Here is a 71,633-nt window from a genome sequence, read left to right as displayed (position 1 = left end):
GACATATTTCACTTCTCTCTGGGCGAAAAAAAAAGTTTAGCAAAACAGTTGATTGTGCTCAGTTATGAACAGACAATTTGGTGTAGAAAACATGAAATACATAACACAATTACAATTGAGAAGAGATGATGAAGAAAAATGTCTGTGTCACTCAAATGCCATGAAAAAGTGTTTCAAAAACTGTATTAAATGCCCTATATCCCATAATAGCAGCTTAAATCTAAACTACATAAGAGAAGTCAGTAATTTTCAGACACTTCTTCAGTTTACTGTCTCAAGTGTAGCCTTTTTAAACTGATTTCTCTTTAATTCTTGCAGTACAAATAATCAGCTCATGACTAGCCTCAAAACCAGTGGGATTAAACTCAAATTGTGTCACATGAGATCACTGAAGTTTTTTCATACATTGATACAAAAATGAAGAAACTAAAAGTATCATAGTATGCTAGTAAGCATGTAGTTATTAAATTAAAGACATACTGTATTACTGCATAATAGAGTTTCAGTCTGGCCACATATATTTGATTTGTTACTGTGTTGATACTTTTCCCCCCAAGATCAGTGCTGCAGAATATCATTGCAGACTTCAGAAAATGAATAAGGGGACCATATGCAACACAAGGGCTATAATTTTAAGACTCTAATCTGTCTATGGGAGAATCTGGCTGCAAAGTGCACATATTCTGGTTAGCAACATTGGCAAAAAAATAATCTCTGGTCAAGCACTATTACGAACATTTCTTTATATTGAATTGGAAAATGGCTAGCATGATAAATGGGCGGGATAAAAGGCACACAGCCTCATGCTTACTCAAGTCTTTTTTATAAGCCTCATTTATACTTGAGAACTTACACAACAAAGTCCTGAAAGTCAGGAACAACAATTACAAAGACTCATCGTTCTTTGCTGTCAGTTAGCTTGCCACAATTTTCTTTCCCTGTAAGGTTATTTTTTTTTTACCTGCTTCTCAGGACTTGCTACAAGAGTACTGGTTGCATTGAATTCAAAGCCTCCATTCAGTGGGAAACAGACAAAGTCAATGAAGATTCTTCTGCATCACCAATCACAGACTTATATGCGAGTACCTAGCTTGTTAGGCCAAGAGAGTGACCTGTATCACTTCTACTTCTTTGTATTACATCTTCATTTAAGACAGCTATGTGGTCTAACTTACAAATGAAGCTACGATCAAATTTTGGCCACATCATAACTATAACTCTTTCTCCCTTACCTTTTGTTGCTAGCAACTCAATTTTCTGAATGTAAGTCTGAAGCTCTTTTTGTAACCTTCTGATTTCTATGGCACATTTGTCTTCCTCTTTTTTGGGTCCAGGTCCTGGATCACGGGTTGGTGGCGAATCAGACAAAGCGGGTTCTGACTTGACATGACTTGGATCACAAAGCAGGACTTTTGCTCCAGTACTGTTCCTCTCCATCTTAGAAGGGTTACTAAGCGGGTGTTCATATTTCAGGTGGGACTTAGGTGCTTTCAACACTGCAACGTTCCCTGATTCCTTTCCCCAATGGCATCCCACAGGACACTTATTCATCTTGGCAAGATGCTGCTTCACTTGCTCTTGCAGATGCTTTCTTTTCACATCCCTTCTGGCCAGCTGAACAGCCAGGTTGAGCTTCTCTTCAGATACAACTGAGAATTCAACAGAGTCCCTTAGATCAGCTCCATCACCAGCGCCTTGATTTTGTTGAGTTGCTGGCTGTTTCAGCTTTTCAATGATAATTGGACAGGGATTGGTGTAGTGGACAGACAGGTTTTCAGACGATGCAGGAGCATTCCGGCTGAACTGCAGCTGTTCCAAACATTTAAAACAGGCAGTGTGGTACAAGCTGAGTATTGGATTAAAATCACCCAAATGCAAATCTCTGTTTAACCAAAAAAACTCCATTGGGCAACTGAACAGAGTTGTGGTGAGGATTAAAAGTGGTAGTGGAGACCACTATATATGCTAGTATACTTACTCATATTTCTATGCACAAGCATAGAATAAGCAGCTTACAAGGATCTTAAATTATTTCCCAAGCTAGTTGACTAAAAAAGTAAACTAGTTAATTAAAATTTAATCTACTTTATACTAATGTAATTATCTGTTAGCTTCTCCTGAGAAAGAACAGTTATATAGCCCAAATATACCTTATACCAGGGGTGTCAAACTTGCAATGTCACGTGACGTGTCATGATGTATCATGACTTTTTTGCCATTGCCGGCAATGGGGTGGGCATGGTTTCGCTATGATGCATTCGGCCTGCAGGCCGGCAGTTTGACACCCCTGCCTTATACTAACTTTAGAACAGTAAGAATAATTGTTCTGCAAAACGAAGGAAAGAAGACAAGTGTGTGCCATAAGTTTCCACGATTCCTCTCATATTCCTCTGAGGAAGCTCCAGCAATCTAAATAGGCATTATACCTCAATTCATATACGGAAAAATGCAAGAGGTTGTATGAAACATATTAAAAGCAGAAAATATAAAACACATCCAAACAGGACTTTACTTACTGGATTTATGATCATTAGTATTAAAAACAAAACTTCCATGAAATATGTTTCTAAGAATCAGCACCCCTCACATTATTGGTTTGTTTAAAAAAATGATAGGTTGGCAATGCTAGAATGCATATTGGCAAGCTTATTTACATGTTAGCATTTCATCATGTCCACAGAAGATGCTGATGTTGCACAATACCTGTATCTGTGGGGACTTTGTATCACTTTTGGCCAGTTGTGGGTGGGATACCAAAGGAATAGTGGTTGTAATTGCTTTTCGTAGCTCCATCATAATTTCCAGAATCTCAAGCTCCTGTTGTTTATAAAGTTACTGAAAGTCATCAAATATTAAACCACCATTAGCATAAAGACATTCTGTTTTCTTAGCTGAAAGACTCTCTTACTGTTCACTTAATTAGGCATAAGAATTTTAATTTTCTGAGCATGCTTAGAATTGCAATTCACCCATCAACGCTTACAATGCTTAGAAAACAAGTGTTAAGGTTATCTTTTAAAAAAAGTTATGGAATCATTTTGCTTGGGTTTGTTTTATCTATGTTTTTTCAATGGGTTTTGTAGAATGTTTTAATTACTGGCTTTACTGTATGCCATCCAGCATCACTTTGTGTGAGAGCAGCCATACAAATCTGATAAACAAACTCTTAGCTAAGTCTTATATAGCCAGGTGTCTCTCAAAACGCAGCACAAAAATGCTGCTTGCCTCCAATATTAGATATCTGAAAGAAACACATAGAGATGAATATCAGAAATAAAGCTTCCTTATAATAAGGGTAATTTGCCATCATTCTATCATTGGTGTAACTAAGCAAAGACACTAACAAGTTAGTTTGCTTTTCCTTTACAAAGACTTTGAGAACATGGTAGACACACAGCCAGGAACCTTTTGCAAGAAAGCTGTAACCAGAAACAGAATAGATTTGACTTCGGGAATAGGGCAGTATACAAATTGAATTAATAAATAAAATTAATAATATAAGTACCTGACCATCTGCTACAATTACTTATAAAATGCTAATTACATGTTTAAAATTCTTAATAATCTATAAAATCATTCATCACCCAGATGTAGAAAATTCCTTTCCAGGAAAAAAAAATCAGAAAATATCACACGATTGATATGGAACATTTTTAGTTATGCCAAGCTTTGACGATCACTGGGGGGGTCTGAAAGTCAACGAAGACTTGATCCAGCTTGGGTCCACTTTTGTTCTGCTTATAACCGCCCAAATGTCATAAGCAGGATTGGGGAGGGTAATCAGATCCTCCTTGTGAAGTGCAATCTATCGATAGTGTAGGCTCAGAGTTGAAATGAGCTAATAATAATAATAATAATAATAATAATAATAATAATAATAATAATAAGTTGGAAGGGACCTTGGAGGGCATCTAGTCCAACCCCCTGCTCAGGCAGGAAACCCTATACCATTTCAGACAAATGGCTGGCCAGTCTCTTCTTAAAAACCTCCAGTGTTGGAGCATTCACCACCTCTGGAGGCAGGTTGTTCCACTGGTTAATTGTTCTAACTGTCAGGAAGTTTCTCCTTAGTTCTAGGTTGCTTCTCTCCTTGAATAGTTTCCATCCGTTGCTTCTTGTCCTGCTTTCAGGTGCTTTGGAGAATAGCTTGACTCCCTCTTCTTTGTGGCAGCCCCTGAGATACTGGAACACTGCTATCATGTCACCCCTCACCCTTCTCTTCATTAAACTACACATACCCAATTCCAGCAACCGTTCCCTATATGTTTTAGCCTCCAGCCCCCTAATCATCTTGGTTGCTCTTCTCTGTACCCTTTCTAGAGTCTCGACATCTTTTTTACATCGTGGTGACCAAAACTGGATGCAGCTTGGTTGTTTCTTGCAGACGTTTAGTTTGGGTAACGAAACATCTGGAAGAAAGTAACCAAGCTCAGTAACGACTCCTCAGTGCAATCTAACGCTGAGCAGCACGTACACCAGGGGTCTTCAAACTTGGCCCTTTTATGACTTGTGGACTTCAACTCCCAGAATTCCTCAGCCAGCTTTGCTGGCTGAGGAATTCTGGGAGTTGAAGTCCACAAGTCATAAAAGGGCCAAGTTTGAAGACCCCTGACGTACACCAATACATGTTTATTTAGTTAGCCGCTGCAACGAGCTGGATCTTTGCTGCTGCTATATTTAGCCTAGCTAGGTGCAAAACTCACGATGAGATTCCCTTTCTTCTTCCCCTTCTCTCTCCAAGAAAAAAAAAACACGGGACAAACCTGACGAATTACCGGAAGAAGGCTACAGAGCCATAGCAGAGATCTGCTACTACAGGCTGAACCGATCCCGCCTCTACTTACTTCCTTAGCAACCGGCGCGTTGAAGGACGCCTCGAAACAGTTCGCGGAAAACGGGTGGCGATAATGGCCAATTTAGCTGCCGGGAAAAATTCGCAACGCCCTCGAACCCAGCCTGAAAACTCTTTTGAAAGTATTTGGCCCAGGCGGCCACCATCCTTTGGGGCGGGGGCGTGGTCCTTGCATTTCCCCCTTTCGCCTTTCCACACTTCCGCCCTTCCACGGAGACACGAGATTCCACCATGGGTTGTGAAGAGATTTCCGTGCACGGGTACGATGAGTTCGTTCGGGTCGCCCGCGAACGGCAACAGCGCGGCCAAGTATTTGTGTATTTTAGCGGTGACAAAGATCCAGCCAGCGGTACTAGTTGGTGCCCGGATTGTGTTAAGGGTAAGTCAACTCTTCTCCATATTTATTTATTTTATTTATTTTAATTCCATTTATATCCCGCCCTTCTCCGAAGACTCAGGGCGGCTTACAAGCTTAGCAGTAGCCTTCATTCTATGTATATGCCTGCCTATATAATTTTATACGCATGGCTTTCTCCACCGCCTTTCCCCTGCGAATCAAGATACTGTAAATGTATCTGCCAAGGGGGTTCTGATCAACAAGTTCTTCCTAAAGTTTAACTATTTCTAATTTCTTCTGTGAAATGGTTGCTTGTGAATTGCCAAAAGGTTACTTGAGAAGTTGTCTGGTAGCTTTTGAGGCATTTGAAATGCGAAGTCTATTAGTCCATGCACATACACAAGCACCTCTCTGTGTGCTATGAACTAGCAAGTGGGAACCAGTTCCAGGGAGGTTTTAGTGAAACTGAGACAGGGTACTACTATGAGTTGGAGAGGGGGGGCATGGAGATGAAAGTTGCAGTATAAAATCTATTACTAGTGCTTCTGCTGTAAGATCTCATTGGAAAGCTAATCCTTTTTTTTTTAAATTCTAGCTGAACCCATTGTACGAGCTGAACTCCCAAACCTGCCAGATGGATCTATATTCATTTACTGCCAAGTAGGACCCAGAGACTAGTAAGTAAGGTATTTCAGAAAGTTGGTAGAACTACTTTGGTTCTGCCAACCAAACAAGTATTGTGCATATGGTTCATAAAAATGTAACATTTAGTCTGTTGTCAAGTTGTATGAGGGTCTTAATGTGGTAAAAATATTTTAAACTTTCCATGTGCAGAATGTCCTCAAACATCAGCAAAAAAAAAAAACACCTTAAAAAGGAATTCCTAAGTAAGTTGCAGAAATATTGGCTTTAGTTTAAGTGCAATTTTGAGACAAATGACTACTAGGATCTGATTCTGCTCTGCAATAATTTCCTGCTTATACTTTGCTTTCCTCTCTGCCAGATCTGCTCTTATCAGCTGAACTTTACCATTTTGAACTCTGAAATTTGATTATTTATATAGCTGCCCGTCTCACTGTTCCATGATTCTAAGTAGTTTACAGTAAAAGAAATAGGATGTATCTGCCAAGTATTTATTTAATTTATATAAATTTCTAGGTCACTTGGACAATACACAAAAATTAGAAATGGAATGAGTATTTAAAAACCCATTGTAAATAGCAGATACCCCAACCAAGCAGGTACCTACTGGATCCTATAAGATAGCACTGCTTAAAAGATGGGATCTGAGCATACCTCTTCTGTTGCATTTGGATTTTACAGAAGTTTGGAGAAAGGCACTCCCTAAAACAGGCATGTCAAACTCGTGGCGTCGTGCAACGTATCTGGACTTTTTCCCCATTGCCGGCAATGGGGTGAGCACAGTTTCAGTGTGATGCATCCAGCCCGCGGGCCAGCAGTTTGACATAACCAGGCCCTGTACTACGTAGGGCTTTGTAGCTGATGACCAGCATCTTGAATTGCAGCTGGAAGTATGGTGCTGATACGTAACCATAGTTTTTTATATCGATGCATTCTGGACCGTTATGCTTTAATTGATTGAATCTAAAAGACTGCAAATTTGTAACAGAGCTGCAATTGACTGTAGTTTATTTTCATATGATTTCCACCCATAGCAACTTTCTTGTGAATTTGCAAAAACTTGCTTTTCCCCACCTGAAAGTTGTTTTTTCTGAAGTGCAGCAATGTTTGAAAAGATGTTGAGTGCATTGTACTCGTGGTCTGTTAGGGAAAAAAATCTGTCTGGATCACATCACATCAAGGGCAATGTACTTTTATTAAAATTTGCCTTTCTCAGCAGTCGGCCAAATATGGGAACCTCCATTTATTGTGAATTTATCCACACAGAATATTAACAAAAATGGTTTTCTTCCAACATTCAAGTATATTTTAAGCTATAAAACCATTATTTTAATTTCTCCATAGCTGGAAAAATCCCAATAACGAATTCAAGAAGAATCTTAATTTAACTGGTGTGCCTACACTTCTCAAATATGGAACTGTAAGTATATACATTTTCTAATTAGTTTGGAAAGAGTCAAATGCGGTCAAAAGCCTGTAGTGCTTAGCAGAATTGCCAAATATTTCTTCTCCATTAAGCCTGGCTTTATATACTGCTCTCAACTGAAATTATAAATTATAATTATAAACTATAAAGAATTTATGTTTGCAAAAGTTTGGTCTAACCTGTATATGTCTATACAAAATTAAATCTCTCAAGTGTCCAACGAGTTATTTTTTGAACAAAGCCAGGCCACTGGTGTTTTAATGGATAAAGTATTTCTCATTTGTGGTAACTGAGTAATTTAGCAGATATAATTTTGTGTCTTCTAAAAGTCCAGGGCAAAAAGGGATTGTGGGAGTACTAGAAAAAATGGAAAGAGTGCAGTTGGAAAAAATGTATTCCAAAAATAAGCCATGTAGTTATTAAGTTACTTAGCAATATAACACTACATAGGAAGGAATGTTTCTACAAAGGACCTGGATCTTCTATCATACTTAGAAAAGTAATAATGTATCCTGACTTTTGTTTCAGCCTCAGAAGCTGGTGGAAGAAGAGTGTTTTAAAGCTAACCTTGTGCGAATGCTGTTTACAGAGGACTAAGCAACTGAAGCTATTACCAGCAGGGGAAATGCTTTTAGATCAGACATGTCAAACTCGCGACGTCACGTGATGTCATGCAGTGTATCAGAGCTTTTTCCCCATTGCCTGCAATGGGGTGGGCGCGGTTTCCTCGTGACGCGTCCGACCCATGGGCCAGCTGTTTGACACCCCTGTTTTAGATGAAACCATTATCATGTCAAACTGCCAGTGAATAAATCTGTAATCTAAGCTGAGAAATTTAAATAAAATCACTATGGACTGTGTATCAGTTAAAACTGTGGCTAGTTTATATGAACCCATTTGCTGGAGATTATTCATAAAATTAGATTGGATTCCCTTAGTTTCAGTGTCTAAGGCAAATATATTTTAGAAAGAATTCAGGCTTCTGCAGACATTTGCCATTTTATACATTTTAAATGAACACTCACAGCAATAAATACTGTTGAATTTCTTTCAAAGGGTAAATGGTATAGCTTCATTAATTAGAATAATTAATTATATGGATATATATCATTCTTGCAATAGTTAATGAACTCCCAAACATAAGAAATATGAGGACAAGAATGAGAAAGTATACATTTATAATGACCAAAAAATGACTTAGAAAAATACTTTTCTGAAGGCTAGGAAGCTGATGACTGCTATTTGCTTAATAGACATGAGGCAGACTTTAAACACCAAAGGAAAATCATTGAGATTAACAAATGGAATTACTAAAGTGAATACCAACACTGGATGTAAAGTATCTATCATTAAATTATCTCTATCAGGTTTAAAGAAAGCTGGGTTCCTCTAACATTTGGCAACAATTACTGGCACATTACACCAGTCTCCCTGAAGTCAGGTATAGAAAATCTAACATATATAATTTTCCTATCAATTTGCAATTCGAGAAAATTTGCCTTAAAAGCAAGAAATTCTTCACTATATGCTACATCTTAACTGTAGAGTTGGAAAAGATTACAAGGATCATCTAGTCCAGCCTTTTAGTGTGTAGGACAACTATTCAAACTATCCATGACAGTAAACCTACCCAGTTTACTGACTACCCAGTAAAACTCAAGTCAAGTTGCATGGCTAAGAGTGATGCTCTGAACTACTATAGTGAACATGTTTTTCCACCTATTGCAGTTATTGCTAATGCTTTACATCCAAATCACCAGATCAAAAATTACAAAGCTAATTCCTATGGATTTAGAGATAACCAGAACACCATTTACTAACACACACAAACTAGCATACAACAAAAATGTTTAGCCACTTTTACTTCTGCTATACAGTATCAGGAAACACATCTACACCTTTAAATCAGAGTATAAGTAGAATCTCTTACATCCTGAAGAAATCATTTGTTTGCTCTGTGGCAAATCTGAAATTTCTAACCAAAACTGCTAAACATCCACAAGCAACATTTTACTAATACCATCACCGTACTAAGGAAATTCAGATAACAATTCCCCAGATTAAATCCACAGGTGTCTTCTGCCCTTGCAAAGAGTTTTTGTAGTGCCTAATGGCTCACTTGACAGAGGTGCTGTTCTGCTGCTGCTGCTGCTGTTCTGCAAGGGCCTGCTGGAGGCGCATCCGCTTGCGGGAATAGTGTTGCCAGTGGAGTATCTGTTGCTCATCAATAAATTTTGCACACTGCGCATTCACTAGTTCTTTACGAAAATGTTCATACTGGAGCAGTTCTAGCATATGCAGGCATTGGGGATACCTTCATAACAAAAAAAAAATATAAGATATTTTTTAATGCTTTTCCTAAGCTACCCGTAATCTTGACAACAAATTAGGAATTCTAGAAGTAGGAAGGAATCAATAAATATTCTAGTCACTTAATTTGAAACAAATTGCCAGTTTTCTATTACATGTAGTGAACAAGCATGCATGTTAATTATAACACTTTTGCAATTAAATAAAATTTTCACATTAATTCAGAAAATTTGGTTAGCAAGATATAATTTTTAATTATAACACTTAATTTTTCTGGTGAAATATTCATTTTGGTTCTTTACAAATGAAGAGACATCAGATTTCTTATTCAAAAACTTAATTATTAACAATTTTGGCCCAAGATAGCCCATAATGATTGAGAGTGGACTTCAATCTGTGTCTCTCCAGTCTTAGGCCAGAAATCCTAAAGGGGCGCATGTATTAATCTCCGTTTTAAAACCTTCGTGACAGCATGAATCTAAAAAATTCAGTTCCAATTCCACTTGTCAGGCTACTGTGGTGAATATGGAGAGATCATATGCATGTATTCATCAATACTGCAAGTTAGAAAAGAGCCAGTGGTCAGGCTTCCAGGTTCTGAAATAATTTGGCGATATCACAAGCCCATAACTCTGCTCTTGGCCAAATCCCTAGAATTGCACATAAGCATTTGAAGAATCTGTCCTTTTACAGACCCAGCTACAGGAGGGAATAATAATTTTTACTCCATTTTTCCAAGGGGTTTTTAGTGATTCCTGAAGAGGAGACTGGCAATTGTTTCATAAAAATACAGTTTTATGCTATGTGTTTTATTAACTTAGTACAAAGAGATATACATTACGATAATTCTTACTTTAGGTATCTGGCATACTCTGGTTCCTTCCAATAGAGCAAGTATTTTAAATAATTTACAAATGCTTTGTCCTTGAAGTATCCTCTCTGGGCAAGAACTAAAAAAGATACAAAAATAAATTTACTTAAAATTTGATCCTCTGTGCTGTATCAAATAATTATTTTCAAATGAAGACACACAATAAAAAAAACTACAATACAGCTAGTCCTGACCAAATGCCCAGCTTTCTGATTTCAACAGTTCTAACATTAAATGTTTAATTTTGTTGATTTATTTTTTTCCATTTGTAACCTGCCATACAGATTTTAGCCAAATCAAACAAACAAAGTTTAAGCTAGCCATCATCTTTGACATTGACTTTAAAATATTTTGCCTATGAATTTGGGCCTACTTAGGAATACATATATATGTATTTCTGGTTAGTTTCTATATATTTTACTGTTTTCAATTTTGTACATTTTGTACTGTAATTTCCTGTCTAGATTTCATGATCTGAAGAAACCAGTCGTGATTTATATTTTAGATACTTACAATTGAGGTAGTTGGGGTTTGCTAGACACTGCACAAATTCCAGCTCTAGTTGGAAACGAAGTCGATTTCCGGTATCATCTGGAACAAAGATAAAGGAGTGTGGAATTATACTATATATATATTGCATGCATTAACTACCTGGTAATGGGTAGTTTTTATACCACTTAGAGCAGAAAATGGGGGGAAATGGGATTCTTAAGATTTAGCCTGTATCAGTGTCAGAAAATATGCAATATCTCTGATGCCAACATTTTTAGATCCTAATTAACATATAAGCCAATCCGAATGACTCATATCAGATGTTGGTTATTTATTTATTAAATTTATATGCCGCCCTGAATTAAAAAACATAGAATACAAAGATTAAAAAAGAATCAAACAATAAATAAAGAAATAAAGGACAATTTAAGCCGATAAAAACCAAATTTAAAAAAACATGATCAGTCCAGGCCCGCTTGTTGGAACAACCACGTCTTCAGGTCACGGCAGAAGGACTGAAGGTCAGGGGTCATCCGCAGCTCCGGGGGCAATTCATTCCAGAGGGTCGGCGCGCACACAGAGAAGGCTCTCCCCCTGGGGGTCACCAGCCAGCATTGCCTGGCCAACGGCACCCTGAGGAGGCCAACTCTGTGGAAGCGAACTGGGCGATGGGAGGTTGACATTGGCAGCAGGTGGTCTCGCAAGTACGGCCTAAGCCATGTAGAGCTTTAAAGGTAATTACCAGCACCTTGAATCGCACCTGGAGGGCAACTGGAAGCCAATGCAGCTCATGCAGGAGAGGTGTAGCATGGAAGTATCGAGATACTCCCATAAGCACCCGCGCGGCTGCATTTTTCACCAGCTGAAGCCTCTGGGTGCACTTCAAGGGTAGCCCCATGTAGACAGCATTGCAGTAATCCAGGCGAGAAGTGACAAGGGCATGGGTGATGGTGCATAGGGCATCTCGGTCCAAAAAGGGGCGCAACTGGCGCACCAGGCGAACCTGTGCAAAGGCCCCCCTGGTCACAGCAGTTAGATGATACTCCAAATTAAGCCGTGAATCCAGGAGGACACCCAAGTTGCGGGCCCTTTCTGAGGAGGGCAATAGCTCCCCACCCATCAAAAGAGATGGAACATGTTGGACAATACGAGATGCCGGTATCCACAGCCACTCAGTCTTGGAGGGTTTCAGCCTGAGCCTGTTCCTTCCCATCCAGACCCGCACCGCCTCCAGGCACCGGGACATCACGTCAAGGGCATCACTGGGTTGGCTCGGGGTGGAGATAAACAACTGGGTATCATCAGCATATTGGTGATACCTCACTCAAGCCATGGATGATCTCACCCAGCGGCTTCATATAGATATTATACTGTTTAATAAAACTCAAAACAAATGAAAGGTATATACCACAAGGCCAATGTGGAAAATTATTTTAATGGAAGTTCCTCAGTAACCTGTTGAGAACAATACTGTTTTCCTTTGGCTATTTAATGTATAAGGTCACTTTTTCAACTTCAAACTACATATCTTAGAATGGACTTCGGTCAAGAAAATCTACAAGCTATAATTCCAAAACACTGGTGGGATTAATTCTAGATGAACTACTACCAATCACTTTAGGAGCCTTGGCATGCTTTTAAAGTCTGAACAGCCAAGAAGCTGCTTTACAGATGATGTGCAAACTTTTTTATATATCTGTTTTGATTTTTCAAAATCTGGAACTACAGCTCACATCACTGACCATGCCACGTGAGAAGCAACAGATATGGTGGCCACCTGACGGAGGATGGCTGCTCTCGTGTAATCAGCAAGACACAAAGACACGAGTTCCCTCCCAGCTCCTGCAACTGCTTGGGAGGGCTTTAATGGTCATTCCTCCTCCTTCAAGGACATGCCTCCTTCACCTTTACGGTCGCCCAAGGAAGAGGCTATTCCGTATCAAGAGCAAGGAAGCTGCCCTGCTTTTTACGCTAGTTTCGTTTACGCATCTGTACAAATGAACTTATACGACGGGAATGACTTTTGAGTTAATATCAATTATAAAAGAGGTGCGGCAATTATTTGTTTAGAGGGCTCTTAAAAAGGGAAATACAGCCCCCCTCCCCCTCCCGTTATTTCCTCGGAGCCGCGTCCACTCACCGCCCTCCATAGTGGCGGACAGAGTAGTCCGATCTCGCTCACCAAGATGGCGGCCGCGGCGACGGTTCTGCGCCCTCCGAACACATCTCGATGCATTCTGGGAAATTCCCGGAGGTCAGGACGCGTTGCCGAGGCAACGGTGATGCCAGAAGTTGATATCTAGCTCCACGAGGGCATTAAAAACCAGCCTTTTGTCTATTTAAGCAATGGCCACATTTGCTAAATAAAGACGCGTTTTATAGAAGTATTCCCACTGGTTCTTCACAGATATTTCTGTTGTACCATAGGGATTCCAAGACAATCTCATGATAGAATAAAATGCCTCTAACCACTGCCATATCATGTCTTGGATATATTAAGTCCATTCGTTGTGCTGAAGTTAAACCATAATAAGGATTATTTAGTTTTAGTTTAGCATGTTGGACACTTCCACTCAGTGGTGATTTAACAATCTGTAGTTATACAAATGAATTTATAATCCTATATAATATATGAACGTGATCAGTAATTCAATCTCTGGCATCTGCATTTTTTAAAAAATGCATAAATTGGGAACTTGTGATCCTTACAGGTTTTTTATTCTTTATTGCAGAGTGTTTACACATTTTTAACATTTATGTACATGTAACAAAAAGATTTTCATGATATGTTTGAAAAAATATTTTTAAAATGTCATTTTTGTGTAATTGAAGAACAGCTGATGTGCACACTTAAATCATAATCTAGAGATTCTAGACAGGAATAAAATGCTTTCCATTTTGCTATGTGAAATTTTCTCTTGCTCTTTTTCCTCAGAAACACCTCTATATTTCTTTGTTTGTTCATTCACTCATACCGTTTGTTTAGCCAGCCATCTCAAATCAGTAAATAGTCATAAAACAATTAAAACAGTTAAAACACAATACAAAAACCAAATTAAATACAAATAGCAATCGGCAGATATTATTATCCATTGGTGTTAACATAAGCAGTAAACAAGCCCTTTCACATACTCAGGACCGTAACACAGGTCTTCAAAGCCTTCTAGCAGGGCCATCTTAATCTTTGGAGGAAGAGTAGGAGCCTTGGTGGAGTAGTGGGCTAATGCCTCCTTAAGTAACACCAGCTGCCTGCAATTAGTGCAGGTTCGCATCCCACCAGGCTCAAGGTTGATTCAGCCTTCCATCCTTCCGAGGTAGGTAAAATGAGGACCCAGATTGTTGGGGGCAATAAGCTGACTTTGTAATAATGCCGCTTGGGGGGGGGTGAAAGCCCTAATAAGCAGGCATATACATAGAATGAAGGCTATTGCTAAGCACATTGGTTTGTGCTTAAATTGTAGGCCACCCTGAGTCTTCGGAGAAGGGCGGGATATAAATGGGATTTTTAAAAAAAAGAGTGTTAGAAATAGAACTATGTACAAATGATGAACATGTTATTTCTAAAATATATAAACATCTACTGAAATTTGAAACAGAAGAACAAGTATGATCAAATTATTATTTTTTTGGTTACAACATATAAATGGAAGAATGAGAGAATGTGGCTGAAAGGGATGAAATTTACATTATCACCTTTAAAAGAATTTTTATAAAATGATCTGTTATCGGGGAAAAATTCTAGAATGTATAAAGGTACTTTAAATTTATACAGAAAATGTGGGGACATTTTACCATGCTTGGTAGACATATAAAAAGGTGAAAAATGGATTCAATTACATACATTACATTACATTACATAGTATCAGTTGAAGCCAGAGTTTTTTTGAGACTGACAAAAAGTTGGAAAAAAGTTACAAAACTTTGTTTTTCTATAAGGTAACTGCAATTAGACTATTATATGCATATCAGTGGAATGACCTGACAGTACTCATTATGGCAGAATTTAGTATGCCTTTTGTTTTTGATCTCACCGTTTTCCTCTTTGGCTTTTCTTGTTTTCAAGTGTTCAAAGGGCAGGGTGATTTCATGTTTTTGTTAACAGGAGGCAATGTTAACTTTTTGCTATGACTGTGTCTCCTCCCTTTGCAATCATGTTTTCTTCATTGTTCAAGTTTCATGTACTATTCGTCCAGAGGTCAAATTCTGAATGCTTGTAGGGAAAGAGAAGCAAAAGGCAGAAGTGAAACAGGCAGAGACACACGTACCACTTTAAACATATTTTATAGATATATTGACTAAAGAGATACACTTTGCTATCAAAATTGTTTGCAAACTATATTTGTCAAGAATTTTTGCAATCAGCTTTTACTTTTACAGCTGAAAGTTCTCACTTAGTGAAACTTATAAGCCAATGGCTGACCAATTTTTAAAAGACCTTGAAGATTCAGGTTTGAGGGAACCCTCTGAAATGAGACCTTTGGTGATCAAATGGATTGAAGAACAGTTTCCAGGAGTTAAGTCAATAACATCGCAAACCCTCCAGCAGTGGATGGAAGATAAACCAGGAGAGCTTCTCGTTCTTGTAAGTTGCTTTCTCCTTTGCTGAATCATTGCCTTTTGGTTGGATATGCAGAAAGTTTTCCAATATGTTAATAAGATTAAGGACATTAGGTTGTATCAATTGATAGATCTATAAAGCCACCATGTCGCATGAAATACTATGCTGGCAAATCTTCAGGGTTTTCTTATCCTTTCTCTACTCAGATTGATTCATGTCATTTCTGTAAATACCAGCAATATAAAAATTGTCAGGAAGAGAGTGGACCTTTGAGTAACTGGCAGTAGAGATAGCGATAGCACTTAGAGAGTTATATACTGCTCATAGTGCTGTATAGCACTTTCTGGCTGGTGTACAATGTCAGCATATTGCCCCCAACAATCTGGGTACTCATTTTTGAAAGGATGGAAGGCTGAGTCAACCTTGATCCTGTCAGATTTGAACTCCAATCTGTGGGCAGAGTCAGCCTGCAATACTGCATTCTAACCACTGCGCCCAGATACATGAGAGGCTGGAATCTTATTCTTTCAGGGAAGGAAGGAATTCCTTTCAAGTGGCAATTTAACCAAAGAATCCAGCTGACAACTTTAGGCCTCCCAAACTAAATATATTATTTTTTAATGCCAGGTCAGTTGCTGATTAAACAATTGAAACAAGGCTTAAATAAACATTTAATATGGAAGAACATAAGATTCCAAAAGAAAATGTAATGCTCCAGACAGATCACAAGGGGGCAGTGGTCTGCTACTATTCCCCAAATCACTATAAAGAGTTTGGAGAAGGTTCAGATCAGATTTCTAAATTATTGTATCTTTATCAACATAACCTGAAAAACAATTGAACAGCGAAAATAACTTGTACAGGAAATAAAGGAAATAACAGCACAACACAGAAAATAGAAATAAAAAACTTAATCCAATTGCCTGTGTTGGGTAGTGGGTTCTGGAGAGCAGGAAGGACGCTGAGATGATGAGTACAACATAACAGCTCTTTATTTGGTGGAAGTCACTATACTGGGGAATAGAGGCTAACTGCCCTCTTATATATACCTGGCCAGCACCTGGCCAGGAACTCAACCAACCAATCAGATTGAACCTCTGTTTCCCACCGAAAATGCTTCCCGCCACCTCCTGGTGGTGACTCTTATGCAAGCTTTAGGTGTTCCAATAAAGCCTAATACATAACACCCCTTCCTCCTTAAGGATGAAACTATATAGAGCCTTGGTGGAGCAGTGGACTAATGCCTCCTTAAGTAACACCAGCTGCCTGCAATTAGTGCAGGTTCGCATCCCACCAGGCTCAAGGTTGACTCAGCCTTCCATCCTTCTGAGGTAGGTAAAATGAGGACCCAGATTGTTGGGGGCAATTAAGCTGACTTTGTAATAATGCCGCTTGGGGGGTGTATGAAAGCCCTAATAAGCAGGCATATACATAGAATGAAGGCTACTGCTAAGCTTGTAAGCCGCCCTGAGTCTTCGGAGAAGGGTGGGATATAAATGGAATTAAAAAAAAATATATACACGTACAATGAACTTATATACATAACAACCCACTTCCCGATGGACTTAGCCCCAGGCTTCCCTTATTTGTGCACATAGTCCGTGAGGTACGCAACAGACCTATGGGGCCAAGATGAACGTCTTAGGGTCTCTTCCCCCTTGTGAGCTGGCACCTTACTCAGCGTATCCTGGATGTCCAAGTTCTCCTGAACTGGGGAGTCCGCAGGTAAGCTCTGGCTGACCGTTTCTGGTGGGCCCACCCCATAGTCAGGCCCTGTGGCAGTTTTAGCTCTGCGGTCCTGGGAGGGTTGCTGTCCAGGTTGATCAGGGCACTCCTGGTCCTCCTCAGGCTCGGACGCAGTTGTTTGTTGGTGGTGCTGGTAGGGGGAATGTGAGCTAGCTTGTGTGCCAGCTTGGAAATTCAATGAGGGGTAATTTTCCCCGTCGTTGCTTGTTGACCGTTCTGGAACTCTTTTCCTTACTTGGTCTATGTGCCGTCTGACCTGACGACCCCCCTCCACCCCTATTACATAAGATAAGGGCCCAGTTTTGTCAACCACCACCCCTGAAATCCACAAGTGTCCCGGACCATAGTTTCTGGTCCAAACCAAGTCACCCGGGTGTAGTTCTCTTGGGGTTTGGGGTTGTATGGCCTCCGAAGCCACTCTGTCGGGGTGAAGCCTGTCCAGTTTGGTGATGAGGCGTCTGCCCCAACAGAGTTCCGCAGGACTCTTTCCCGTGGCTGTGCAAGGTGTGGTTTGTTGTGATAATAGGAATTCCGCCAACCTGTGGTGCCAATCACCGACAATAATGTGCCTGAGTAGGTCTTTGGTTGTTCTCACCATCCTTTCTGCTTGTCCATTGGTCGACGGATGGAGGGGCGCAGATGTGGCGTGTCTAATCAAGTTTGCTCTCATGAAGGCCTGAAATTCAGCAGCAGTAAATTGAGCCCCATTATCTGATACCACAACATCAGGCAGACCATATGTGGCAAAAAGTCTCCTGAGCACTTGGATTGTTCTGGCCGTGGTCATATTTGGGACTGGCACTACCTCCAGCCATTTTGAGTGGCTGTCTACCACTATTAGGAAAAGCTGTCCTTGAAATGGACCAGCGTAATCTATATGGATCCTGGACCAGGGTGTATGTGTTGCCTCCCATTTGTGGACAGGTGCTTGGGGCATCTCAGGTCTGGACCTTTGCGAAGTGTAGCATCCCTGTACCTGCTCTTCCACTGCCTCATCTAACCCTGGCCACCAAAGGTAGCTCCTTGCTAAAGCCTTCATGAGAACTATACCAGGGTGCCCTTCATGTAGAGACTGCAGCACCCTATCTCTTAGTGTTGATGGTATAATAAGTTACTACCCCACAACAGGCATCCTTTATGTGCAGACAATTCATGCCTCCTTACAAAATACGCTTGGAATTCTGGGCCTGGACTTTTATCCTGCCACTCTGTGAATACCCAAGACTGAACTCTGCTCAGGATTTTGTCTGAGGCCGTCTCTGCTGTAACATCTTTAATCAAATGCACAGGTACCTTGCTCAATAGTAGTAACTGTGAAAGAGATCTCGGAGCCCTAGTGGACAATCACTTAAATATGAGCCAGCAGTGTGCTGCAGCTGCCAAAAAAGCCAACATAGTGCTAGGCTGCATTAACAGAGGGATAGAATCAAGATCACGTGGAGTACTAATACCACTTTACAATACCTTGGTAAGGCCACACTTGGAGTACTGCATCCAGTTTTGGTCACCACGATGTAAAAAAGATGTCGAGACTCTAGAAAGAGTACAGAGAAGAGCAACAAAGATGATTGGGGGACTGGAGGCTAAAACATATAGGGAACGGTTGCTGGAATTGAGTATGTGTAGTTTAATGAAGAGAAGGGTGAGGGGTGACATGATTGCAGTGTTCCAATATCTCAGGGGCTGCCACAAAGAAGAGGGAGTCAAGCTATTCCCCAAAGCACCTGAAAGCAGGACAAGAAGCAACGGATGGAAACTAGTCAAGGAGAGAAGCAACCTAGAACTAAGGAGAAACTTTCTGACAGTTAGAACAACTAACCAGTGGAACAACCTGCCTCCAGAAGTGGTGAATGCTCCAACACTGGAGGTTTTTAAGAAGAGACTGGACAGCCATTTGTCTGAAATGGTATAGGGCTTTCTGCCTGAGCAGGGGGTTTTCTAAGGTCCCTTCCAACTTCTTCTTCTTCTTCTTCTTCTTCTTCTTCTTCTTCTTCTTCTTCTTCTTCTTATTATTATTATTATTATTATTATTATTATTATTATTATTATTATTATTATTATTATTTGCAGGGGTTGAGCTATGGCTGCTTTGTGGGGTAGGAAGGAGTGGTAAAAGTTTAATAATGCCAGAAAGGCTTGCAGTTCCGCCTTGTTCTTGGGAGTGGGGGCCATCTTAATGGCCTTCACTTTGGATTCTGAGGGATGAATCCCACTGGCATCGATCCTGAACCCTAAAAATTCTGTGGATGTAACCCCCATGCTGCATTTGTCTCTTTTTAGTTTGAGACCTGCAGAGTGAAGCCTCTATAATACTGCCCTAAGTCTGTCTGCTAACACTTCCTCTGTTTCTCCAGCAATGAGGACATCGTCAAAATAAGGGCATACACCCTGGATGCCCTTAAGTGTTTGCTCCATTACTTCCTGAAAAATCCCAGGCGCTACACTTACTCCAAACTGTAGGCAGTTAACTCTGAAGGCTCCCTTATGAGTTACAATTGTTTGTGATGCTGCTGTCTCCATGGTGACTGGCAGCTGCTGGTACGCCTGCGCAAGGTCTAGTTTAGCAAAGATGGTGCCGCCTTGGAGGGAAGCGAGAACGTGGCTGACCGTGGGGACCGGGTAAGCATATTGCTTTAGGGCCTTATTTAGGGTGCATTTATAATCGGTGCAGATACGGATCTCCCCGTTAGCTTTGAGGGGGATGACTATTGGGGTCTCCCACTGTCCCCTGTCTGTCGGCTGCAGGATCCCCTGTTCTACTAATCTGTCTAGCTCCTTTTCTATTTTGTGCTTGAGTGCAAAGGGAACTCTCCGGGGTTTGATTCAAATGGGTAATACACTGGGGTTTAATTTAAATGAAATGGGGGGCCCTGTGTACCTTCCCAGCTTACTATCGAATATGTCTGCAAACTCTTTGCAGACAGATTCGATGTTGTTTCCCTGCAATCTGTGGATGCCTGATATTACGATGACCAATGGCTCAAACCAGTCGAACCTGACAAAACTGGTCCTACGGCCTTCAACTACGATAACATCCAAGTGCCCCTGAAACCTCTTAAACCGCATGGAAAAGGTGGCCTCCCCCTTAACTTTTACTGGGGCATTTTGGAAATTGGTTAACATGATTTATTTTATTTATTACATTTATATACCGCCCTTTCCCGAAGGACTCAGAGCGGTTTACAGGGTGATTAAAAAACCAAGATACAAAAGTTAAAAACAAATTTAAAAAATTATATTTGTCCCTGCATAAATAAAACCCCAGTTAAAATTAAGATTAATCCTCAGCCTGGGCCAGAGAGCTTGAAGAGCCAGGTCTTCAGGTCCCGGCGGAATGAACGGAGGTCGGGGGCAGTCCTCAGCTCCACTGGCAGCTGGTTCCAAAGGGCAGGCGCCCCCACTGAGAAGGCCCTATCCCTGGATGTCGTCTGCTGACAATCTCTTACTGGTGGCACCATGAGAAGACCCTCCCTGTGGGAGCGCACTGGACGAAGGGAACTTGATGCCGGCAGCAGGTGTTCCCTCAGATATTCCGGACCCAAGCCATTTAGGGCTTTATAGGTCATCACCAGCACCTTGAATCTCACCCGGAGGGCAACCGGAAGCCAATGCAGCTTGCGGAGTAGAGGTGTTACATGGGAGTATCGGGAAACCCCCATCACAACTCGCGCGGCCGCATTCTGCACCAGCTGAAGCCTCCGAGTGGTCCTCAAGGGCAGCCCCATGTAGAGAGCATTGCAGTAGTCTAAACGGGAGGTCACGAGCTCATGAGTGACTGTGCGTAGGGCATCTCGGTCCAGATAGGGTTGCAACTGGCGCACCAGGCGAACCTGGGCAAAAGCCCCCCTGGTCACGGCTCCTATGTGATCTTCAAAATTGAGCCGTGAATCGAGGACACCCAAGTTGCGAGCCCTATCAACGGGGGGTAACACCTCACCCCCCCATCGTTAAAGATGGAATAGTCTGGGTAACCCAAGATGCCGGTATGCACAGCCACTCAGTCTTGGCAGGATTGAGACGAAGCCTGTTTCTCCCCATCCAGACCCGGACCGCCTCCAGGCAACAGGACATCACGGCGAGGGCATCATTGGGTTGGTTCGGGGTGGAGAAGAAAAGCTGGGTATCATCAGCATACTGATGATACCCCACCCTGAAACCACGAATGATCTCGCCCAGCGGCTTCATATAGATGTTGAACAGGAGGGGAGAGAGAACCAACCCCTGAGGAACTCCACAAACGAGAGGCCTTGGGGTGGACCTCTGCCCTCCCATCAACACCGACTGCGAGCGGCCCAGGAGATAGGAGGAGAACCACTGCAAAACAGTGCCTCCCACTCCCAACCCCCTGAGACGCCGCAGTAGGATACCATGGTCGATGGTATCGAAAGCCGCTGAGAGATCTAATAGGACTAGGACAGAGGAACAACCCCTGTCCCGAGCCCGCCAGAGATCATTCACCAGCGTGACCAATGCCGTCTCCGTGCTGTGCCCGGGCCTGAAACCCGATTGGTACTGGTCCAGATAATCAGTTTCATCCAGGAACAGAGGAAGCTGATGCGCCACCACATTCTCAACAACCTTCGCCAAAAAGCGAAGGTTGGAGACCGGACAATAGTTATTTAAAACAGCCGGATCCAGGGCAGGCTTCTTGAGGAGGGGTCTCACCACCGCCTCCTTCAGGGCGGCGGGAAAGATACCCTCCTTCAAGGAAGCAGTTATTACTGCCTGGAACCAGCCTCGTGTCTCCTCCCGAGCCGCATAAACAAGCCAGGAGGGGGGAGGGTCCAACAAACAGGTGGTGGAGCTCAGCCTCCTCATCATCCTGTCCACATCATCAGGGGAAACAGGATCGAACTCAGTCCAGATAACACGCTCAAGACCATCCGATTCCTCCACGTCAGACTCTGCCCAGTCAGAGTCCAAACCGGTCTGAATCTGAGCGATTTTATCCGTCAGATGATGACTAAACTCCTCAGCCTGCCCCTGTAAGGGATCCTCCCTCACCTCCCAGTTGAGAAGGGAGCGAGTCACCCTAAACAGGGCGGCTGGGCGATTATCTGCATTAGCCTTTGCCGTCCTCATCGCTGCAAGATAAGACCTTATAAAGATTCTTAACTGCAATCGGTCAGATTCGGATTGGCTGGATCTCCAACAGCTCTCTAGACCCCGTCTCCTATGCTTCATCTCCCGGAGCTCCACAGAAAACCATGGAGCCCATCGGGATCTGCGACGGGTCAGGGGTCGCAAGGGTACAACACGGTCGAGCGCCTCAGTGGCAGCCCTTTCCCAGGCATCCACCAAGGGGTCGACCGGGCTGTGAGTGAGGGGGATAGGTATAGACCCAAGTGCCATCTGGAACCATTCCGGGTCCATTAGGCACCTGGGGCGGAACCACCTGGTCGGTTCCGCAGCCCAGCAGCGGGGGGTGGCATAGCGGAAGACCAACCGCAGGAAGTGATGATCAGACCATGACAGGGGGACAATAGTTAGCGAGCCCCCTCCCAGATCATCAAGCCACTGCCCAGATAAGAAAACTAGGTTGAGAGTGTGTCTCCCCCCCATGGGTCGGACCCTGAATTACTTGGGTCAGGTCCATGGCTGTCATGGAGGCCAAGAACTCCCGGGCTAACTCAGACGACCCTCCCAGAGAAGGAAGGTTAAAGTCGCCCAGAACTATAAGTCTGGGAAACTCAACCGACAACCCTGAGAGGGCATCGAGAAGCATGGGCAGGGCCATTGCCACACAGCTGGGCGCCAGGTATGTGAGCAACAAGCCCAACTGAGCCCTAGGGCCACACCTCAGAAGGAGGGACTCACTCCCGCCTATCTGTAAAACAGTGGACTCCCGCGGACATAAGGTCTCCCGTATAACAACCCCAACCCACCGCCCCTGCCCTGAGCCCTCGGCTGATGCAACACACAGAAACCTGGAGGGCAAAGCTCAGTCAGAGGGACACCTCCCTCTGAGCCCAACCAGGTTTCTGTAATGCATGCCAGATCCGCGCGTTCCTCCTCGATCAAATCATGGACGAGGGGAGCCTTATTCACCACGGATCTGGCATTGAAGTACACCAGCCTAAGCTCAGGGACCTGATCCCCCGCACCCCCGGGTAAACCGGTACCAACCGGAGGGTCAGAGCATGCCACTGCTTGAAGACAGCGGGGGCGTGATCCCAGATGTCGATATGGCCCTCCGTGTGACCGCCTGCTGCCATTCCCTATCGTCGTGGGGATTTGAAACCCCACCTCAATACCAGGAAAACCAGAAGCCCCCAACCCCCAACCTCTCTCGCCAGGGACCATCTCCGGCCCAGACTGACAGCCGGTTGAAGAAACACATCCTAATTCCCTCCCAACCCTCCCATTCCCCTCCCCTCCCTAACCCTTTAAAACAATCGGCTAAAAAGTACTAGGGGCCTCTTGATACATTTCTGAGAGGGGGTGGCAGGAATTAATCCCTACCAGCTCCGCTGAATTACTCTGTGATTAGTGGTGTGATGGTAGTCTATAGAAGCTGCATCTTACTAATCAGAAGTTCCATCCAATTAGTCTACTGATTTTGCTGGTTAGCTGGATGGCAGGAATGTTAACATCCCACTACACAGTCTTTTTTTTTCTTTCTTTTTTTTGAGTTAGCCACAATTACTTCTGGCAAGGTGGTGAAATATTCTAGATTTTGCTTGTTTTGAGGGATTTCAGAGCCATCATGAACTTGCAGCTACTGTTATCTGGCCCACACATGCAGTAGAACCCATGCTGGATTTGGTTTACTGTTGTTAGGCCTTTAAAATAAATCAGGTCAGGAAACAGTCACCAAATGTTTCCTGGAATTATACTTTGCTGACATAGGCTATGGTACTATAGGAACAGAATTATGAAAGCCTGACTGCCTTTGCCCATATCTCAGTGAATTAGGGAGGAGTCAATATGAAGCTCTTTCTCACACTTTCTGTTTCCTGGGCTTAAAGCATGTTTTTGTGACTACAGTCTTTGCCTAGCCTCTCACAGATCATCTCTGTAGTTCTTTATTACCTGTTTAGCTAGAGTCAGTGATTTAAAAGATCTGTCTGTTGTCATGAGTTGATGGCTGCCATAAAACCCTGCCACAATTAAGACAGCTAAAACAGCCAAAAAATCTAAGTGTTTGAGAATTTCCATCTTGCCTGTTAGTAAAACTGTTGAATACTGGCTGAACTATAGAAGACAAAAATGAGTAGGCTAGGGTAAGTGACCTTGTAACATGTTTCTTCTTCCCTCTAGCAGAGCTAAGTAGATGCCTTTGGCAACACAGAGCAAAGGATCAGATAGGTGGAAGCTGCAGCACAGGTGGAGGAACTCTTGGAAAAAGCAGATCAAAAATAAAGTGAGACATATGTAAGTCCCATGTGAAATCCTATTCTGTGACGGGATGCAGAAGGACTATTTCTTTATATCTATTGATACAAGCTCTGTAAGGGTGACCAACTCAGGAAACACTAGGATTTTCAAAAAGATCTTTATTGGTAATGGTAACATAACAGAACTTTGAAAGCCTGTCAGGGCAATTGGCCTGCTGAACATATGCCTAGCATTAGGAAGGAGTTACTCTGAGCCTCTTTCTCACACTTCCACCCCCCTACCCCTATGCTGAGATGCCTCTATTGCAATAGTCCTATTTCCTCCTCCACTTTCCCAGAACCTGTTAGACATTCCATCACAATTGTGTCTGCCCAAAAGATGCCAGTGATGCTTTCCTATAGTGTGCAGTATCTCATCCATCAACATGTTGCAGGTTAGATAACACTGAGAAAGCTCACAGAGAACAATTTTCATTGTTCTTCGGGGACAAAGTTGAGCAAGATGTAACTCAGATTTGGGGTATCAGGATGGGTGAGGGTTGTACTCACTTGCTCAATTCTTGCTGCACCCAGCTGATTAAATCAGACATGTGCTTAGCTCATGGTTAAGGGAGATGTGCTTCCTTAGGTGTCAGATGCATTCCAACCTGTTTAAAGGAAACTTTGTTATGTCTTTACTGAAAAAGGCTGTATTGTACCCAGAGGAGATCTGTAATTATAGACCAACCTCAAATATTCCTGGGTAAGATGATCAAGGAAGCAGTGGCCTTGCCGTTCCATACACAGATAGTCCTCAACTTGGTGGAGCAGTGGGCTAATGCCTCCTTAAGTAACACCAGCTGCCTGCAATTAGTGCAGGTTCGCATCCCACCAGGCTCAAGGTTGACTCAGCCTTCCATCCTTCCGAGGTAGGTAAAATGAGGACCCAGATTGTTGGGGGCAATTAAGCTGACTTTGTAATAATGCCGCTTGGGGGGTGTATGAAAGCCCTAATAAGCAGGCATATACATAGAATGAAGGCTACTGCTAAGCTTGTAAGCCGCCCTGAGTCTTCGGAGAAGGGCAGGATATAAATGGAATAAAAATAAAAATAAAAAAAATAAAAAACTTACAACTGTAATGCAGTCTGTTCATTACAGTTGCAAGTCATGATTTCATTATGTGAGGTGTCCACATGATCACTTTTCCTTACCTGCTGTACTTGTCATCTTCATTTTCTTTCCCCCTTGACAGAAGGCAGTTTCAAGGAAGTGATAATAGCCACCCAGAATCAACTTACAGTGAGATGGAGTGCATATAAATTTAATACATGAATAAATTATTAGAATTAAAATTAGAATAACAGAGTTTGAAGGGACCTTGTAGGTTATTTAGTCCAACCCCCTGTCCAAGCAGGAGACCCTACTCCATTTCTGACAGATGGCAATCCAGTCTCTTCTTGAAAGCTTCCAATGAAAGCTTGAAAGCTTCCCACAACATCTGCAGGCAAACAGTTCCATTGGTTGTGGGAAGGAACTGCTGCCTCCCAAACTAAACATACTGGTACATATGAACTTTCTAAAGGCATTCACTTAGCCATTGTGTAAGACACTGTTGGACTAGGTGGGCTGATACCTTAATTCAGCAAATTTTCCTACATTCTTATATTCTTCTGTTGCCTAGCAGGTAATTTCTATCAGTTAACCATTCAGCAAGACCTAACTAGCACAATCATGGCAGGATCTGTTTTCCTCCTTCCTACCGCTATTTTTGCTTTAATGGCTTCCCATATATTTCTTGAGTTCACATGATTCCAAGTCAGATGTGGGAGAAGGACAGGCAACTATCCTAGATACAGAAAGTTGTGAGATCAGATCTATCTCAAAATGCTTTGCCCCATGGTGAACACTTCTCCCACTGGCTTCTTTACTAATGACAGGTGAAATATGTGAAAGGAGGGATGTGTGTGCTGCAACTGTTTCACCACACAGACCTCTCTTTATAATCCCTTTTCAACCCATGTCTGCAAAACCATTGTGCAAAGCCTGGAGCAAGTTTTGACAGATGAATTAGCTTGTCAATCTTGCTAGCCATTACCTCCAAAGTGATAACACCATCAAAATCCTTTCTAGAGGAACATGTTGCTTAACAAGTGCAGCTGTGATGCATCACTAGCCCATTCACTGGTGTTTATGGTGCTACCGTAGCTGAGAGCTTATGGCAAGCTCCTAGCATGCAAATGATCTGCTTCATGGAACATTTAAAACAGTCCTCTTCAGATACACAAGTACTGTGTGTTGGGGGGAGAGAGCAGGGGGGGGAGGCTCAGCTAATCTCAATGTACACATGTTGTACTTTGACAATAAAGGTTTATTATATTATTACTGTTATTCTAATTCTTCACAGTAAGGTTCCCAAACCTGGGTTGCTTGAATTTACTTGAATGAGATGTAACTGCAAATCCCAATACATGGAAAGGGGGAAGGGAGGGGATGAGAATGTCTTCTAGTTGCCTGTAGGAGAACTAGCAAAAGCCTTACAACATCCTGAAATGAGAAGTATCATGAAAAGGGCTCAGTGAAAGCCACATTAAATTTGGGGGCAGATCAAAAATAGCGTGGCATTCTGCCTACTGAACCAGATTTTCTTGCTTAAAGAGGTTAACACAAGCCTGTGGTTAACCACAAAGCCCAAATAGCAAAGCTTCAGTTGACATTCCTTTGTTGCATTATTTTTAAACCTTCCTTTTATAATAGCAGCCTTGAAATATCCATCTGGACTTTTTTTAGTAGTGGTTTTGTTTATTTTTATACAAGGAGCTATTATAAATGTTTCAACCTATAATCCTCCCCAATCTATTGGTTCGTTTAGGAAACAAGATACAAAACCTTCTAAAATGGACTTATTCTTAGTTTTTGTTAAAAACGAAATGATCAAGAGGCTTTAGTGGTTAGAAAACTATTATTATCACAGCAAAAAGAATGGAATCCCTCCCCAGTAAACATAGCCTCTGGGTTAAAAGGAGAGAGTAAACCACAGATTCACTTTCAATCCTGATTTCTTTTTCACATGAGAAGTCAGTGCCCTGTAAAAGACTTCGGTGAAACAGAAAATAAATGTTGGCATTTCATTCCTGCCAATCAAAAGCTGGAGCCATTTTGAAAAAAGAGAAGAAAAATTGAATATTTAAATCTAGCTTACTGGCTGGATCTGAGATGGATCAGGAAACGTGAATGGACCAGAGGTGGAGATCAAGAACGTGAGGGAGGCCTGCAATTCAGATTCTTCCCTTTTCTAGCAGCCATTTGGAAACCATTCCACGGAAGGAAGGAAGGAAGGAAGGAAGGAAGGAAGGAAGGAAGGAAGGAAGGAAGGAAGGAAGGAAGGAAGGTCCTTGTGGCTAAATATGCTAAGAGGAAAGGTATTTTAGTCCATGGCAACAAAAAATAAGGAGTCTGATGGCTTTTTAATGAAATATGTTAGCTAGATAAGCCCCTGAATTTTTGACTAAAGGTTGGCTAAGTTGAAGAAGAAAATGACAATCCACTTGTTCAATGTTATCTTCATGAGTCAAATTTAACTCTAGGGGTTTTTTTTAATCTTACCTTTATTGCTTTCCAAGTGTTCATCAAGATGCATTATACAAAGAAAAATAAACAGAATATTCAATATATGCAGTAATTCATTTTGCCTGCCAAAGTATTCACAGAAATGAAAACTGAGTAAAGTCAAATGCCAGGTTCATAATCAGAATAACAGATTTGGAAGGGACCTTGTAGGTCATCTAGTTCAACCCTCTGCTCAAGCAGGAGATCCTACCTACATCATTTCTGAGATGGCAGTCCAGTCTCTTCTTGAAAGCTTCCAGTGATGAAAGTCCCATCTCTGAAGGCAAACTGTTCTACTAGTTGATTGTTTTCACTGTCAGAAAATTTCTCCTTATCTCTAGGTTGAATCTCTCCTTGATCAGCTTCCATCCGTTATTCCTTGTCTGGCCTTCAGGTGCTTTGGAAAACAGGCTGATCCCCTCCTCTTTGTGATGGCCCTCAAATATTGAAACACTGCTGTCATGTCTCCGCTGGTCCTTCTCTTCCATTTTGACTGCTTGGACTATATGCTGCCCTTTGCTACCAGCCTACTCATTTCAGTTCTATTCATGCATCACATGAAGCTTAAAATGAAAGTTTGGTCATATCAGTCAGAATAGGGCATTTATTCCCAATTTATCATGCTTTGAAATACAGTCTCCTTTTTTGACAAATGCCCTATATATAAAATTAACATTATGTGTGAGACTAGGATTGGTATCTCCTCATACTTTTGAACTGCATAAGATTTTCACTCTTTTCCTAGTTAGCAAGACCATGACTAACTTTGTGACTGATTACAAAATTTGTCTTTTTCTGATAAGACCTGATCCTGCTGCTTTCTTGATATCCTGTTAGCCAGAGAATTTGACTATGAATCCCTTTCCATTTTTTTTCAGGAGAATCATGAAGCTATTTACATACAATGTGCTCAGAGTTTGATATACTGTATTTCCTCCAGAATTTCATATGCAAATCTGATTCCACTGTGGCTAATTTTTGCTCTTCAAAACTATCAGAGATATTGCCAATTGTACAAAAAAACACCACACACAATCAGGATTTCCACCAAATGCTAGACTAGGGGGAGTTGGGTAATTTATGATTTTGCCAATGTCATAGCACGGTCATTACATTAGGCCATAATATTTTTATATATTTGGGCACAATAGTTATGTGAATACAGAAATTGTGCTTCATTAATTTAGACTTAGTGTGTTAAGCCTCAGTGAGTTTATTCCTCCTTCTGATCATGGGAGTATCTGTCTTCTGCAGCATTCCTTGTACATTTTTCCTATGGTTCAGAGCAGCAAAATGCCTGGAGCAAGATGTTGGTTACTGTAGATGGAAGTCACTTTCCTGGTATATGTGTGATTATGTGTGCACTTGTACATATGCTTCTGTGAATATTTAAAGTGGAGCAGGGTGTAACCAGTTTTCTCAAGATTATCTAAAAAATCTTCCAATATATTTTTAGCATATGTCCTATAAAATGTGTAGAAACATTTTACATTCAACCAGGTCATAGAAACAGAGTGTGCATGCAAGATGCTTATTTATAACAACTGTGATGTAGCCTGCAATTTCTTTACTCTTCCTCTGTCATTACACATCAACAGCTGAAAGATCATAGGGAAGCAGTGCCTGAAATGATGCAGGGAACATACTTGATTAGAGATCTGAATGTTCTGCCAGTTCTGTTTTGGGGAGTCATAAGGAACAGAGGTGATGAGGCAAATTTACAAAAACTCCATTGTACAAAAGTCTAGTTTCTTAAATTGCTCTCTTGAGCTACTGTTTCGGTCAGTTGATTTACTATCCCTTCATTAAGTTTTTAGTCTGAAGATGGTTAGATAGCATCTGTTCACACAACATCTTGAATCCCCAACTAGCCAACTATATTTTAGCCAAAATATAGGTGGTACAAATGCAGTCTTGGTCATTGGATGGTCATTAGAAAGTTTGGCATGTGGCAGCTGCCTTTTGCAGGTGATTGATGATTTTGTCAATGCTGATAGTATTCAAGTGGTGCTCCAGCTGATTTTAAGTGATTGCACCAAGGCATTTATTGCTATTACAACTATCTTTGCTTTCTTTTGCTACAGTCATTCTACTTTTATTTGCAGATCTTTGCATTTTGCAATTTTTTTCATTTCTTTCTCTTCTATTTTGCTGCCTCTCGATTCTACTGTGTCCACTAACCAGGTATTTTTGAAAGAAGCGGTGGTGAGACCCCTCCTTAAAAAGCCTGTCCTGGACCCAGCTGTTTTAAACAACTTTCGCCCGGTCTCCAACCTTCGCTTTCTTGCGAAGGTTGTTGAGAGCGTAGTGGCGCATCAAGTTCCTCTGTTCCTGGAAGATGCTGATTATCTAGACCCGTACCAATCGGGTTTCAGGCCCGGACACAGCACGGAGACGGCATTGGTCGCTCTGATGAATGATCTCTGGCGAGCTCGGGACAGGGGTTGTTCCTCTGTCCTAGTCCTATTAGACCTCTCAGCGGCTTTTGATACCATCGACCAAGGTATCTTACTGCGGCGTCTCAGGAGGTTGGGAGTGGGAGGCACTGTTTTTCAGTGGTTCTCCTCCTACCTTCTGGAACTTTCACAGTCGGTGTTGGCGGGTGGGCAGAGATCGACCCCGAGACCTCTCATTTATGGAGTTCCTCAGGGGTCGGTCCTCTCACCTCTCCTGTTTAACATCTATATGAAGCCGCTAGGTGAGATCATCTGTGGTTTTGGAGTGGGGTATCATCAGTATGCTGATGATACCCAGCTTTTCATCTCGACCCCAAACCACCCCAGTGATGCCCTCGACATGATGTCCCGTTGCCTGGAAGCAGTCCGGGTCTGGATGGGGAGGAACAGGCTTCAACTCAACCCTAACAAGACTGAGTGGCTGTACATACCGGCATCTCAAGAAATTAAGATTATTCCATCTCTTACTATTGGGGGTGAGTTACTACCCCCCGTAGATAAGGCTCGCAATTTGGGTGTCCTCTTAGATTCACAGCTCTCCTTAGAAGATCATATAGGAGCTGTGACTAGAGGGGCCTTCGCCCAGGTTTGTCTGGTGCGCCAGTTGCGACCCTATCTGGACCTGGATGCCTTGCGTACAGTCACTCATGCACTTGTGACCTCTCGTTTAGACTACTGCAATGCTCTCTACATGGGGCTGCCCTTGAGGACCACTCAGAAGCTTCAGCTGGTACAGAATGCAGCCACGCGAGTTCTTTTGGGGGTCTCCCGATACTCTCATGTTACACCTCTGCTCCGTGAGCTGCATTGGCTTCCAGTTGTCTTCCGGGTGAGATTCAAGGTGCTGGTGATGACATATAAAGCCCTACATGGCATGGGTCCGGATTACCTACGGGAGCACCTACTGCCGGCGTCAACTTCCCTCTGTCCTGTACGCTCCCACAGAGAGGGCCTCCTCAGGGTACCACCGGTCAGAGAATGTCGACTGGTGACCCCCAGGGGGAGAGCATTCTCGGTGGGCAAACCAGTCCTTTGGAACCACTTACCGGCTGAACTACGGATGGCCCCCGACCTTCGCTCCTTCCGGCGTGATCTAAAAACTTATCTATTCGAACAAGCCGGCCTGGTCTGATGGGTTTGGGGTTTTAACATTATTTTTAACTAACTTACTACATTGGGCACAATCATTTAACTTTAAATCTTGTATTCTGTATTCTTATTTTTATTGCCCTGTACACTGCCCTGAGTCCTTCGGGAGAAGGGCGGTATATAAATCAAATAAATAAATAAATAAATCAGGTATTTTTGTATTTCTTATTGACAATTGATAAGTCTGGGATGCCATGTGGCAGGTGCTTGTCTAGAGAACTTTAGCTTCTTCATTTTCTATTACTCTGTTTTGTGGTCCCACCAGTTCTTGGTTGCAGGCAAATGGTATTTCTTGCAAATATTTCAATCCATCATTGTTGCTACTTTGTCATGATCTTGTTTGTAGTCAGTTTGTGCCATCTTCTTGCAGCAGCAAACCAGATGGTTGACAGTTTCTTCAGCTTCTTTGCAAAGGTGGCTGTCTTCACAATTCTGGCTTTGTATGCATTTGTTCTTAAGGCTTGGTTTTGTGTAGCCTGAATTAGTTTCCCCCCCCTCCTATTCTTAGCTATTGTGATCTCAAAAAAAAAGGTGGTGGTGAGGGAATCTGAAAATTGGTCTTTCCAATCTAATGTGTAATTTGTAAGCTTTGCCACTGTCTCTTTGTTGTTGTTGTTAGCTGCGAAGTCGTGTCCGACTCATCGCGACCCTATGGACAACGTTCCTCCAGGCCTTCCTGTCTTCCACCATCTTCTGGAGTCCATTTAAGCTCACGCCTACTGCTTCAGTGACTCCATCCAGCCACCTCATTCTCTGTCGTCCCCTTCTTCTATTGCCCTCGATCTTTCCCAGCATTAGGCTCTTCTCCAGTGAGTCCTTCCTTCTCATTAGGTGGCCAAAGTATTTGAGTTTTAGCTTCAGGATCTGGCCTTCTAAAGAGCAGTCAGGATTGATCTCCTCTAGGACTGACCGGTTTGATCGCCTTGCAGTCCAAGGGACTCGCAGGAGTCTTCTCCAGCACCACAGTTCAAAGGCCTCAATTCTTTGGCGCTCAGCCTTTCTTATGGTCCAACTTTCACAGCCATACATTGCAACTGGGAAGACCATAGCCTTGACTATACGCACTTTTGTTGACAGGGTGATGTCTCTGCTTTTTAGTGTGCTGTCTAGATTTGCCATGGCTTTCCTTCCCAGGAGCAAGCGTCTTTTAATTTCTTGGCTACAGTCCCCATCTGCAGTGATCTTGGAGCCCAGGAAAACAAAATCTGTCACTACCTCCATTTCTTCCCCATCTATTTGCCAGGAATTGAGAGGGCCAGATGCCATGATCTTGGTTTTCTTAATGTTAAGTTTCAACCCAAGTTTTGCACTCTCCTTCTTCACCCGCAACAAGAGGCTCTTTAGTTCTTCTTCACTTTCTGCCATTAGAGTGGTATCATCTGCGTATCTTAGGTTGTTGATATTTCTTCCAGCAATCTTAATTCCAACTTTTGATTCATCTAGCCCTGCCTTTCTCATGATGTGCTCTGCATATAAGTTAAATAGGCAGGGCGACAGTATACAGCCTTGCCGGACTCCTTTCCCAATTTTGAACCAATCAGTGGTTCCGTGTCCAGTTCTCACTGTTGCTTCTTGACCCGCATATAGGTTTCTCAAGAGACAAATAAGATGGTCTGGTACTCCCATCTCTTTAAGAACTTGCCACAGTTTGTTATGATCCACACAATCAAAGGCTTTAGCATAGTCAATGAAGCAGAAGTAGATGTTTTTCTGGAACTCCCTAGCTTTCTCCATGATCCAGCGGCCACTGTCTCTACTAGCCTATTTTTGCTGAGTTACCTCCTTACTTAAGCAGACTGGAAGCTTGGTATCTTTGGAGAAAAAAATAACCAGTCTTATGATACAACATGTCTTTCCTTTATTCCGTCTTCTCAAGCAGTGATCCTGCTGTCAGGAAGGAACACAAAAGAAGGAAAAAGATGGGATGGGAATTCCCTTGATGGTTCTGCTCAGTCCTTTCAAGATTTTTGTTTGTTTATTCCTTTTGTATTAGGATACTCGAAGTCTAGCAGAATTTGAAGTCAGCCACTTGCCAGAAGCAATCTTAGTTCCTCCTGAAACTGATGCTGTAAAGGAAACTTTCAAAGCATGGTTCAAACAAGGTATGGTAAAAAAAAAAGTTCTAGAAAGTATTGAAGGTTTTCAAATGGACCAGGTTCGACCAGTGTTTAAAGACATGATTAAGATATGCTTAAAAACTGTTGAGATAATCTTCATCAAGCAGAGTTGAATTTCTCCAATAAATCGTACTCCTAGATTTCTAAGAGGCCATACTTATTCACTATGGCATGAAAGGCTCAGAGTTGGAATATTCTTTTTTTCATTGAGACACTATGACCAGGAATCAGGCTATTTTAGCTCTATAACAGTTTGTCTAATGTCCTGTTTCTGCCTTCTCTCTTGGGGGTTCTTAATACAGTAATATTATCCACTATATTTTTATTTTTTATACTTCTATCACATATGGATGTTTTTTCCATTGCTCTCTCATTTGTTTCCTTTTGCAAGGAATTTTAGATTGAAAGAATAAAAGGTAAAGGTAAAGGTTCCCCCGCACATGCGTGCTAGTCGTTTCCAACTCTTTGGGCCGGTGCTCATCTCCGTTTCAAAGCCCAAGAGCCAGTGCTTGTGTGAGGACGTCTCCGTGGTCATGTGGCCAGCATGACTAGACGCCAAAGGCGCACGGAACGCTGTTACCTTCCCACCGTAGTGGTCCCTATTTTTCTACTTGCATTTTTACGTGCTTTCGAACTGCTAGGTTGGCAGAAGCTGGGATGAGTAACAGGCGCTCACTCTGCTACGCGGCACTCGGGATTCGACCCACCAAACTGCCGACCTTCTGATCGACAAGCTCAGGGTCCTAACCCACTGAGCCACTGCGTCCCTTGAAAGAATACAACATTGCAAATTATACTCAATTGATGGGAAAAGATCCCGAACCAAGTTGGCCTTTTTAGTTTTTCACAGAACACTCTTTTTTTTATTCTTTCTGGGTCTATTTTTGGAAATATTGGCCTATCCTTACTTCCCAATTCCTGAACTCAAGCAAGCCATTATATCAAACCATTTGCTTTAAAAATGTCAATCAGCATGTTCAGTGTGAGAGGAGTACTTAAATATGTGTGTAAAACAAGAAGACTTTGAATGGGTGATTGAATACAAACGTGAGTGAACAGTAATTAGGATTGTTCTCACATGGTCAAAAGTAAACAACCTGATATTAAATGGGACTATGACCGCACTAAGAAATGGATGAAAAGTATACGTCTGCCTAAAAATAATTTCTTCTGGCTCTTTTTGTTAAGTCAGCAGAAAGAGGCACAAATAATTTGAATACTACTATTTGATAAACTGCAATCAGCCCGAATTCTTTCATAATGGCTTCTTAACTTTTCTTAAACAAAACTTCCTTATAAGATGTTCCTGGTTTCTGTGTGTCTGTTTAATTAGCTCTTGTCTAGCCTGCTTGAAAAAGCCAAAGAGAATGAATGAGGACTGAAGGACAAAAAAGTATGGAAAGCTGTTGCTGTAAACTAGTTTTAGCTATATTTTCCTTTTTTAAAAGTTCATTTTTCTCTTATGCATTTAATTTATTTGGCTTACTTGTTTATACCCTTTTTTGTATTGTACATAACGTTGCTTACACAGAAAGAGAACAATGTGATATGTATCATATATAGCCATCGTACTATATATGCACCAGTGTAAAACTTTTAATTTTTGTTCCATTTCAGAATATGAAAATTGTCACAGACACATTGTTTGCTACTGTACTGTGGGCTATCGATCATCCATGACAGCTCAGCTCCTGAGTGACTACTTGTGCTGTGAGACAAATCAAAATTTCATTACCTCTTCCATGATTTACAATCTTCAAGGAGGTCTAGTGAAATGGGCCTCTGAAAAGAGGTGGATGATAGACCAATATAACAAACCATCATCCAAAATGCATCCCTATAATGAAGTCTGGGCAAAACTCCTAGAGCCAGAGTTCAAGGTGGAAACTACAGAAAAGGTTTAAAGATGGTCTTGGGGGGAAAAATTCTAAGCAAGGAAATCAATTTGAACATTCAATCTCAAAAATATATTTTAATTATATTAACATATTACATTTTAATTATATTATATTAAATTATATTTAATTATTCCAAAAGTGATCCACAAGATAGCCACAACTCCATAAACTTCAGAATGAAATAGTTAAAGAATTGCACTAACAAATAATTCACGAGGCACTTTCAGCCAGTTTGTAATGCTCATAGCTTGCTCAGTTTTCTGCAACTCTTCCTTCATGCTGCTTCTGAAATGCCTGAGAAAATATTTCTAAAAATATGACAGAACCCTCACTTGGAGGCTACTAATGTAAAATATTCATAGATGGGTGAAAATCTTAAGTTTTTTAAATTTTACATAATTTTTCAAAGCAGTTTGTTGGTGAGGAGAATGCCAGCAATTTACTTCTTTTTCTGTACTTCTATAATAAGTAGGTTTTTTATTAAAAGAATCGTGAAAATACTTAGATTTTTCAAAGAATTTGTTTGGCAACTGTCTCAAGGAGAATTTCCTTTTACAGTCCAGCTGAAAAATTACCATTAAAAATAGTACAGTTTTATGATAGCCATATCCTGCTATCAGCCTTAGCATCTTTCTTCCTGTTTGATCTTCTGGAGACAATATTTTCTTAAGGATACCATAAATACTTAACTCATATCATTTATGGATCTCTATTTTGCAAACCTAGATAATAGGTTACTCTAGTAACTTAAGTTTAAAAAGTTGTGAATACAGCCTTAATCTCCAGTTATGAGTTGTGGGATCATTTTGGACAACTGACTAGGTAAGGTTTGGACATTGCCACACAGTTGATTGATTATGTTTTGGTGTTTGCACAATATAATTGATTAGGACTGAGTTAAATCTGGGTCTCTTTTGTATTAAAACCATTTTTTCCCTGCCCCTGCCTAGGGCCTGCTATAGTCACAACATGCTATCCTGACCTTGACTCAATAATGTATATTCTGCAAATCTGATTTTGGCTCTGGCTCTGCCTTCTCTCCTGCTTCTGCTTTCTCTTTAGCCCCATCCTGTTGCCTCCTCTTTGCAGTTCTAGGGAAAAATTGCTTCTTAATAGATCTCAGCTTACTGCACTGTGCTTTTCATTTTGACTTTTTGCACTGTGTGAAGTGTCCCTCTTCAACTTTGGCAGCTTGAAGATGTATGGACTTCACCTCTATGAAATCCCCAGCCAGCATGGTTTGCTTGAGAATTCTGGGAGTTAAAGTCCACATATTTTCAAGCTGCCAAGGTTGAGAAATGCTGCTCTGATTTTATTTGATCAAAAGAACATAACAAACATCATGACACTGCTGGGTCTATAGAACATTCTAATCCAGTTAAACATTTAGCCGTGCATTTTCCTCAACATTCTAAGCTTGATTATTGCTAACTTTCTCTGTAGACCTTTCTGAGCAAGATACCATCCTGTGTATTTTATACTGAACACTTTGGTGTGGCATCTATAATAACAATTAGCAACAACCTATAATGTGAAATAAGGGCAATGAAAATTTATTAAGGAGGCTTCAATACAAACAAACCTTTTCTACAAGAACTTCAGTGTGGCAAACATTCGTAGCAAGGGTGAAAACAAAACAGTCTTGGCTGAAGTTGGCTTAGTTGGACTTTGGCTGCCAGAATCTTCAATATTAACCAATCTAAAAGAATGCTGTTTTTTCTTGTTCAACAAACTCTTGTCTTTTTTTTTTTGAATTTAAGAATCTGGTTATCCTTCACCTTTGCTGGATAGCTAATAGAAAGAGGTCCCAAACCACTCTAGCCATATCAAAATATTTACTGGCTGGGGAATTCTGGGAATTGGAAGTCTAGGCAACCTAAAGTTGCCAATGTTGAGAAATACCCGCTTTTACACACCACCTTTCTACACTAAAAAGTTCCAAATACTATTGTTTTTCCTAGATGGAGAGCAATTCTAATCCCGCTGTGGTTGCCCTTTTTTGTATTTTTCATAGCTCAGAGTATTTTTTAAAGTATACTGCTACATACACAGCATTCCTATAACTGTTGCACTACAGATTTATATAAAGGTATTACTGTCAAACTTTGGCCATGTCTCAAGATCTCCATAATGTGAAGATATTTCAGGTTCTTTTAGTTCTGTGTTCACAGACATTGGTGCAATTTGAGCACTGAACCCAGAGAATAGAAGGTGCCCCAGATGGCTGTAGGGCAAATTGATGGAATGTGTTGATATGTCTGCCTGTATTAAAGAAAATGACACTTATGTTGGTTACCTGGAGCTTTCTTCCGTTTTAGTCAGGGCAGAATTACCCACTGTGCTAAAAAAAAATCCCTCATATATTGTACATGTAAAAAGGTAAAGTTTCTCCCATGCGTGCTAGTCGTTTCCGACTCTCGGGGCCGGTGCTCATCTCCGTTTCAAAGCCGAAGAGCCAGCGCTTGTCCAAGGACGTCTCCGTGGTCATGTGGCCGGCATGACTAGACGCCAAAGGCGCATGGAACACTGTTATCTTCCCACCGTAGTGGTCCCTATTTTTCTACTTGCATTTTTACGTGCTTTCGAACTGCTAGTTTGGCAGAAGCTGGGACGAGTAACAGGCGCTCACTCTGCTACGCGGCACTCGGGATTCGACCCGCCAAACTGCCAACCATCTGATCGACAAGCTCAGCATCCTAACCCACTGAGCCACTGCGTCCCTGTATTGTACATGTATTTGTACATTTTACAAGACTCTCATGAATTGACATTCTTCCCTTTGTGTCAGTCTCTGGGAACAATGTCTTTTTTGTGTGTCTTGAATTGGGTTCTGTAAACACCCTTTAGAATCAACCAAAGGACCCAGCAAGAAACCGACATCCCAATTTTCTATTGCTTTATCAGATGGGATTAGAGCAGGGATGTCAAACTCAATTTCATTGAGGGCCACATCAGCATTGCAGTTGCCCTCAGGGGGCCAGGTGGGTATGGCCTGGGTGGGCATGGCCTACTGGGTGGGCGTGGCTAGAATGCATATGGCCTACTGGGTGGGCGTGGCCAGCTCTACATCGTTCGCATCAAGGGTGCCTATGGGGGCCTGGGCAGGAGTGGGACAGATCTGAGGGTCTCTGGGCCAGGGCCAAGGCAGTGGGGGCCGTTCCCTCACTGTTTCCAGGATGGCTTCGCGGGCCACATGAAACCACTTCGCGGGCCGGATCCGGCCCCCGGGCCTTGTGTCTGACATGTCTGGATTAGAGCGATGTTTCTCAAACTCAGCAACTTTAAGATATGTGGACTGAGATACACTGGTTTAGAGGACTTTCCTCACCGAGGTTGTCAGAATCACTTGCTCTTGGATCAACTCCTTGGGAAGGGTGAAATATTATATGTACCCTCCAGAGAAGCCCATTATCATCACTGCTAGCTATTTAAAGAACTATGAAAAATTAAGAGCTAGCATTGAATTCTCCTGTAGTCTTTTCCCCTTACCCCTATTGTATATAAATTCTGAGACACAATATAGAATCATAGTAATGGTTTAAATGCTTTCTAGGTTTTCCTCCAATCATGCAGGAGTAGGGCCTATATAGAGCCCTTGGACACAGGCAGCAAACAGAAAAAAAGGGAAGGGAGGGAGGACATTGTGTGTCTGAACCTTCAGAGGTGTTCCCAATTTGGGGTTTATTTTCTTTATCACGTGATAGGAAAGGTTTTTTTTCCTGCATATTATGCTACTCTTTGAAAGAGTTCAGCATGGCACAGACAGATAACAAGAAGCACCGTGGGATGGTGAAACCATTAATAATACTCATTTTATTTTTTTACAATTAAGTTAGAACAACAACCTCTTGGTTACAAGCTCATGAAAGATAAAATCTTTAAAAAGAGATTTTTTTAAAAAAGGAACAATTGAACAATACCCATCACAAGTAGGCCTACATCAGTCCTTGTAAGAACAAACTCTTTCAAGAGGACTGACAAACACTGAGACCCCTGACCAGGAGCTGAGATCCTACTAGATCTTCCCCAGAGCCTCTATTCCCTCAAGCACCATGTAAACTGATGGTGCCAGCACATAAAATGAATAAGGAGATATGTTAGTTTGAACCTAGATGTAATGGGGAAAGTAGGAGGTAGCTATCATCCTTTGGTCTCTTCTCGGGAGTCATATGACCAGAAATCTCCAGTCCTTGTTACCTCAGAAGACAAGGCATTTCCACTTTTCATGTAATCACTAGTGAAGTTGGGTAGAGAATCACAAGGCTGTTCATGCATTTACACAGCAGGCTAAGCCACAACAGCCAGATTTATCCAACATGCTATGTTGACACGAAGCAAACCATGTGATGGCTTGGCTCAATGTATTTAATCAAGTCACAGAGTTTCCTGCCCATCCATTACTCAAGAGCAAAAACTATTCAACTTTGGCACATAAACATCTGTCAACATTGGAAATTTAAGTTCCATTGGATCTTTGACTGAAGAATTAAAAATTAGTTTAAAGTCATTCACACTGATTGAAGACAGCAAGATAAAACATCAAATAAGTTCATCAATTAAAAAAGAATTATTATTTTATGACATTCATTTTTACAAGCTTTCAAAGTCAGGCAAACTACTATAGAAAAATAACTTAAAGGTCTGCTTTATACATTTGTGCTCCAAGTGCCCCTCCTCCTGACTCTTGCAAAGGAACATATGAAATCATGACTTCTCAAACTCAAAAGACCAAGCAAGAAGAACTTTAGCTTAGGGAATGGGAGGAAAGATTATGTATATGAGGATACTCTAGATGGCTTCCATGAATATTTATGTAACATTTTAAAGATCCTCTCTTCCTCTATTCTCAAGGCAAGTTTTTATCCAATAGCTCTTTCCAGCCACTGAGTTCAAAGGTACTGAGATATTTTTAAATGTATGTTTATCAGATGCACAGAATACAAATTGTACTGCATTGATTTTAAGGCAATTTAAATAACATTAAACATATTAAGTTACCTGCATTTAACTCTGGCTGTTTTGCTTTTACTCCATACTTTCAAGCCCACCCCTGCCCATCCATATCCCCTTCTGCTGGCTGCCTAGCTCTGGGCCTGCAAATGGAATGGGAAGACACAATTGCATTTCTGCCTGGCTGGGAACTACCAAAATCGGAGCACAGCAGGCTGTTGTTAGCCCATATAGTCCATACTCCCAGTTTTACCTCTTGTAAGTTTAGTCTGTTCTGAAGCCACTTTCTTCCTATATTTAGACATAGCAGTTTTTGCCCCCATGCTTTGTCTCCAAAGAACCCATATTCTGTTCCTGGTGTGCCTGGAAACACAGCTGGGCAAGCACTGGCTGAAGGAGATGCCACTGAGATGTTTGCTCAGAGATTCTTCTGGAAGCAGCACAAACATTTAGGTGTGGCGGGAATGCTTTCCAGGTGGTCAGCCCCAACTCAGGACAAAAAATTGGACCTCAGTGGGTTAACTAAGGTTTGAGGGGGGAAAATTGGGGCAAGAGAGGAACAGGACGTCCATACAAGTGCAGAATGCTTTTGGCTTTGCTTTCACTTCCCTAGGGTGCCGTTTGCCCATGATGGAAAAGTGTCTAACTGGAACATAGCACGCCCCCAGCTGTTGATGGATAGAGTTATGCAAATGACTCCAATGATGTTCATCACAATTCCAGTTTTAACCTGGAGGGGAAAGAAACAAAGAAAACAATGAGTAGTCCAAAGGTTCTGTGGCTCATTCATAGAGTAGGCAAGAGGAGGAGTCATTAGGCAGTGTCAGATTGTGATGTTTTTATAACTGGAAGGGAATCGCACCATTCTCCCTGTTCCAGGAATACAATGTACAAGTACCCTTTGCTCCCCCTTTGGCATATTCTGGGAAATTCCAAAGAACAAATTGAACACCAACAGCCTCCCCCTCATTTAGAATTTAACTTCATCACTGGGGGAATTGTAACACCAGACCTTCTGAACTTCTCACATACAAAGTAGGCTCAAGATTTCACTGAGACTCATTATTATGCAAGATTGTTCAAATCAACAGAAATATAAACCTATTATATTCCAAAGGGGGGAAAAATCCAATGCTGCTGATTTGCAGGAATAGCCTGGACAAGTTGCTATGGGACAGGATGGGAGCTTTGGGTCTAGTATGTTACTGCTTCTTCCTAATTAGTTTTCTGCCTTCAAAGTGGGAGTTACAACACTAGTTTTATGGAAACTGGAGGGTTAAAATGCACAATAGCATTGAACAGTCACTGAGCTTCCTGGTGCTAACAGTAATTTATTTATATCCTACTTTACAAAAAGTAAAGTGTGGTATTCAGTGCTTTTTTTGTAAAAGAAAAAGGTGTCGGAACTCACACATGTCATACAACCTGCCTTGCCTACCCTACAAGGTTCCATCCAAAAAAGGTGCCGGAACTCCGTTCTGAGCGTTCTATGAGAAAAAAAGCCCTGGTGGTATTTCAGCATAGTTCTAAATTAGTAGTAGGAATGCTTCAAAACTTACACTTGGACACCAAATTGAAACTCTAGCTTTATATTTCAAAATGAGGGTAAATCCATTTTTTCCAGAACAGAATTTTTATTTAAGTCTACATTCCAGTAGAAGAAAATTGTTCCCAGCTTTATAGAAACTGCCTGTTGTGTGAGCCTCTGCATACAACAAGTGTGTACAGATTTTTCTGACAGACACATAAGCACTTTGAGTGGTGTGCCTAAAGATATACTCCCAAAAGAAAGCAAGTTCAGGATGAAAAATTTGTTTTATTTGAGCCAATTTAAAACCAAATGCAATGGCAGCACAACACCTATCTTACCATGGCGGATAGTGAAAATCAAACAAAAGTCAGATCTGGTTGCTATTTCCATGGAAGATCAGCAAAAATCCCAGGAATGAAAATTAGACTGAAAAGTCTGAAAAAAGGACTTCATTTCTATATTTCTGTCAGTTGGATATATCCTTGAAGTTACTATAGAATTACTAACTCAAAGGAAGCTTACACAGAATTACAGCTTAAACTTTATAACTTAAATCCCCTTCAATCAAATAAATAATTACAGCTTTTATATTCGGGATGGCCCCCAGGATGTTGGAAATACCTATTCTTTAAAAACAAAACCCTGCCTTCCTTTTTAAACACTTGGATATGGAAGCTTCGTTTGAAATCAAAACTGCCAGCTTACCATGTCAGATACGTGGAGATGGCCATATGAGAATACAATGGCATTTGGAGGGGTTGCCACAGGGAGCATGAAGGCGAATGAAGCACTGAGAGTGCCTGGAATCATGATGTATAAAGGGTTGACTTTAATAGACTGTGACTAGACAGACAGAAACAGAGAAGGAATGGGAAAGAAGAGAGAGAAACATTTATAGTATTGAACTGACACGTGGAAATACATGCAGGTCTGAAGCAGCAAAGAAATGTTTTAGAGGCCACCACTATCCATTCTAAAGCCACTTCCAGAGCAGAAACATAACATAAGGGAAACAGTTGATGGAGCTGGCCAAACATTGTGTATACCAGGAGTGTCAAACTCAATTTCATTGAGGGCCACATCAGCATTGCGGTTGCCCTCAGGGGGCCAGGTGGGTATGGCCAGGGTGGGCGTGGGCCTACTGAGTGGGCGTGGCTAGAATGCGTATGGCCTACTGGGTGGGCGTGGCCAGCTCTACATCATTCGCATCAAGGGTGCCTATGGGGGCCTGGGCAGGAGTGGGACAGATCTGAGGGTCTCTGGCAGAAGGAGGGTCTCTGGGCCAGGGCCAAGGCAGTGGGGGCCGTTCCCTCCCTGTTTCCAGGATGGCTTCGTGGGACGGATCCGGCCCCCGGGCCTTGTGTTTGACATGTCTGGTGTATACCTTTCAGAGGCTATAAACAAGAGTCAAGGTTGATGACATCAATTGTGTCTTAAAGGACCACATTAATGTATATTAGTCTCTTGACTTCCACACCAGAAAAAGAACATAATAATGTCAGAAGCACAGGTTGTCCCATAAGAGTATAGCCTTGGCATAAGAAGGTGTTGGGCAGAATTCATATGATATTAAACAACTCTCCAACAGGTTGTGATTCAAGTATAGCTCTCCCCACAACTCAAAACAATGGAGCTCTCTCCAAGTTAGGAAGAAATCCTGATACCAGCAATTTCTACATCAAAAATATACTCCCCCACATATACTCTTCCCATACAATAATCGTTGCTGCAGTTGATAGTGTAATCAGATTGTACTGGGGAAAAAATGAAGCATGCTTAGGGCAACTGCTCTGAGAAAAATTGTCTCCATATACAAAATATGGAGCATAAATATTTAGTCATCGATATAAGCATAAATATTTAGTCATCAATTCAAAAGCTCCCTCAATATTTCTGTCCTGTTTTATTTTCCCTTCCATTGAAATCTGCCTTACTCCCTTGTTCTTCCAAATTTCTCTACGATGCTATTGTTCTTATGGTCATGCTGGCTCAATCCCCTATTCTAACATCCTGTTCCATTGCTTTGTTCACATAACATGCTTCACCTGGTTTCTGAATTAACCCATTGTCTGAATTTGCATAAACACTGAGCCATAAACTAACTAAATTTCACACAAGATGTAACATCACAAAAAAAAAATTAACCAAGGCCGCCTTGCTGTAGGAATGCAACTGTTGTCTTATCTAGGTAACAAATCTGATTATATATGTATTGTATGAACATAGCTATAAATACATAACTGAAATAATTATGCACATTGATGAAGTTATAAAAGCAACAAATCATCCATTTGGTCCTGTTGCTTTCAACTAATCGAAGAAGAATCACCTGTTGGATCCCCAAACTGAATCTGATCCTTATAAAAAGCACAGGATGACCCCCAAGCAGCTAATCCAGAAACTGTGGATTATTCATGCATCAGGGTGGAACAGCTGTATTATGCATTACAAAACAAAATCTTCAAAATAAACGTAGGCCATGAGAAGAGTTTTACCAATGATGCAAAGACGGGCAGGAAGAGGGTGGCTGTGGCCACATTACTGGTACACTCGGTGAAAATGGCAATGACAATAGAGAGAATAACTGCAATGGCCCAGGGAGGAATGGTATGCAGTGGTGTCATCTGATTCCCCACCCATTTGGACAGCCCTGATGCCTGGTAGATAAAGGGAGAAAAACTGAGTTAGAAAGAAGATCCCGTAAAATAGAAACATTACAAAGGTTAAATTAATGTAATACACATGATCTCAGTTTTTAATATGGAATAGCTGTATTTAGGAATATGATATGCCCAAATAAATAAGTCATGTTTGGCTTACTGTGATGGCCTAACGTACACAACATATTATCACAGTGGCTGAGTTGCTACAATATGCTGAACCACAAACTACCCAACTCACTTTAATGTAAACTAGTGCAAATCCAAGCATATTCCTCTTTCATTATGAAAAAAAGATTGTGCCCTGCAAAGCTGAAACATAAGTCCTCACAGCTAGCTAAAAGTCAACTTCTACTTAATGGTGGAGAGATTTTTATCAACAACCATTCACCCTCAGGTTAAAATGGAACCTCCAAATTCAGAAAAAGTATATCTCTGTAAAGTAGGTATGCCAGCAACCACTGACTATCAGAAAGGTCATAATACAATATTCAGAGCAGGATAGTGGAAATCGTGTCTGGATATGATATTTTAGCCTAGAAAACAGATGATTTTCACATCAATCACACTGGAGCAGGAGAAGAAGAATGCCTGTCTTCTACTACCCCAGAGGGAAGGACTAGAACCAGGTAGTAGGAATTGCAGGAAAGCACATTTTTTTATAATCCTCAAAGGAAATCTCCTAAAACCAATCTACTCTGGGCAGTACTGGGAGATCTCTTGGCTGGAGAGTTTTCCCCCCCTTTCATTTAATTGTGTCTGATCTTGAAGACTTCCTGGACAAGTCCCTTCAGTTTTTCTGGCAAGGTGTTTCAGAAGCGTTTTCCCATTGTTTCCTTCCGAGGGTTGAGAGAAAGTGACTGGTTCCAACTCTGTGGCTGCATTCACACATATATTATCCCCGATTACTGAATTAACACAATTCAGTTCTAAACCAGCAAAACTGTCCTTACAAATAATTTGCAGAATTTAGCCATCCCTCCATTAACAAAGCTGCTTTTTAGAAAAAATAGCGGGATAATTTCTAAGCCATATACTTAAGGATATAACATTATGGAGTCCTTGGGGCTCTCTGAGCTTGGTTGTTTGCTTGCAGATGTTTCATTATCCATTTGGATAACATCAACAGTGCATGATGTTATCTAGCTGGGTAATGAAATATCTGTAAACAAACAACGAAGCTCAGAGAGCAGCAAAGAGTCCACAGTTCGACTCAGATCTACAGATATTCTGTTGTATGTATTATTATTCCCTTCATCATTTTTCCCATCCTAGCTGCTTACTTGATGGCTAACGCAAGTGCTGTGTTAGGCAAACATAGCTAAGTAAAGAATCTCATGAACCCTTTCCCATGTCTCACCAACAATCCCAACTTTATGTATTCTTCACATATACAAAGGAAGCAATGTTCAGTCCCACAGGAGCTACATAAAATCTTTTCACATCCACGTGGTGTGCACAGGGGAACTTGCCTATTCACCTTAAAGCTATGAGAGTAACTTATCTCCCAGCTATAGAAGAAAGAGCTCAGATGTATGCTTCTAGTCAGCCAGAGCTCAACTATAACCCAAAATGGATCAGAATATGAGCACCAAGATCTTTTGGGTAACCATATACTCTGCAAGGCACCAACACCAAAAGAAGAGATGTGCCTGGCTGGGAGGCACAGGAACCTCTTTGTCTGGCTCCTGTGTTTCTCTCTCCTGCCAAAGCTCTTTCGGGAGAACAAGGGCAGCCTGTTCCATGCAGTCATTGACTGCTCAATTTGAATGGCTGGTATTTTTGTATTAAACCTACAATTTAAAATGTTGCCAGATGAACCATGTTGAATAACCAACAAGCTTGCAGCCTAACTATTAGATGCTGCTTCCCAAAAGCTAAATTTAGGTCAAGTTCTCCTAGCCCTGATGCCATCTGAATGCAAACGGCAGCTGCCTGCCATTCAGCCAGAAGCACTCTGGTTTGGTGCCAGGCAGCAGGGTGGGGAGCTCTCCTGCTGAACCCCACAGAACCTCATATGCACGGTCCTGAGTAGTTTGCTGTTAGCAGCCACAGTTGCAACAGCAACCATGTTTTCTGGAAAAGTGAAGCAGAATGTGCTAATTGATCAGGGCAGTATGCTGGCCCCAGCTACACAAAACATCACTTGTTTTCTAATCAAGGGTTCTCCAGAAAATGTAGGATAAGTTTACCCAAGGGCTTAAAAACATATGTCATAAGAGAAAGATGCTGGGATTTCACTTTCCTGAACTGTATTTAAAGCCCGGGATGCCCCAATATTACCTATAAACATGAATTGGGGCTTCATGAATAGGAAGAGAAATTATACATTGTTTGTTGGTTTATGTCTTGAATTTTGAGGCCATATGGTTGATTTATAATATTTTAAGAACTAGATTAGTAGCATCCTCCAAAATTCAACAGGGGCTCTGCAGACAACCTAATCAAAAGCCTGGGAACAGAACCAGGTCCTAAGAGACTCCCAGAACATTTGAAGAGTTCAAGCCATAAAGAGTTCAAGCCATAGATATTGAGCAATCATTTGAGACATATTAGTAGCTGTTCACTGAAAACTCTACATTAGACCAGAGGAGAATCCTGATAATCTAACTCCCTGCATTGTGCAGTCCATGGGAACATTTTGTTGTTGTTGTTAAGAAAAAATCTGTTCCTGGAAGCAGTTGCTATCAATAGGGCTGCATTTGGATCCTGGGCAAGTTTTATGCAAACAGAATTTATTTATTTATTTATTTATTTAATTTATATACCGCCCTTCTCTCAAGAGACTCAGGGCGGTTAACAGGGCAATACGTAAAAGACAGATACAAAAGTTAAAATTATTAAAACATGATTAAACAATGCCCATAGTACAAATTTAAAATTAAAGTCATAATAACAAACCCGCCCCATCCCATCAGGCCAGGCCCGCTTCCTTAAAGAGATGGGTTTTAAGGTCGCGCCGGAAGGAGCGGAGGTCGGGCGCCATCCGGAGCTCTACCGGAAGATGGTTCCATAAGTCCGGTGCACCCACAGAGAACGCTCTCCCCCTGGGGGCCACCAGTCGGCATTCTTTGACCAGCGGCACCCTGAGGAGGCCCTCTCTGTGGGAGCGTACTGGGCGGAGGGAAGTTGACGCCGGCTTGGTGAGTCTAATTTAGAGATCAGTTGAAAAATAACCAGGATTGTGTATAGACAGAACCAGTGTTTTAGTTTAACCATAGTCTGAACAGGCTACAGTGGCTGAGTTTATATATCACGCTAAGACATAAAGCATGATTTATAAACCATAGTGGTTGGGTCCATCCCTTGCATAAACCTCCAAAAAACCAAGTTCAAGTTCAAACTAATCATGCTTATTGTTACATGAGTGCAGCTGCCAAGTTTCTAATTAAACACACTTTAACCAATTCAATTAAAGTTTGGCAGCTGCACTCACACAATATACTAAGCATGGTTATAGTTTTAACTTTGTTTGGTTCACCTCAATTTACAAAACCTACCTGTTTGGTTACTTTATGGCTCAATTATTGTAGAAATACAGAAAGTGGGACTGTGCAAATATAGAAAGCATGTCAATTTAATCACGGTGTTATATGAGCACAGCACAGTAGGATAGGAAAAGAGCTCAGAAGGCTGAGTTCACAAAATGAAACACTCAACCTGGTAAGTAAAGCACAAGATTTCCATCATAGATTCGACCAGGTTTGAAAAAAATGTTAAACCACAAAAAAACAATTAAGCAAGCAACATGTAATAATATAGCCAGCGTTTCTGCCTTTTTACACTGATCCATGTGGGTAAGGTGCAACCCTTGCAAGTAAACTGAACTGGGCTTCCTAACTGTATGATGAATGTTACCAAACAGGATTCCTCTTGCAAATGAGTCTAAGCATTAGAGGGAACAAGTGCCAAGAACTTACATCACTTCCACTGGCCAAAGCAAAGCCACCTCCAAGCAGCAGTACAATATTCCAAGGCATCTTCTTCTGAACAGTTTTCCAATCCAGCAATGGAGCTGGGAAAAATGGTTCCTTCATATCTGTAGAAAGAGCAGGATAAGCTAGATGTGTGGGAGGGGATCTCGGCTCAGAGGAGGAAATACTTTATCGCCAATACCAACTTCTTTCTTTCCAAGAAAGTAGATCAAAGGCTTAATGCCACTGTGAGGAAAGCATGTTTTGTCTACACTCTGCTGTTGGACTAGTCTGGAGAATGGTATCCATTGGTTACGTTTCTGGGACACCTCTAATACAATCAAAGCATTCCCTTGTAGATGCCTAGTCACAAAAGGAATAGCTATTTTCGGAATGCTGTTACCTTCCCACCGTAGTGGTCCCTATTTTTCTACTTGCATTTTTATGTGCTTTCGAACTGCTAGGTTGGCAGAAGCTGGGACGAGTAATAGGCGCTCACTCTGCTACGCGGCACTCGGGATTCGACCCACCAAACTGCCGACCTTCTGATCAACAAGCTCAGCGTCCTAACCCACTGAGCCACCACGTCCCTTATATTTTATATTTATCTCTCAGCCTTTTGAACTAAAAATAATCCTCCCTAAACTCATTCTGGTTGGGTTTTTTTTCTAGTCATATTATACTGGTGACAGTAGGGAATATGTAGATTTCAAAAATGCTTCGGAAGGAATGCTTTGCACACAAGCAAGGACAACAGCTCCCTTCTATGCATTAAAACAGTGGTTTTTCCCCCTCAGCCTGCCATGTTTGTTCTGAAGCACTTCTGAGAAATTTTTGAAGTATCTTCAACCTTGGTGAGTCCCCGCGTGGGAACAGGATCATTCCATTCAGTGTGGCAACGTGGAGCACCACACAGCAGCCTAGGTCTCAAAAGCCTTCTGATTCCATCCCTTGAAGAGCAAACTCCTTCCTGCCCTGTTTCTTGAGAAGAGACTACTCTTCTGTAAGTTCAAAGGGAGAAGTTAAGCCGCCTGAAAGTTTCCAGGGCTAAAGGGGGAAAAAGCGATGGTTTTCATCCTTTACCTTCCTCAGCTTCTTCCAAATCACAGCTGTTCTGGTTGCTGAAACCACATCTGGGCCTCATGGAAGGAAGAATGAAGAGCAGTAGGGCCACAAAAATGGCCACGGTGGCATCAGTTACATATCTGGAATGAAGACAGAGAGCTGAGAATTGAGGCCCATCTCATTTTTCAGCCCCTGAAGCAACCAAACAACAAGTGGGAAAGGTTCGGCCTTCCTAAGCCCAGCTGCTAAACATCTTGAAGTGTGCACAAGCTACTCTGTATGAGGGGAATCAAGATCGCCATCGCTCAGTCCTCACTCTCTTGTGGAGTATATGTATAATGCTCTGCTTGGTAGTGATTTAGCAAATCAATGAGATCTCCCTCAGCTTTGCCTTAATTAACCTAATATTTGTGTTTCAACTTCTTTGAAATATAAACAGCTTCCAGATCAATTGTATGACTGACTCGAGTCAATATTTGTCATGAGTCTAATGTGATCCCCTGACCTCTCTCCAAATAGATTAGGATGATGTCCATTGGATTATCTCATAAACATCCTGCAGAGAGAGGCAGGGTTTTCCCAAGCTGTTTATTGACAACTAAGCAGAGATTTGAACTCAGTACAGGGTGACAGAATGCCACATGCTAATCATTGTACTATAAATCCTCAGTTGCAGCAAACCTGTTTACTGTTCACTGCTTTCCCTCCATCTGGACTGCATGCTGCTAATTTACATTTATGTCTACAACATATGCAAAAGCAGCAGTGCTCTGCTGATTCACTGTCAATCATAAGCTCTGTGCCATCTGGGAAGACACCCAAAGCTCTCTCAGGGTAGACTCTGTCTTTGCAAGGCAGTTGTAATATCCACTCACTCTTTGTCTTTATTGAAGAGAAAAGTTGCCCAGCCTGGGACAAAGCCTGGATCTCGGGTGAACCAGAGGACAATCAGCAGTGTGAAAACCATGAGGACGCTGATTTCAGCAAAGGAGATGGGCCCCAACTTTCGATACTCCTCCTTCAGCACGTTAAGAGCAACCTTCTCTTTCTCGGTCTTTTGGCTTCCACAACCCCAGGTTTTCTGAAAGCTGAAGGCAGAAGTGAATGGTCAAGCTAGCTGGCCAGGCTTTTCTTGCCAAGTGGCATAGAGGAGAGATGATCAGTTGTCAGCCTTCTCTGGCACTAATCTATGTACTTTACATGGGCTACCTTTGAAGATCACTCAGAACCTTCAGCTGCCCAGGAAGCAATGGCCCAAGAGTTGCCATAAGCCTATTATACTGGTGCTGCAGGCTTTACACTGGTTCCCTATTGATTTCCAGATGCAATCCAGAAAGCTGCCTTTGGCTCCAAAGTAACTATACGACCAACTCCTTCAAACAAAACTGACCCACTGATTCCTACATCTGAGGAGAAGCTGCTTCTGGTTCTTCATTACAGGTAGTCCTTGACTTACAACAGTTCATCTAGTGACCGTTCAAAGTTACAATGGCACTGAAAAAAGTGACTTATGACCATTTTTCACACATGACTATTGCAGCATCCCCATGATCGTGTGATCAAAATTCGAATGCTTAGCAATTGACTCACATTTATCATGGCTGCAGTGTCCTGGGGTCACCTTTTGCAACCTTCTGACAAGCAAAGCCAGTGGGGAAACCAGATTCAGCTGTTCAACAGGGAAACCGTGTTATTAACTTAACCAATACAATCATTCACTTAGCAACAGTGGCAAGAAAGGTCATAAAATGGGGCAAAATTCACTTAGCAAATGTCTCACTTAGCAACAGAAATTTGGGGCTCAATTATGACCGTAAGTTGAGGACTACCTGTACTGCAATGTAAAAGAGGCTGAGATGCACACAACTTTTTCTTCTTTTTAGAGGCTGTTCCTATGTTGTCAGATTGTCTCCCTCTAGACCTCAGACTTACCCCCTCATTCCTAGCCTTCCAGAAGCTATTAAAAATGAAACTGTTCTGGACACCGAGTGGTGATTAAGAGAACAGAAATGATTGATTAATGGGTTTTTATATTAGTTTATCTATTTAATATGGGTTTTTATATTGGTTTATCTATTTAATATGGCCATTTTTTATCTCCTCATGGTGCACCTCTGAGAGTTCTACTTGCAGTGGGTAGAAATGGAATAACATAAACCAGGGGTCTTCAAACTTGGCCCTTTTATGACTTGTGGACTTCAACTCCCAGAATTCCTCAGCTAGGCTTGCTGGCTGAGGAATTCTGGGAGTTGAAGTCCATAAGTCTTAAAGTTGCCAAGTTTGAAGACCCCTGACATAAACAAAGCAAAGGAACTGAGCAGGGGTGATAAGAAAGGACAAATGTGGACAAGAAATGACAAGCCAGCAGAGGTAGGTGTGTTAGTTCATGTGATCATACTGGGTAATTCATTCAGAACAGGGAAAGAGGTGAACAAGAGGAACAGGAGACACAGCCAGAAAAGCACAGGCCACAAAAAGAAGGGGGCAGTCAGGATACAGAAAGGAAAGAGTGGAGATGAAAAGTGAATGTATGGAAAAGGAAATAAGATGGCCTGGGAATCATCACTGCAGTTTGGGAGGCCTCAATAGAGGACAAAACCCAGCCTAGAAACAAAGGAGATGGCTTGGCATAAGCCAACAGGGATTCCATTCAGTTCACGGATCTTGGCTACGTTCATATAACCTGCTTAATCTAATTACATAATTAACTGATTTGTAGATTTACACCACACCCTAAGCCACTAATAACTTTTTAACCAACAATAGTATGTTATGCAAATGTGATTGCTGCATCTTTAAGTAATTTATGTACATTGTGCAAACGTAGCTGAACTCCACACTCACACACATATTGTCCCTTGTTCAGAGGAAAGGACAAATGGGAAAAATAACCCATGAACACATCAATCTGGCCCTAAAATTTTCCCTAAAGCTGAATTGCTTAATTTATGAATACATTATCCCAAAGATACTTTTTCCAAAAGACAACTGGACTTTCTTCATTTTTTTTCTTTGAAAACTTTTCGCTTTTCATCCAAGCAAAACGTTTCCAAAGAAAAAAAAACCAAGATAGTCCAGTTGCCTATTAGAAAAAGCACCTTTGAGATAACCATGAGCTGAACGATTGAGAATCTCCATAAACATTTGTCACCACATTACTCTTTCATTCACCCAAACACTTACTTGAATCCCATAAAGGAAAACTGAAGCCAAAACCAAGCTAGTATCAGCATCAACAACATATTGGGAAAAGCAAATCCAAACCAGGAAGCAAAATTCAAGACATCATTATTTCTTGGAAACAATCTGTTTGCAAAAGGAAAAAAAAAGAGATGTGATTGTGCCCTGATTTAGTGACCTATGGCATACAGATTAGGTTGAGTGACAGTCAACTCTGGGAAGCCCACATAATTTGGGGTGCTAGCAATGAAAAGGATCGGGTCCTCTTTCACCAAAGGGAAGATTTGGGGTGATGCTTTCATATGACCTTGGGAAAATACATTTCTCAATGACAGTTGACAATTACATGAAACAAAACCTCAGTTGCGATCCCAGGAGGAAGGAATGAGTCCTCAAGACACGGAAAACCATTTCCCACTTAGGTTTTAAAAATCATATGTCATAAGTGCACTTACTGATTCATCTGGCCTTTCAGGACCAAGTTAGGGCCTGTCCCAGTAAGGGTGGCTGTCCCACCAATGCTTGCTGCGTAACACACACACAGGGTCATTCCCTTGTTTGTTCGCTTCTTTGCAATCCTGTCTTGCTCTCGAGAATCATCAGGAAGGTATCCATTGCCTACAGATGGAGAAAAATAAGCACTGCTTAGCTTACTGCATATCACCCTTGTTTCTTGAGAAGAAACAGCAGGGTAGAAAGTTAACAGCAGAAGAACAGTTTTCAATTATGCCCCAATACCTGCTCTTTAATTTCAAAAGCCAGAGAGATAGTTTCTTCATTATCTATCCTAAACATCTGCTATCTGGAAATGTATTCTCTCTGAACATGGAGCTTTCATCATTCATGACTGACAGTTTCTAGTCTGTGCAGTTTACAGGTGGGTGGGTAGCAAGCCATCTACACTAATAGACATGATTATATCTTCTGCCACCAAACATTTTGCTTTAGATTTCATCAGTGAGAACTGTTCCCAGGCAATTGTTCTTTACAGGTTGGGAACTGGCTGGCTGAACAGAAAGATTTAAAATATGATGTTTCAGATTTTAATTGGATTCATGGGTTTTGTCACAAAAGGTCCAACATATATTAATCCATAGGGACTCGATTTACAGTAAGCCATACTGTGGCATATTAGAGGCGTATAAACCCAGCTGCTGTAGTTTACAGACTTTGGTTTATTCGTTTATTGAATTTCTGTACTGTATCGCCAAATCTTGTGATACAATGTGTGAATTCAGTTGGGGCCTATTTAGGCAAGCATGGGTTTCAGAACCATGGCTTAACACGGTGTATCACTCTAACCAAAGAAGCTTGGAGGGTCTATAATATCTGAGATCAATTTGTTAGAGGCCCAAGAGCTATTCCCTCTCCTGGCGGAAATGGTGGACCACAGCTTGGGGCCACTCCAGTGACTAGTCTCCTTATCTTTGACTGTTTTATATCTGCACTAGTAAGCAGAAAATACCTTTTGTTTATCTCCATTTATATGATTGCTCTATAATGATAAATTATGGGTCCAAAGGCAAAAAGATAGAGAAATTGATCCAACCACACACACCCTCAACTTCGGAACGAAAAGAAAAGCTTCACAGAATTGAGCGGTAGAGGAATACAGAGATGAGCTTACAGCAACTATGGTATTAGTAAAACATAGGCATAGCCAGGGGCAACAGGAAAGTATGAAAAAGAAATATTGCCCTGTCTTAATTCTTTTTGATCTTAAGAGCAATGTTTCTCAACTTTGGCAACTTTCAGCTATGTGGACTTTCTCCCAAATACCCCAGCCAGCCATGTATTCAAGGATAGGAAGGAGACACTCTGTTGGGCTTTCAAAATTCTGTTAATAGAGCCTATATTAATAAAGCAAATTCCAGGATTTCTTCCACCTCAAAGGGCTGACATGAAGCTGCTAAAAAACAATTTGTTTTACGAGAGAAATTAGCAAGGGGTAACGTAACTAACCTGGGATTGCACTTTATGTTCAGAGTTGATGAGTTAAAGTCTTTTAGAATAACTGAATTTATGCAAGTTAGGATTTCAGTGGATGAATTGAAACAGTAACTTGGATATGAGGTAAAGACTCACATAGGAACATGGCAGAGTTTAAAGTCTTAGTTATTGAATCACATGAACAATGTATTCAAAAATCCTGGGAAACAACAGGTCATAAATGTGGAAACAATGTTGAAATGAAATAAAGATATTCAAGATTAGACTCACAGCATTTGCTATGATTACATTTTTCAGATCCATAATACGGGTCTATATCCTGCACTTATCTCAGTAAGAAGGATCTTTGACATGAAATGCTAATAAAATCATGCTTTTTCCTATCTGCTTCCAGATAATTCACAAGAACAAGTTGTTTAATTGAGTTTTTTTTTAGCAGCAAGACCCAAAGTAATTAAACCATTTTTTTCCAGGATAGTCTATTTAACCTTGCATTCTGGGATGATGCAATTCTTTTTTAAAAAAAATAAAAGTTTTACTAAGAACATAAGAATGAACACAAACTAATACTGAATAAAGAATCAAAGGAAGGAAGGGGGAAAAAGAAAGAAAAAAAGCAACAATGCAGAAAGAAGAAATAAAAAGAAGCTTCTGCTCTCTATTGTGGCAAATACAAATACAATTACAAAATTATCTCTTACTTCATGATTATAATTTAAAAAGGCTCACCTTTTTTCCTGTTACCCAGGTTTTTTATTCTGATCATCAAAACTACATTTTTTATATTTCATGTAAAAAGTCCTGTTTCGTGTAAAAAGTCTAAAAAATCCGTCTTTTGTCTGATCAAAGAAGTTAATTTAACCTTCTCCGCAAGTTCCATTATCTTCAGCATCCATTTCTCTACTGTGGGTAATGTCAAACCTTTCTGGGATGATGCAATTATCTGATCAGCAGACTGCAGCGAATTTATTGGGTTAGATACAGGGGTAGGCAACCTTGGCTCTTTTATGACTTGTGGACTTCAGCTCCCAGAATTCAAGTCATAAAAGAGCCAAGGTTGCCTACCCCTGGATGAGCTGAAATGAACTAGCACCTGTGTGTGTATGGGGAGGAGGTATGAATACATTTCTGAGCAACCTTTCCATTCAGTTCAGGTGGAATGGGGCCCTCTGCTATGGTTGCTGGGATTATGGTAAAGTACGTGTTAATTCTTTGAGAAAGACAATCTTGAAAATGCAAGGATGTTGAGTCTTGTGGGGCTTTGTAAATTAAACCTAGTAATTTGAATTTGGCTTGGGAACCTACTGTAGTGCATGCAATATGGGTGCAACATCACTCCTCCCATTAGTCATTTAGATGCTGTGTTTTGAATCAGCTGCAACGTCTGAGTTGTTTTCAAAGTCACCCCTATGTAAACATGTTGCAGAAGTCTAAACAGGTGATATGGGGATCAGAGTTATAACACTTCCAATCATTAATGAGATGGCCTAATAATTGTACTGCATTCATTAATGTCTATGGCCCTACTAAATATCATCCAGAGGTTTTATGTAACTGTTTTAAAAATCTTCTTTATTTAGCTATGAATCTGATGGTTATGGATGGATATTTTCATTAATTTTTCAATCTTTTCTTAGACTGCAATACTACTACAATTAAATTTCATTATTGTACATTGAAAAGGCTAGTAGTTTTCACAACTTAAGGTTAATTTTTTAGATATAGGTAGTCCTTGACTTACATAGTGGCTGTTCAAAGTTACAACAGCACTAAAAAAAGTTATGATCAGTCCTCGCATTTACAACCATTGCAGCATTCCCAGTCACATGATCCAAATTTGGCTGTTTGGCAACTGGCATGTATTGATGATGGTTGCAGTGTCCTGGAGTCATGTGATGGCATTTGCAACTTTCCCAGCTGACTTCCAACAAACTAAGTCAATGGGGGAAGCTGGACTCGCTTTACAACTGCATGATTCATTCAACAACTGCAGGGATTTGCCCAATAACCATGGCAAAAAGGGTTGTAAAATCAGATACAATTTGCTTAACAACTACCTTGCTTGGGAGCAGAAATTATGGCCCCAATTGTCATAAGTTGAGGACTACTTGTATGGGACAATTTTTAAATCCTTCATAACAAGAGTATTCTTTGGCTGGGGAGACTTTGGATCCACTCTGTACCAATTCCACCGTTTAATCATTACACCAGACTCAAGATCATATTTATATCTTCTGCTACTATTATTATACATGACTCCTGGAAATTTTTTTTTAAAAAATGAACATCTGGGTAATGGTTAAAGAAACTTTGAATATATAACTGCAAGACACCCTACAGCAAAAGTACAAAACGTTTTTACATTAGCCAAATTAAAATTCAATTCTCTTTCTGGAGCCAAAATTGTACTGAATTGCATTGGTGATATTGGGAATACCCTGATAAAATTATTGGCTTGTTGATTGAAACAGCGACTTTACAATAACATAATTTACACAGCTAAGTATGTGAAAAGCAAATGACATAATGACACTAACAAATCAGCAAGTTGTTTATATTATTATTATTATTATTATTATTATTATTATTATTATTATTATTATTATTATTATTATTATTTATATTTGACCTTATTACAATTAAACATTAACCAAGGCAGAAATTAATTACTTCTTGAATAATGTTGTTCTTCCAGAGATCACATATAGTCATGCAGTTATTTAGTTACACATTTACTTCTTCAGGAAATAATATTAAATCTATAACAAAAAACATGCTTAGTTTATTGAATTGTAGTACTGAAATTTGTTCCCACTGTATATTTTTGGTCGTTTATAACAGTCTTTTTTAAGAAACGTTTTTCAATATATCAAAATATATCAAAAAATTTTAAAGCTGGTAAAGAATCCACTGATTATGAACATTATTATCTAATTCTTAGTTATGTGCTGATCAGTGCTTTTTTTGTAAAAGAAAAAGGTGCCGGAACTCACACGTCATACAACCCGCCTTGCCTACCCTACAAGGTTCCATCCAAAAAAGGTGCCGGAACTCCATTCTGAGCATTCTATGACAAAAAAAGCCCTGGTGCTGATGCTAAAATTTTGATTCTTACACATAGATTACAAATGAGATTACCTTTGTTTAGCTATTCCTCTACAATCCGGTTTTATAAAAGGGCAACAACCCTAATAGTTGAGTATTAGCCGATTATTAATTATGCACCTTCACAAAAATTGGAAATGGCAGTAGAATGTCATCGGCAATGGAAAAGGGTCTTGGATATAGTGAAGCTGAAATTTATTGAAACAAGTTTTAGTCAAATTAATTGGATGAAAGTGTAATTGTGCAATTCTTCAGCCAGGCTGATACAAATGGAATTATCACCTCAACTATCAACCTGATTCATGAAGCTGATCAAGGTTTTCTTTATTTTCTCTTATACGGTATTTAATTTAATATTGGGATTATTATGACTGTCTTATTAAGGGCATAAAAGTAACTAAATATATAGTTACTATATGTTGATATGCTGTTTCTACTGATCAATATGAATGTTTTTGCCAAAATGTATTGATATAATAAAAAAGTTTAATTCTCAAACTCCTCAGTTAATTGAACCATTTCATATACTACTTATTGGTTCTAATATATCCAGAGATATTTCTAAAAAAATGAGTTTTACTCGTATGAATTATTTTAAAAAGAAATTTAAAATATTTTTATTTGTAAATGTAAATATTTCAAACTGTATATAAGATTAAAAAAATTATAATGTCTAGTCCAAATGCATTAGTGACATCAAAAGTTCTTAATTATCAGTAATGAAAAGTGTTTTGGATTATTCCAAACCTATGGGGCTTTCTTTTATGGATAATTAAGGAACATATTTAGGGCACTATTAATTATTTGCAAGAACTCTGAAATAAAGGTTAGAATGTACCATATTGAAAAATCAATGGCTAAGAGTCTGAAAGAATATTAAGTAGGTTTCTTAGGATCTTATGATGAGATTTATTCAACAAAAGTTATTTTCATGTTTATTGGAGAATGATTAAAAATTAAAGAATGTTTAAAAAGAGTTGGTTGTTAGTATGTTAAAAATGTAACATAATGGAGGGGACTAACATATATGATATCAGCTTGTCCAATGGTTACCCTTTTATCCATAAGTCTGAATATGGTTGTAGGAACAATAATATGTTTTAAAGACATGGATATGATTTTCAAGTATGTGTTGAAGTAGTGTAATCTATCAATATATAAAGAATTATAGTTTTATTAAGAGTAGGACATGGGAAATATATAGAAAAATGGTGCATCATTTGATTTAATTATCTGCATTTCTATTTGTGAATGTTTCAATAAAACTTAGATCAATATTACTATATGTGACCAAGATTTAATGCTATATTTAAAAATTATTTCCTATAAGATTTCTTTGTTCTTGTTTTTTTCTCTTGTTTCATGCTACTCGTTTATCTTTTCTTATTGTTTTTCTGTATTTTCTGCTTATTTCCATATATACTGTAATGCACTTATGTAACCAACTAAAGATAACAAGGTGCTCCAAAGAGCAGGAAGTACAAAGAGTACGCACCACAAAATACTTTTTTGCCTTTAGTAGCTTCTAGGCCCTACTTATGTCAACCAACTGATAAATCTGTTTAGTTTTAAGAGAATGTAAGATTCTCATTTACTCTCATCCATGTCATAACTGTGTCATTGCACTTTCCCCTATTTAGTTCATGTAGCATTTTTGCAGCTTAAATCAGGATGTAAATCCCAAATGAATTTCAAAAATGTTGTTTTCTTCTATCTGTTGGGGAGGGAATCCACTCACCTTGCACTGAGGAGACTCCTGTGGCCACCTTCCCATCTAGTTCAATACCGTTGTTGATGTGTCCAGCAGTTGATTCCATGACTGCCAGGTCATGCTCTGAATTGTTCATCTGGTCTAGAATAGCCTGGATGATGGGGACCATCATGGCAGTGGTTGCTGTGTTGCTGATCCACATGGACAGGAAAGCCGTAACCCCCATAAATCCCAACATCAGGCTGAAAAGATACACAGTGAGGGGGAAAGTGTCTCATAAGTTAGAAGCACCACATCTGCATTTAGACCTCCATGGCACCACCTGGTGGTGATTTGGGTTTTTGCTGTCAGGAGCTGGAGCCTCCGTTAGCTCAATGATCTGTTGAATGAGGATTAACTCCTTGGGATCAGACTGAAAACCTACGGATTTCCCCCCTGCACTGATTGAGTACAATCAGCATCTGCATATGCAAGAGGGGAGAAGAGGAAAATCTCCAGACATGAATGTGCCATTTTTGCCTAATAGCCTTAATCTCCCACACACATTCAATCCAGCCTGGCCTAACTTTGGGGAAAGGGAGAGAAGAGTTACTACTTACAGTGCAGGCTTCACTCCAACAATTAGCAACACCCTGAGCGCAATCCGCTTGTGCAGGTTCCAGTGCTCTACAGCCACAGCCACAATCAGGCCCCCAATAAAGAGCATATTTGTGTCCTTTAGGTACTGCATGCATACCTGGAGAGGGACAGAGGATGGCAAATGTAGCATTCTCACTGGCAATGACCATTTGGACCCATGCAGAATGCATGTCCCTTTAGCCATAAGGGTACACCTTGCCTCTAGAGTTAGAAGGAAGGAAGCTTTAATACAGAAGTAGGAGCCAAAGGTCTTTTTCCAAGAGGCAACTGGACTTTTGAACATTTTGCTTCTCATCCAAGAATCTTTTTTGTTCTTCAGAATAGTTCAGAAGTAGAGAAACTGCTTGGATGAAAAGTGAAACATTTTCAAAGAAAACACCGAGAAAGTCCAGTTGTCTTTTGGAAAAAAAAAACACCTTTAGGACAATCATGACTTGGATGATTGAGAATCTCCATAGACAATTGGGAGCCAACATTATAGAATCTATGTTACAAAACTAGTCCAGACACCCTTCTTATCACCTCTGCTCTTTTTTTCCTATTGACTTCTAGTTGTACAGGATAGCTGTGTACTGAATTAAAATAAGGCTGAATATCCTTTTTTCAACATTTTGTTGGAACCCCAGTCCTCATCCTAGCATATTGATTGAATCAGTCCACTTTTTTAACTGAACATAGCAGTTGTGTTCTGTTAATCCACATTTAGGGTTTAGTATCTTGTGTGAACACAGCCAATATTTCTCAACTTCCTTCCACAGGATGAAGATTATGGGACTTTGTTTGTCTAAATTCAGTTCTTGATGTCATCAGGAAAGTACAAACTAAAGCTATGATGAAAAGAGTTTTACCATCACTGCTTTTGCTCCTACCTTTTTTGATTCCAGGATGCCAAACAATGGGAATAAAATGACTGGCAAGAGAGCTGTAACAGCCAAAGGAATCACCTCAGTGCACCAGTACACAGCCATGAGAATGATCACATAGCCACATCTGGCCTCCTGTGGACAAGGAAACACACATTCAGGCACACAAAGGCTGACATAAATATCTATAGCATTTTAAACTCTGGATCACAAGCTATGGCATAAGAGCATCTAGGATGTATTCCCAGATGCAAAAAGTGCAGCCTATGGCATAAAACTCACCAGCACAACATTCCTGATCCACAAGTCATTTTTCAGCCTTTGCCTATTTCTGCTCATGACATGATGCACAAATCCTGGTTTGCTTTCAAGCCAAAAGATATTGGACATTCTTGCCCTAAAGAAAGAATTGGTGTGTGGGTGTGGGTGTGTGACTTTTGGGATACTCTTTTAGTAGCTCTAACTTCTTAGACTAGGATAGATAATTTAGTTCCCTTAAGAGCTACTAGAAGTGTTTCTCAATGTTGGCAACTTAAAGTTGTGTGGACTTCCTTCTGGGTATGGAATTCTGGGAGTTCAAATCTATATATCTTTTAAGTTGCCATGGTTGTGATGTTGTACTAGAAGCAAATAAAGCAATCTGTTACTTTTCAGGAGCCATTAGCAGCCCTGATATCCTTCATCTATCAGGAACAGAACTGATTATTCCTCTAGAAATTTCATCAGCCATTTCTGGGGCATGGAGAGAAGGGATTCACACACCCTCACAAGTTCCTGCCTGTAATCAGAATGAAGATGCTAAATCACAATTTAAGTACCCAGCAACTAAGGTAATGTTGCATACACATGCCAAATTAAACTGCTGATGAGAGAGTAAACTAGTCTGGAATTGGTGAAGTCAATTTTCTTGTGGGAAGACTAATTGAGTGGGTATAAATGGTGCTTAAAAGCTCTTGGGTGCAAATGGCTCATACTTGTTAATTTGCCTGTGTCCAAAATGACTAGGTATAAAGCCTTACTTGTGGGCAACAAGTGGATTCATGCCCTACCAGACTTGCAAGTTTCTCTCTGGGCTAAACAAGTGATTTTCACCAATGCACTAGAATTTTATATTAACCCTATCATGCCTAACGGGAGGAAAGATTTATTGTGTAATAGCCACACAGCCTTTAAAGTAACTTAAAGATAAAGAATGTAATTTGCCTTTAAGGTAACAGAAGACATTTGTTACAGACCAACACCCCTAATGTTTGTCTAGAAATTACTATGTAATGTTTGTCTTGGAAGGTTGGGTGTTTCTGCATGTGCAAAACAGACTTCCATAATTTTGCCACTAAAGCAAAAAAAATAGATATTATGACACTTCTATTCAATTCTATTTTGCTTGCACTGTAGATAAGCAACCATATGCCCTTCAGGTATCTTGACATTAAAATTCCCCAGTCAATGACAAAGGGATGTGGACTTCCACAAATAGCTGGAAGATACCAGGATGATTACCTATATTTCCAGATTCTCTTGGACAGACATAGATCCAACGATCCAATTGTTAATCAGATTTAAGGTCTATATGTTTTGCGAATTTCAATCATTGTACAGTGTCAACTAAAAATGTCAAATGATTCTCAAGATTTCTTTGTAAAATGTTTGCAGATCTTATCTATACTTCACTACCTAGAACAGTGCTTTTCAAACCTAAGTAAATTACCCAAAGTTGGGTAAAAGTGTATTTTCTTTGAATAATGACACATGAACCCATTACCCAATCACAATAGGGACATTTGAATAAGACTTTCTGATAAGTGGTTTTGGGTAATGAAGGAAAAAGTTTGGGAAGTGCTGACTTAGATTATTATTCAGTTAACAGCTTCCTCTGCATGTACTGGAGAAGAGTACACTAAGATCTATGTGTACACGCAGAAGAAGATCTCTGTGCATCTCAATCCCTTGCACCTACTCACCCTTAGAAGAAATGGTCTCCTTACTTATTTAGAGCAAATAATTAATTTAGACAAAGAGACAAGTGAGGCTTAGAAATTAACAAGCCGATGTTGAGAAAAATTAAGGAAGAAACACATATTCTAAGATGGCGGCGCCTGGAATGGCTGCGGCTGCATTGGCTCTTGAAGGCGAATAGTTTTGGGAGGGATAGTAAAGGCTATAGGCCACATGATCAGGAAGATTTTAATGTGTTTGAGCAACATGGTGGAACTAAGGTAACATACGACATACGACCGACAATATTTGCTGGCATGGCGAGTTTCTCGTTGTTTTGGAACTGTTGGTGAGACTGTTAAAAGTCGTTGGCGCTGTTTGAATTTGTTCTACCAGCAGCAAGATCTGACTGCTGGCCTAGTGATGGATTGTATTGCAAATCCATTAAATTAAATTGAGATTTAAGGTGCTGGTACTTACCTTTAAAGCCCTACATGGCTTAGGCCCGGGATACTTGCAGGACCATCTGCTACCGGGAATGAATTCCCATCGCCCAGTACGCTCACACAGAGAAGGCCTCCTCAGGGTACCGTCGGCTAGACAATGTCGGCTGGCGACCCCCAGGGGAAGGGCCTTCTCTGTGGGAGCGCCAGTCCTATGGAATCAGCTCCCCCCTGAGCTTAGGATGGCCCAAGATCTCCGGTCCTTTCGCCACGGCCTCAAAACACTCCTTTTCCACCTGGCTGACCTGGACTGACGCATTTTAATTATGTTTACAATTTTTAATTTATTTTTAATTTTTAATTTTAATTTATTGCACAGATGACTTTAATTTTAATTTTATCTTAATTTCTGTTATATGCTATTGTTGTTAGCCGCCCTGAGTCCTTCGGGAGATAGGGCGGGATATAAGTCCCATTAATAAATAAATAAATCAGGGCTGTTTCCAGAGGAGGCAGAGGAGGAGAGGACCTGGAGCTTATGGAGCAAAGGAACTGGATGAGGCTGCCGGCAGGCCCAGAGGAAGAGAGAGAGGCTTTTGGAGGAGTTGGTGGCGGCAGCAGCGTGCTCCAGGGGTGAAAAGAAGCAAGGCCTCTTTAAGGAAAAGGTGGAAGAGTCAGGATCAGAAAAAGGAAAGAAGGTGAGGTTGTCAGAATACAAGCGAATTTGAGGGCTAGTCCACATGGAGCCCCATTTCCATCTGTCCTGTTTGCCATCGTTCACTCCCTAGAGACTAAAATGGACAATGTGAAATTTGAGCGGGCCACGAACAAGGAGTATATATCGGAGGTGGTGACCCTTTGAGAGCTGTATGCAACGAAATTTCATTTTGATGTATGCCAATTGGTGTACATTCAAAGTGACAATAAAGTTATCATCACATATTTGTTTTGTAAAAAAATGTATGGTTGTAACTTGAGTGAGAAAAAGCAGAACTGGTGATTAGCCCCAGCTTTCTGCAGCAACACAAAGCAGTAGAGTAGAGTAGAGTAGAGTAGCAGAGCTGGAAGTAGTTATTAAGGAGACAAGCACAGCCCAATAGAGAATGCAGAATCCTCAACTTACAACAGTTTGTTTAGTGACCGTTCAAAGTTACAACGGCACTGAAAAAAGTGATATATGACCATTTTTCATAGTTAAGACCTTTGAAGCATCCCCATGACCATGTAATCAAAATTCAGATACTTATGACCGTTGCTGTGTCCCAAGGTCCTGTGATCAACTTTTGCGACCTTCTGACAAGCAAAGTAAATGGGGGAAGCCAGGTTCACTTAACAACAAGGTTACTAACTTAGCAACTGCAGTGATTCCCTTAACAACTGTGGCAAGAAAAGTTGTAAAATGGGGCAAAACCCACTTAGCAAATGTCCCACTTAGCAACAGTAATTTTGGGGTCAATTGTGGTGCTAAGTTGAAGACTACCTGTATTGCACAGTGGAGTAAGAGGCAAAATACCACCAAGAGATTCAGACGGTCAAAGGACTCATGGGTGGGATATTTTGTGTTAACCTTCCCCATGTGCCAAAGCACCCAAGCTGCAGTCTGGGGGGGGGGATCAGTAAAGTCGTGGCCCACCTGTCTTTCCCTCCTCTGGTGGCCAATATAACAGTCCCACCCAGTTCCCAAAGGGACCAGTGTGAATTTGGAAGTCTGATCTTTGCTTAATCCAGGGGTCTTCAAACATGCTGGCTGAGGAATTCTGGGAGTTGAAGTCCACAAGTCATAAAAGGGCCAAGTTTGAAGACCCCTGGCTTAATCAATCCTAATAAGACTGACTCTTCATTTCAATGGTGCAGAGAGCTTGGCCAGAATTTTCACTTTGGTAAACATTTCAGTATTTGGCTGATCACCTACCTTTTCCCACTTCTCAGAGTTACTTAAAAAAAAACATGCCTTCCTGATTCTCAGCATCACAATCTTTTTCGAAGTATCTCAACATCCAAGACATTAAAGTGTGCCTTAGAGGAGAGGGTACCACAGTGTTTATGCAGAGGGCTTGTCCTGCAGTAGTTCTGGGATTGCTACAGATAAGACAAACTCTCCTGTTGCTTGTTTGTCTATTTCCCTTCCACCCCCAGCTGCGTCCCCCCCCCAGCCACACAGCAAGCATTTAGATGTAGACTGCCTCTAACCACAAGATTTAATTTGGCAAATATCTATGAATTTAGTGTTTCAATCTTTTCCTTATTCAGTTCTAATATTGTAAGGAAGGAGAAAAAGGCTTCTATCCAATTTCTCCAGACTGGTCATCCTTGCGATATCCCTGTTTCCCTGTCCCAGTGCTTCTCAGTCTGGTATGTACTTCAAGTCCCAGAATTCCCGAGCCAGCCAGTTGAAGTCCACACACATTTGGAGCTGCTAAAAGTTGAGAAGCCTTATTATCCCATTAAATGAGGTAACCATCCCTTGTGGAGGAAATTTTCAATCCCCCTTGAACCTTTTGCCGAGCTGGAACAGGATGCAACTTTGCCCGGTGGAAGCTAAACTTCCTCCAGATCCCCAGGAATAAAAACACCTGACCATGGTTGTCAAGCAGATACAGATGGTCCTCAACTTACAACTACAACTGAGCTCAAAATTTCTGTTGCTAAGTGAGACAGTTAAGTAAGTTTTGCCTCATTTTACGAACTTTCTTGCCACAGTTGTTCAGTGAATCACTGCAGGTGACAAGTTAGTAACCTCGTTAAGCGGATGGTTTCCCCACTGACTTTGCTCGTCAGAAGGTTGCAAAAGGGGACACATCAATGCAAGACACTGCAACCGTCATAAATATGAGTCAGTTGCCAAGCAGCTGAATTTTGATCATATGACCCTGGTGATGCTGCAACGGTCGTAAGTCTGAAAGAGAGTCATACGTAATTTTTTCCAGTGCCACTGTAACTTCAAATGGTCACTAAACGAACTGTTGTAAGTGGAGGACTACGGTATAAGGAAGAACTAAAATGGATCTCTGAATGAAGTTCTGCTCTTTTTCTGACGTTTTAAATATTCCAAACCAGGACCAGAATGACAGGAGGCTGAGATATACTCTGAAAAGCTTTGTGTTATTACCATTATTAGATATGAGCCAACAGAGACCGAAATCCACTGACTTCCTGCTGGATCACTCAGACTAAAAGATTTGTTATCAAACCTGTTCAGTGGTCAACAAGATGATCCAAGCATTTCACACTCAGAGCAGGAAGAGGATATATTCCCCAGTGATTTAGTGCCCAGCTTCAGGTACTCAGAAGCTGACTGCTCTTGTATAGAGAGGTTCCGTACTTAGCTACTATGACTGCTGTCTGAACAGACCTAATGTATTCTGCAATGCTTACCTTACCTCCAGCTTTTATTATTATTATTATGCCTCTTAAGGATTCCTACTGGTAACAAAAATGCGTCTTCCCTATGCATCAACACTATGTCTACAAGGTGGAAAAATCTCTCTCCCCCTATTCGCCACAGAACTAGGTATTTTAAGTAGACTGTAGCTGTCACTGGCGGCTCTATGTAGCTATCACAACTTTAAGAGGCCACCGGCGGAATAAGGAGGTTCATCAATCCCGGTTGCCTTAACAACTTTGCACGAGCTTTCGTTCTTCTCCAGGAGGGGAGAAGGGGTCTGCGCCGTTTCTCCAGCAAACCGTCGGCAAAACAGTTAAGAGGTTCGCTCGCTTCTTCTCCGTTTCTTCCGAGAGATCGTGGCGCTCTCGTCCGCTTTAGAGCTGTCATCCCCGTCCGCCAAGAAGCCAACGGCCATTTGGTTTCAAGGGAGAGCCCCTCTCTCGCGGGCGGGCGGGCGGCCGGCCGGCATCCGGTCCCGCTACTAACCCTGGATCGTCGGAAGGGTGGAAGAACCGTCCCGAGAGATCCCTGACAGCCTGGGCATTTTGAAGGGGTGCAGAGGGCGCTGAGCTCTCGCGTCTCCGGCTCGGGACAGCGGCACCGCCGAACGCCGATCCTCCCTCCCTCCCTCCGGCAACGACCCGACCGTGCCGCGGACCTACCTGGGTGGCGATCAGAAGCGGCAGCGGCAGCAGGACGAGCGGCGTGCCGAAGAGCGTGACGAAGGCCTTGTAGCGCAGCAGGGAGCGCAAGAACGGCGGCAGCGAAGGAGCCATAGCCGGGAGAAGCGAGGAGCAGCTTAGACGGGACGGGCGAGAGAGGCTCCCGGCTGCGGACCGGGCCTTTTAAACGGCGCTCCTCCTGGGCGCCGGCCCCGGTCCCTCCCTCTGCCCGGCCCCCGCTGACTCGCTCTCGGGAGCCTGCGCTTCCCACCTCCGCCAGGACCCTTCTCTTCTCCTTTGGGCAGCAGGCCCCGCTCGTAACGTCTGAAAGGGCTCCCCTTCGAAGCAGACGCCCGCGGCTGTATATCCTGCCGCCTTGCCGCTTTCCCCGAATCTTTCCAGGGCTACGACTGGAAAGTTCCACATGTTCCTCGCCGGTCCTGGACAGACGGAATTTCCCCAGCCAGGCCGCCTGTCGCCGCTACAAACGGCCGAACAGCTGAAGAAGGTCGGGGGGGGGGGCGCCGCCCGTGGTGGCAGGACCAGCCGCAACTAACAGGGCCAGCATCGGCTGGATGCGTTCCGAGGAGTCCTTCTCCCCAGCCGGCCAATGAAAGTTCCCAAAGGGGACAACGGTCGCTCGTGCCTCTCAATCTTGAACAGGTAGTCCTCGGCTTACAACAGTTCACTTAGTGACAATTCGAAGTTACGACAACACCGCAAAAAGGTTACCCGTGACCATTTTTCACACTTATGACTGTCGCAGCATCCCCATGGTCATGTGATTTACGTTTCGATGCTTGACAGCTGACTCACATTTATGACAGTTGCAGTATCCCAGAGTCATGTGATCTCCTGTTGCAACCTTTTGACAAGCAAAGTCAGTGGGGAAACCAGATTCATTTAACAAACATGTCGCTAATTTGAGAACAGTGATTCACTTAACAATTAATAATAATAATAATAATAATAATAATAATAATAATAATAATAATAATGAAGAAGAAGAAGAAGAAGAAGAAGAAGAAGAAGAAGAAGAAGAAGAAGAAGAAGAAGAAGAAGAAGAAGAAGAAGAAGAAGAAGAAGAAGAAGAAGAAGAAGTTGGAAGGGACCTTGGAGGTCATCTAGTCCAAACCCCTGCTAAGGCAGGAAACCCTATATCATTTCAGACAAATGGCTGTCCAGTCTCTTCTTAAAAACTTCCAGTGTTGGAGCATTCACCACCTCTGGAGGCAGGTTGTTCCACTGGTTAGTTGTTCTGTCAGGAAGTTTCTCCTTAGTTCTAGGTTGCTTTTCTCCTTGACTAGTTTCCATCCGTTGCTTCTTGTCCTGCTTTCAGGTGCTCTGGAGAATAGCTTGACTCCCTATTCTTTGTGGCAGCCCCTGAGATATTGGAACACTGCTATCATGTCACCCCTCACCCTTCTCTTCATTAAACTACACATACCCAATTCCAGCAACCGTTCCCTATATGTTTTAGCCTCCAGTCCCCCAATCATCTTTGTTGCTCTTCTCTGTACTCTTTCTAGAGCCTCAACATCTTTTTTTACATCGTGGTGACCAAAACTGGATGCAGTATTCCAGGTGTGGCCTTACCAAAGCATTGTAAAGTGGTATTAGTACTTCACTTGATCTTGATTCTATCCCTGTTAATGCAGCCTAGCACTGTGTTGGCTTTTTTGGCAGCTGCAGCACACTGCTGGCTCGTATTGAAGTGATTGTCTACTAGGACTCCGAGATCTCTCTCACAGTTACTACTATTGAGCAGGGTACCACCTATACTATACCTGTGCATTTGATTTTTCCTGCCTAAATGCAGAACCCTACTTTTTTCACCATTGAATTTCATTTTGTTAGATAGTGCCAAGAAAGGTCGTAAACTGGGCAAAACTCACTTAACAAATGTCTCACTTAACAACATAAATTTTGGGCTCAGTTCTGGTTGTCAGTTGAGGACTACCTGTATTTATTCCTCCTGCTCAGATATCTTCAGCTCCGCAAGTGTATCTCCCACCTCTCCCCACATTTTGAACTGGTCCTAGTGGGGTACAGCTCTTCTCTGGGAAGGATACTCTTTCCTGCTCTCTTGGTTTTCTCTGTCCTCTTAGGTTTCCCTCCTCTTATTCCCTCTACCACCACATTGCCCTTTCTCTTCCTCTTCAGTAGAACTAGAATAAGACCAAACTAATTTTCCCCCCAAAATGTTTTTATTTGTACGTCACTCAGAGCCCCTCTATGAGGAAGATGGGTAGTTGCTAAACGTGATGAATAAATAATAAACAAAACTTAAAGATGGAAGGAAATTATGAACCGGGATTGATAGATCAGTGCCCAGTAATCCACATTTTGCAGGGCCACTGCCTCTGCAATAAAGCCCCACACTTGGGCTTCTGACTCTGGAGCCGATGAAATTGATGAAGCCCTCTTTCTGTACCAACTAAGAGTCTCCAGAATCCACATGCTTCAGAGGCTTGGAGTTGACTCATTGTAATCATTCTTTTTAATAATGATAATGATAATTTTTGTGTAGTGAGTTCTTTGCAGGCAGTAAGTGAGACGTGAGGTTGCAAATAAGAACATTGCTTTATTGAGGCAAACAGGAACAGAACTGAAACAGAGGCTTCTGCGTAGCTACTTATACAGTTGGCCACTAGGTGGCAGCCAATAGGTTTAAAGGAACCCATTCCCATCCCAAATCCTCCAATGATCTTCTTGGAGACAGCTAGTCTGGCAAGTCAGTGACCGTTACACAGACACACCAATTGAGCAACCTTAAGCAGCATTCAAAAGACACATGAAAACAGTTCAAGTAAATCCCAATACATTGCAATAATAATAATAATAACAACAGAGTTGGAAGGGACCTTGGAGGTCTTTCCCCTGCTCAGGCAGGAAACTCTATACCATTTCAGATAAATGGTTGTCTAGTCTCTTCTTAAAAACTTCCAATGTGGGAGCATTCACAACTTCTGGAGGCAGGTTGTTCTACTGATTAATTGTTCTGTCAGGAAATTTCTCCTTAGTTCTAGATCACAGGTGTCAATCTCGCCATGTGACATGTCGTGATGTATCGCAACTCTTTTTGCATTGCCAGTAATGGGGTGGGCGCGTCTTCGGTATGACGAAACCAGCCCACGGGATGGCAGTTTGACACCCGTGTTCTAGGTTGATTCTCTCTTTGATTAGTTTCCATCTGTTGCTTCTTATCCTGCCTTCAGGTGCTTTGGACAATAAATTGACCCCCTCTTCTATGTGGGAGCCCCTGAGATATTGGAACACTCCTAAGTGTTTGCATGCTCCCCCATATTCTTAGTCAATTCTTCCTATTTTCTGTGCGGATGTTCTGCCTTTTTTCTGTGCGGATGTTCTGCTATAACTCTTTTGGGGTCAATGGCTTTGGCTACAGCCATTTGTCAGAAGCTTTTGGACAACTACTAAACATGGAAGCAAAGGACAAGAAACGTGATGGCTTTACTGCCATCTGGTCCTAAAGATGTTTGCAGCTTACAGATGGTGATCCTACTCTGCACCATCAGAGCTCTTGAAGTCATTGGGAAAGGTTAGGATCTCTCTGCACCATTTCCTGCAACTTTTGTTGATGGGATGGTGGGGGGGAATCTTAAGTTCTTCCAAACTCACTTGACCATATAGGCTAACTGGTAAAGAACCATAGCCAAACACTTTTTTTTGTATGACTGTTTTATTAAAGCCTTCAAATCTCTGAAAAAGATGGCATGTAAGTGCAAATCATGTCAGTAAGTTGATGGGGAAGGAAACAAATATTACAGTACTAATGGTATTGTGCATATATCTATTGATTGTATGATTTTGTACATGTATTAACATTTACACCATATTCCAT

General features: G+C 41.4%; 4 protein-coding genes across 6 annotated transcripts in view; 1 reads left to right on the top strand and 3 right to left on the bottom strand.

Moving 5' to 3' along the window:
- The window catches only part of KIAA0753, a 16,444-nt gene extending 11,613 nt beyond the window's left edge, over positions 1–4,831 (bottom strand). Inside the window, exons 1-4 of one of the 2 annotated variants that reach the window (XM_083376108.1) lie at positions 4,764–4,831; positions 2,704–2,835; positions 1,233–1,809; positions 1–18 (exon numbers count right to left, since the gene is read on the bottom strand). The exon at positions 1–18 is cut by the window's left edge and continues 89 nt beyond it. In XM_083376108.1, the coding sequence (XP_083232234.1) occupies positions 1–18; positions 1,233–1,809; positions 2,704–2,796 (688 nt within the window). In that variant the 5' untranslated portion in view covers positions 2,797–2,835; positions 4,764–4,831. Of the gene's footprint in view, positions 19–1,232; positions 1,810–2,703; positions 2,836–4,703 lie in introns of both variants that reach the window. The other variant, XM_083376109.1, reaches the window with a different exon arrangement.
- A 202-nt stretch (positions 4,832–5,033) lies between these two features.
- Positions 5,034–8,117, top strand: TXNDC17 (thioredoxin domain containing 17). The gene is made up of 4 exons (XM_083376277.1): positions 5,034–5,231; positions 5,785–5,866; positions 7,176–7,251; positions 7,786–8,117. Exons 1-4 carry the CDS (start codon positions 5,084–5,086, stop codon positions 7,852–7,854), a joined length of 375 nt encoding a protein of 124 aa, XP_083232403.1. The 5' UTR covers positions 5,034–5,083; the 3' UTR covers positions 7,855–8,117.
- A 127-nt stretch (positions 8,118–8,244) lies between these two features.
- MED31 (mediator complex subunit 31) lies at positions 8,245–13,129 on the bottom strand. 2 transcript variants are annotated; one of them, XM_083376255.1, is made up of 4 exons: positions 13,071–13,129; positions 10,952–11,029; positions 10,421–10,517; positions 8,245–9,571 (listed from the first exon to the last, which is right to left on the bottom strand). In XM_083376255.1, exons 1-4 carry the CDS (start codon positions 13,078–13,080, stop codon positions 9,373–9,375), a joined length of 384 nt encoding a protein of 127 aa, XP_083232381.1. In that variant the 5' UTR covers positions 13,081–13,129; the 3' UTR covers positions 8,245–9,372. The 2 variants fall into 2 exon arrangements, with proteins under 2 accessions (XP_083232381.1, XP_083232380.1); XM_083376254.1 differs by lacking the exon at positions 13,071–13,129 and having other exon boundaries at positions 10,952–11,481.
- A 28,200-nt stretch (positions 13,130–41,329) lies between these two features.
- SLC13A5 (solute carrier family 13 member 5) lies at positions 41,330–67,885 on the bottom strand (the record flags this gene model as incomplete). The annotated part of the gene is made up of 12 exons (XM_083376134.1): positions 41,330–41,458; positions 42,965–43,102; positions 44,755–44,916; positions 48,840–48,958; positions 49,917–50,038; positions 50,774–50,986; positions 53,082–53,204; positions 53,534–53,696; positions 59,872–60,086; positions 60,444–60,580; positions 61,353–61,481; positions 67,772–67,885. 12 exons carry the CDS (start codon positions 67,883–67,885, stop codon positions 41,330–41,332), a joined length of 1,764 nt encoding a protein of 587 aa, XP_083232260.1.
- Positions 67,886–71,633: the final 3,748 nt, after the last annotated feature.

Source organism: Vipera ursinii, assembly GCF_947247035.1.
Source record: "Vipera ursinii genome assembly, chromosome: 1".
NCBI classification, from domain to species: domain Eukaryota; kingdom Metazoa; phylum Chordata; class Lepidosauria; order Squamata; family Viperidae; genus Vipera; species Vipera ursinii.
This window is presented reverse-complemented; position numbering and strand designations above follow the sequence as displayed.

Excerpts from the sequence above, each read along its gene's own strand:
- TXNDC17 (XM_083376277.1), top strand. The coding sequence starts at position 5,084 with ATGGGTTGTGAAGAGATTTCCGTGCACGGGTACGATGAGTTCGTTCGG. Across the intron at positions 5,232-5,784 it reads GTGCCCGGATTGTGTTAAGG|CTGAACCCATTGTACGAGCT; the intron begins GTAAGTCAACTC and ends TTTAAATTCTAG. Across the intron at positions 7,252-7,785 it reads CACTTCTCAAATATGGAACT|CCTCAGAAGCTGGTGGAAGA; the intron begins GTAAGTATATAC and ends CTTTTGTTTCAG.
- MED31 (XM_083376254.1), bottom strand. The coding sequence starts at position 11,078 with ATGCAATATATATATAGTATAATTCCACACTCCTTTATCTTTGTTCCA. Across the intron at positions 10,518-10,951 it reads AAACCCCAACTACCTCAATT|TTCTTGCCCAGAGAGGATAC; the intron begins GTAAGTATCTAA and ends TATCTTTTTTAG. Across the intron at positions 9,572-10,420 it reads GAGTATGCCAGATACCTAAA|GTATCCCCAATGCCTGCATA; the intron begins GTAAGAATTATC and ends TTTGTTATGAAG.